The 69130-nt window shown below is 45.1% G+C and overlaps 15 protein-coding genes and 1 non-coding gene across 16 annotated transcripts; 9 read left to right on the forward strand and 7 right to left on the reverse strand.

Moving 5' to 3' along the window:
- Nucleotides 1-6619: 6619 nt before the first annotated feature.
- E1B28_012870 (uncharacterized protein) lies at nucleotides 6620-7015 on the forward strand (the record flags this gene model as incomplete). Its single annotated transcript, XM_043158027.1, has 2 exons — nucleotides 6620-6835; nucleotides 6896-7015. The coding sequence occupies 2 exons, from the start codon at nucleotides 6620-6622 to the stop codon at nucleotides 7013-7015; spliced, it is 336 nt and encodes a 111-aa protein (XP_043005397.1).
- Nucleotides 7016-13657: 6642 nt separating this feature from the next.
- On the forward strand, nucleotides 13658-13737 carry E1B28_012871. The gene has a single exon. It is a non-coding gene; the product is annotated as a tRNA-Ala (tRNA).
- An 816-nt stretch (nucleotides 13738-14553) lies between these two features.
- E1B28_012872 (uncharacterized protein) lies at nucleotides 14554-15389 on the reverse strand (the record flags this gene model as incomplete). Its single annotated transcript, XM_043158028.1, has 5 exons — nucleotides 14554-14629; nucleotides 14681-14850; nucleotides 14897-15088; nucleotides 15150-15317; nucleotides 15378-15389. 5 exons carry the CDS (start codon nucleotides 15387-15389, stop codon nucleotides 14554-14556), a joined length of 618 nt encoding a protein of 205 aa, XP_043005398.1.
- An 84-nt stretch (nucleotides 15390-15473) lies between these two features.
- Nucleotides 15474-16979, reverse strand: E1B28_012873 (uncharacterized protein; the record flags this gene model as incomplete). Its single annotated transcript, XM_043158029.1, has 7 exons — nucleotides 15474-15776; nucleotides 15825-15950; nucleotides 16003-16038; nucleotides 16098-16133; nucleotides 16207-16419; nucleotides 16472-16692; nucleotides 16739-16979. The coding sequence occupies 7 exons, from the start codon at nucleotides 16977-16979 to the stop codon at nucleotides 15474-15476; spliced, it is 1176 nt and encodes a 391-aa protein (XP_043005399.1).
- A 1116-nt stretch (nucleotides 16980-18095) lies between these two features.
- Nucleotides 18096-18650, forward strand: E1B28_012874 (uncharacterized protein; the record flags this gene model as incomplete). The annotated part of the gene is made up of 1 exon (XM_043158030.1): nucleotides 18096-18650. The coding sequence occupies one exon, from the start codon at nucleotides 18096-18098 to the stop codon at nucleotides 18648-18650; it is 555 nt and encodes a 184-aa protein (XP_043005400.1).
- Nucleotides 18651-19135: 485 nt separating this feature from the next.
- On the forward strand, nucleotides 19136-20930 carry E1B28_012875 (uncharacterized protein; the record flags this gene model as incomplete). The annotated part of the gene is made up of 2 exons (XM_043158031.1): nucleotides 19136-19168; nucleotides 19224-20930. 2 exons carry the CDS (start codon nucleotides 19136-19138, stop codon nucleotides 20928-20930), a joined length of 1740 nt encoding a protein of 579 aa, XP_043005401.1.
- Nucleotides 20931-25500: 4570 nt separating this feature from the next.
- On the forward strand, nucleotides 25501-26099 carry E1B28_012876 (uncharacterized protein; the record flags this gene model as incomplete). The annotated part of the gene is made up of 2 exons (XM_043158032.1): nucleotides 25501-25656; nucleotides 25719-26099. The coding sequence occupies 2 exons, from the start codon at nucleotides 25501-25503 to the stop codon at nucleotides 26097-26099; spliced, it is 537 nt and encodes a 178-aa protein (XP_043005402.1).
- A 5960-nt stretch (nucleotides 26100-32059) lies between these two features.
- E1B28_012877 (uncharacterized protein) lies at nucleotides 32060-32911 on the reverse strand (the record flags this gene model as incomplete). The annotated part of the gene is made up of 3 exons (XM_043158033.1): nucleotides 32060-32452; nucleotides 32507-32769; nucleotides 32827-32911. 3 exons carry the CDS (start codon nucleotides 32909-32911, stop codon nucleotides 32060-32062), a joined length of 741 nt encoding a protein of 246 aa, XP_043005403.1.
- A 368-nt stretch (nucleotides 32912-33279) lies between these two features.
- On the reverse strand, nucleotides 33280-33798 carry E1B28_012878 (uncharacterized protein; the record flags this gene model as incomplete). Its single annotated transcript, XM_043158034.1, has 1 exon — nucleotides 33280-33798. The coding sequence occupies one exon, from the start codon at nucleotides 33796-33798 to the stop codon at nucleotides 33280-33282; it is 519 nt and encodes a 172-aa protein (XP_043005404.1).
- A 477-nt stretch (nucleotides 33799-34275) lies between these two features.
- On the reverse strand, nucleotides 34276-35258 carry E1B28_012879 (uncharacterized protein; the record flags this gene model as incomplete). Its single annotated transcript, XM_043158035.1, has 2 exons — nucleotides 34276-34733; nucleotides 34784-35258. 2 exons carry the CDS (start codon nucleotides 35256-35258, stop codon nucleotides 34276-34278), a joined length of 933 nt encoding a protein of 310 aa, XP_043005405.1.
- A 702-nt stretch (nucleotides 35259-35960) lies between these two features.
- Nucleotides 35961-36400, forward strand: E1B28_012880 (uncharacterized protein; the record flags this gene model as incomplete). The annotated part of the gene is made up of 2 exons (XM_043158036.1): nucleotides 35961-36023; nucleotides 36092-36400. The coding sequence occupies 2 exons, from the start codon at nucleotides 35961-35963 to the stop codon at nucleotides 36398-36400; spliced, it is 372 nt and encodes a 123-aa protein (XP_043005406.1).
- A 6189-nt stretch (nucleotides 36401-42589) lies between these two features.
- Nucleotides 42590-43232, reverse strand: E1B28_012881 (uncharacterized protein; the record flags this gene model as incomplete). The annotated part of the gene is made up of 4 exons (XM_043158037.1): nucleotides 42590-42652; nucleotides 42726-42798; nucleotides 42854-43020; nucleotides 43089-43232. The coding sequence occupies 4 exons, from the start codon at nucleotides 43230-43232 to the stop codon at nucleotides 42590-42592; spliced, it is 447 nt and encodes a 148-aa protein (XP_043005407.1).
- A 4854-nt stretch (nucleotides 43233-48086) lies between these two features.
- On the forward strand, nucleotides 48087-48482 carry E1B28_012882 (uncharacterized protein; the record flags this gene model as incomplete). Its single annotated transcript, XM_043158038.1, has 1 exon — nucleotides 48087-48482. One exon carries the CDS (start codon nucleotides 48087-48089, stop codon nucleotides 48480-48482), a length of 396 nt encoding a protein of 131 aa, XP_043005408.1.
- A 7938-nt stretch (nucleotides 48483-56420) lies between these two features.
- Nucleotides 56421-57268, forward strand: E1B28_012883 (uncharacterized protein). Its single transcript, XM_043158039.1, has 5 exons — nucleotides 56421-56627; nucleotides 56694-56719; nucleotides 56788-56791; nucleotides 56898-56952; nucleotides 57031-57268. Exons 1-5 carry the CDS (start codon nucleotides 56537-56539, stop codon nucleotides 57074-57076), a joined length of 222 nt encoding a protein of 73 aa, XP_043005409.1. The 5' UTR covers nucleotides 56421-56536; the 3' UTR covers nucleotides 57077-57268.
- Nucleotides 57269-63605: 6337 nt separating this feature from the next.
- Nucleotides 63606-65781, forward strand: E1B28_012884 (uncharacterized protein). Its single transcript, XM_043158040.1, has 5 exons — nucleotides 63606-63947; nucleotides 64003-64269; nucleotides 64333-64782; nucleotides 64835-65308; nucleotides 65398-65781. Exons 1-3 carry the CDS (start codon nucleotides 63638-63640, stop codon nucleotides 64572-64574), a joined length of 819 nt encoding a protein of 272 aa, XP_043005410.1. The 5' UTR covers nucleotides 63606-63637; the 3' UTR covers nucleotides 64575-64782; nucleotides 64835-65308; nucleotides 65398-65781.
- On the reverse strand, nucleotides 65125-65713 carry E1B28_012885 (uncharacterized protein; the record flags this gene model as incomplete). Its single annotated transcript, XM_043158041.1, has 2 exons — nucleotides 65125-65461; nucleotides 65520-65713. 2 exons carry the CDS (start codon nucleotides 65711-65713, stop codon nucleotides 65125-65127), a joined length of 531 nt encoding a protein of 176 aa, XP_043005411.1.
- Nucleotides 65782-69130: the final 3349 nt, after the last annotated feature.

The raw sequence follows: 69130 nt of genomic DNA on the forward strand, positions 1-69130 counted from the left end.
CTTCGTAGCAGATGATTTCTCATTACTCTGGCTATGACTCTTCTCGAGTAACCTAGCAATGACTTCGTTTTGAGTATTCAACTGGCTAAGTTGTCACCAAATGTTGACATTGAGTTCCCTATCCTGCTGTTGTGCGTTAAGACCCTGGAACCATTCTTCGGTTCCTTGAGCGAGGACTTCTGGGTCGGGGAGAGCCGGTCCAGCGTGTTGGGAGACGTTGGGATTCATGTGGGTATCCTGATCTAAGGTGGCAGACATGTGCACAGCGATCAGGATGGGAGGTTTCCAAACTAAAAGTTGGTAAGAGTAGAAAAGGTCAGGTCGCCCCTGGGGTACTCTTGTCTATTGTCAGGAGTCGATCCTTGGGTGAGGCGATAATAACGCTTGGAACGCCCTACTAATGGGACTGGAAAACACACCTCAAGCACGAAGTGCGCAAACCAACCACACCAAAAGAGTGTTCTTAGAGTATGGGGTGGAGGTTGGTATTCTAAGGCTTTAGTTTGCACTAAGAGGCACTAAGAAAGAGAGAATATAGGGATATTTGGTTTTTAAGGTTCAATCAAGGTTCTATTCCTTCTTATCAAATGACAAGACAAAACACTAATTCAATATTTCAACAATAAGGATTCAACAAAGCTTTTCTATAGACTTCGCGAAGTTCAAGTTCAAGTTCAAGTTCAAGTTCAAGTTCAAATTTCCGATCAAGTCCCAATGCAATTCCAATTCAATATAAGTCCAAATTGACTTCAAAATCCAAGTTCAATTCCAATAACAATCCAATCAAATCCAAATTGCAATAGGTCCAAATCAATCCAAACAAAACACAGAACACCAAACTTCGACGAAGTGAGGGGCAAAGGTAAAATCCTTGAGCTAGCACTAGTAGGTGAACTGCGTCTCCGCTCGTAGGCTGCTGGGGGAAATTTCCTGCTACCCTTCCTCCTTATATACACTTTTCTAAATAAAAATAATAAAAGTCCGAGATATGTAGTAAACTTGAGAATAATAATAAAATCCCTTTCAGTCAAACAGAAACTCGCCTAATCGGGTATAATGCCAGAGATAGTGCCAGAAACCATGAATAAAATAATAAGCCAAGAGTCCCCTGTCTGTATCCATGTTACGCTGACAGAGCCTAGACTTCCCGAGGTCTCCGAGTTGCCCACATATCCTTGGAAACATATCTCCTATGTCACCATCGTCCTGATGTCCTCTAAATAAGGAAAAGAACCAGTCGCCGTCCATGACATATTTCCTGTGTTCCTGTCTCCAGTAACAACCATCATGTCAACCTCGCGAGGTCTAGATTTCCTTTATTTCGGAACTTTGTAATCCTTTCCTTTTCCTATGACTTCATGGGTATCGGATATTTCTATCCTAAGTCCGCATGTAGGTCCTTTGTCCGATATATCCCTCGTTATTTCCTTTAAGTCTGAGTTGTCCAACAATACTTCGTGAAGTCAAAGTAAAGTGTTCAATAAATTCCCTATGTTCGCCCCAAGCATTCCGCAAGTAAGACGAGGCCTTCTATTCAAAATACGAAGGTTTTTAAGAGGCTGCTTCTCGAAGTTTCTACTGTTTTTGAAACCTCGTGAAGTCTCTCATCTTTCCAATTCTGTACTTTTCATACTGCTAAAGTCTCACATAGAGGCTTGTGCTTTGACTAGTAGTTCGGGCTCACCCTAGTCCTACATTCCCTTAATTTATAACTCAAATGTTAATAAAATGATTAAAAATATGCATATTAAGGCTAAATCCGATTTTCAGCGTGATAGCGAGCTGACAATTGAAGGTGAAAAAGAATGACTCCTAGGTAGGATTGACCAGACAAGAGTGAAGTTCTACAGTACACTTGGAGTACTTATATACTACACTACTTAAGGGGTACATGGTTGAGGAGGTAGGGGCCTCTCTATCTATGATGGTCTGCGGTGATCGCGAGTTGGACAGAGTGGTTGACAGTAAGGAGTCAACAGAGGAGTGATTGTTGAGATAGAGACAATCAAACATAGGGGCAGAAGGGGTCATGACGATGTATGGAACATTAGAATGGAGTACTCAGAGTACAGCGAGTTTGCGACATTACCCCCCCCCCCTTAAGGGCCTTCGTCCTCAAAGGCTTCATGGTATCCCGTACACCCAAGGTTAGTGTTATTGTCGCCATGTTTGGTTTGGTTCAGCACAGTTTGTACCAGTTTGGGCTTTGATGGGTTGGCAGGAACCATTCAGGGACACGGTTCAGGCCAAAAACCTGACCCAAACCAGTTAAACTGCGGTTCCTGAGTAAAATTTCCTCAGACAAATATATTAAACTTTTTGCCGACTTTTTGTGAAATGATGGCAAATGGCACCACTTTGATGTGACAATGATGGTGCTCTGATGTGATATTTCTTGTGACTCATAGGTGCAAGTGACCCACTGGGTCGGGTGGTTCAAAAACAGGGTTTCTCGGGCCGAAGCTGTTCTATATTTGGTTTTTTCGGCAAACCATTTATGGAACTATTTCGGCAATTCGGTTAGCAGTTCGGTTACAAACTGGCGCTAGCCCGAACTCATGAGAACACTACCCAAGGTTGGCTTTTTCGAGTACCTTCAGTGTAATTCTCTCATGGTCGAAATGGTAGGATTGCATTATTCCGTCGTGGGGCACTCGGATTGGAACAATGGAACTTTTTGATCAATTTCTTGCATAATTTATAAAATAATCTAACTTATGCCCAGATATTTAAGGGTTTTCTCCCATGCCTAGGTCACACAAGGCCATCATTACAAGAGTAATATATGGTAAGCACAATGAGCTGGTTCAGCTCAGGTGAACATGAACAAACAGGGAAAATAATTAGTAAACTATCTCTTTGCCCAAAAAGGAGGCAAGTTTTCTGCAAATCATTTCCCATTTTGGGTGAGGCAAAATGCCGGATTTCACCTGACTTGACTGCCATACTGATTTTTCCCCACTAACATTTGCTGGGAGAAAATCAATCTGGCATTTGGCACAATTAAAATCCGGCATTTCGCTTTACCCAAAATGGAAAATGATTGAAAGAAAATTAGTTTTCTTTTTGGCCAGATAGATAGTTTCCTAATCAATTTCCTTGTCTGTTTGTCTGAAATCAATATTGAATAGGATAATATCAGGTACAATTTTGAATGGTTTGATTGGCTGGATATCAAATCAAATTTCACTCCAGTGTATCTACATCCTGATTTAGCTACCTTCAGTGGTCAATTATGCTCGAAATAATTTTTCGCTTTTCTGGTGTGGGAAATGAACTAGCTCGTTCCAGATGAACCATTGGTGAACCACCCGTAAGCGAGCCTCTCGTCATCAGGGCCCATTTAATGTATTTAATGGGTGATGTTAGGACCCCTGTTTATACCCTAAAATGCCTGAGTCCGGACCCCCCGACTTCTATCCGGATCCCAAAAAGGAAATTGCTATCCGGAAGCCACCTCAGGCATTGTCCAGGGCTTGTTTCTATCCAGACCATTGATTAGGCATCTATCTATAGAGTATATTTTCTATGTATGGTGTAAATAAGAGAGAAAAAAGTTCACCTTTAAGCTTTAAGCTCGTTCCTCTTCTGACTCATCTGATACAGTTGCTGCGGCGCGTCGTCGACCCTTTTTCGGTGACAACACGGTGTTGATGTCTTCCTTCCCATCGTGAAGCTTACAGAACGTCAACCAATCTTTCTCTGAGACCTTCAACCCCCCATGGTGGACCTGTGCAGGAGAATCAAGTATACAAAGGAAGAGTAAGGAAGGGAGGAGTGCAAACTTCTTCGCTCGGAGGCGAAGAAATTCAAGCGCATTGGGTATGTGTCGGAAAAGGCCTCGCGTGCCAATCCATTCGTCGTGAAAATTTTCTATCAGTTTGAAGATAAGATAACTACGAATGTCGGCCACTGGCACTGGTCTCCATAGGTCAACCGGCCTCACCGGCCATCTAGCTAGCCGTCTCAATTCTATCCGGACGGGCTCAGGCATAGGCCAGACCTCATGTTTTTATCTGGATGATTGGCTCAGGGATTGGCAAAAATTTGGCTTGATCTATCCGGATGGGGCTCAGGGATCCCAAAAATTTCCTCCATTCCTATCCGGATAGGGTTCAGGCATCTGGCCCTATTGCCAGGGGTCCTGTGACGTTAAACAAACACGATTCAAGGTACTTATCTCCTATTATATATTACTATATCGGGATAAAACGGGATCTTTTGATCGCCTGACCGATCACCCTGAAAGTGAAAACATTATATGTAGAGCCTGTCAATATTTCAATTTCGGTCAGAACGGTAATCTTGTCCTCTCAATACTTCATCCAAACCCTGCTATCTCGTACTCAAATGCCTAATCTTTTTTCAAATGCAATGTATACGACCTTCCAGAACGCTTCCTTCTCCAACGCTCAACGGGATATAGTAGTCAACAACAACCACCATACGTCACATAACCACTGCATCACGAATCATAACCACTATATCACCCATAACTATCATCACTATGGTGGTGAAACTAGCATGCGGGGTGGAGAGAATAAAGTAGGCGTTCAACGTTTATCTACCACCCGTGTCCAATATCATTTATGCTCAACAGTCCTCCTTCAGCGACTTGTATTGTCTAGATTATTCTCTGGAGTTCTCATGTTCCTTTTTGGGGTGTTCACGCTTCTCTGGCGATTCGTTAAAACCCTTCTTTGTGCATTCACAACCAACAAAAAGACCGGAAAAGAGTAACTGAGTGTGCCTGGACAGTTGAGGCTGGTATCCTTTATTTAAAAGTGAGTACCTGGGTATCTAGCCGCCAAAACTCAAATACTGACAAATGATACCTTTGCTATTCGAGTTATCCAGTTCATCCAAGTGTACAACCAATTCAGACGTCCAACCTACTACCTTTTCATTCCTGCCGCTTGAACCGCTTCTTTTATTTTCGATGTTTGCGGGATCTGTTTAAAGTTTATCTGGCTCAGCAATGTATTTCACATATGAGTATTCACTCCACTTACCTACCCAAATGCACCACGGAAATTTTGACACATAAATTATTAAAGGCTGCCTTGAGTTAACTCGTAAACAGACGATTATGCATATCGTTTTAATCACTGGTTCAGGGGCATTCTCTTCTGAACTCGATGTACTATTGACGTGTGCATGGAAAACAGACCTAGTTAATGTCGAACAGGGCTGCATCCTACCAAGAACTTCGAGTATCAACCGCTGCCGCATGTGTTCTAATCCTGGTTCCTGCATAACCCACCAAAAAAGTCGGTATATGGTGCATACGCTATCCCTACACCATCCGACCACAAAGTCCATTTTCGCATAGTCGTATGGACAAAAAAAAAAACACTACGCTCGGTCGCGATCATCATGTGGTCATCGGGCATGATACTGGATAATTCAATGGAGCAGGGGTGCGTGCGTGGCGATAACATAGCAGACGGAGGTTGAGCTTGCAGCAAAGGACGGATATACCTGAACAATGGGCGACAAGTCCGAGGTCTATACTGCAAGCTGCAGTGATTGTGGTCGTTAAACGTTTGAATGTTGAACTCCCGGCGTTTGTCCTCATCCAGCTTGTTTAAGGCTAAGTACTTCGTTGTCCGCCGAAAAAATCTTTAGAATAAGATGATTAGAAATCCTATGCATGATAGTTTGACCGACGCACCATCGATTGGCGACCCCTTCATCTCTCTCTCTCTCAACCTCTCATACAGATAACCACAAATCTTCTCTAGCACTGTGTTGTTGATCGTCAAATGCTATCGGAAGCGAATCACTGAAGGAAAACATCAAGAGAAGATTAAGATTTGTAGACAATTCAACGTACAGTGCTAGTGGCTGGTATCTCGAGGGATTTTGGTGTTGTGGGATCCGCGCTCAGAGAGGAACAAGAGCAAGGAGAAGTGGAAGGGACAGCAACGAAGGCAAGTTACAAAATGCAGTATAAGTATGTATGGGTAGCGTCCACGTGTGGTAACACCAAGGTAACACGCGGAACCAAACAGCCAGCGATTGATGTCGGCATTCTCAACTTGATGCCGATGGATGTTAATTGATAATCCCGCATTTAACCGGTTCAAAGCCTCCTTCATCAAATGTTTTATAGAAGTTCGGACTGGAAGCCATAAGGCTCTAAATGTAGCCCTTAGTTCCCTCGACATGACACCCACCCGCCCTACAGGCTACTTCGTATCTCCAAAATGTGGTGAATAGCGTCAAGGTCTATCGTTGGCAATATGCAGAATCACCGGCTGCACGCATTTGTTGGACTGTGCCTTTGTAACTCCAAGTACAACAGACACAAACTTCTCCTTCGATCGGGGCTGTTAGGCTACAAGTTACTGAGAAATAAAAAGTAAAGATAATGGAATTGACAATGCGGGCTTATTGACGTCAATACCACAGGTCACCTGTCAGATAGTAACATAATTTCTTAATCGGAATAGTGATTTGTTTCATTATGAGGTAACGATGGATAAAACTTAAAGAGAGAGACTCTTTTACCGGGGACACAGCCGCTTTGACTATAATGTATAACATTCGAACGGAATTTCTAGTCCTTTCAACGACTCGACCCAACGTTCAATTCTCAGTATCTCGTCCCATATAAATGCCTCATTTCTTCCCAAACGCGACAAACTCGACCTTTCATAACGCTTCCTTCTCAAATGCTCAACGAGATATAATCAATGACGTCACAAACCAACATACAAACCAGATCCATGACTACAATAACACATCGAATAACTATATCACAATCACTCATAACCATCATTACTGTGGTCATGGCGAGCAGGCTGGTGCCAGGCGAAGTGGAGATGATAAAGTACGTGAAATCGACCGCCAAGATTATGATATACTTATTTCTCTTTTCCACGCCTATCAGCGTCCTAGATCATTTTTGAGGCGATTGATTCAACGTGTCTTCGAGTACGCTCGATTAAGACGGGAGGGTCAAGGTGTGAAGGATATTGGCAGTCGAGTCGCCGGTGCTGGCAATGCTTGAACGTTAAAGCACAAGGTGAGTGCTTGAGCACCGGTATCTTCAATTAACGGAACCAATCATTCAATGCAGCCAAACGGTCCAAACCCACCCAACCTTTGGTCTTAGCCTAGATTGTACCCTTTCCATTTATTTCCATTCAACCGTGGTGACCACTTCGAAGTTTGCTTTTTTTTTGCATTTTTGAATCATCTTCCCGAGGGGTGACCGTCGTCTGTATTCGCGTAAAACAATATGTCGATTCAGATCAAATTGCTGACAACCAACCATATGGACACGGACCTTTCGGGGGACTGACCTCAATGGATTATATATATTGGGTTTAATTCGGATAGGGATGTGACCTGCGACCTCGATCCGAACTTTGAATTCGGATAGCACGCTTCACGCATTAGCGCCAGAATTTCAGGCACACTGGCGTGACCATCCGAATTGAACTGATACCCTCCGATTAACGACATCGACGTCTGTGATCACATTCCATCAACAACGGCGAAAGGATCTTAGCAGTGCGGCACTTACTGGTCAACGATGTCATTCGACGTGCATCTGTTACACGCCCAGCTGGCTCGGGAAGGTCCATCGTCGCTATCGTCACTCGGATTGGCTAAGGCGGTTGTGATTCTCGGTATAGCCCAAATCAGATAGTAACCTTGACTTCGACTGTCGTTTCATGCATTTTGTTTAAACGAGAGACGTCGCGACGTCTGTCTCAAAGTCAAAAATTGAGTTTGAGATCTCAAAATCTCAATCTCAATTCCAATATCTGAGTCCCAATGAATAGCCAAGGTGGGGGATGGCTCATAAAACAAGATTATTGCTATTCTCAAAATTTCAACAGATCTCAATATATTTAATGTCTCAATTGTTCAAATCTCAAAATTATTTTACAATCTCAAAAACTCAACTCAGGCTCAAATTTGAGATAAGGTTGAATTTATGGTTCTGAGAAGTATATGAGTTTAAATATCTAGAGAGAAGAGATGAGACAGGTATATCTATGTATGTATGTATGTACAGTATATAACTTATCAATCTGAAGCATTAGAATTGGTGTTATTTTCCTTAGGAAGGGACGAAGAGTAGTGTTAGCAATTGTGATTGCGTTACACGCGCGCGCACACTATATCACGGACTTAGGAATTTTTTTGACTTCCGAAAAATTCCTAAGTCCGTGATATAGCGTGCGCGCGCGTGTAACGCAATCACAATTGCTAACACTACTCTTCGTCCCTTCCTAAGGAAAATAACACCAATTCTAATGCTTCAGATTGATAAGTTATATACTGTACATACATACATACATAGATATACCTGTCTCATCTCTTCTCTCTAGATATTTAAACTCATATACTTCTCAGAACCATAAATTCAACCTTATCTCAAATTTGAGCCTGAGTTGAGTTTTTGAGATTGTAAAATAATTTTGAGATTTGAACAATTGAGACATTAAATATATTGAGATCTGTTGAAATTTTGAGAATAGCAATAATCTTGTTTTATGAGCCATCCCCCACCTTGGCTATTCATTGGGACTTAGATATTGGAGTTGAGATTGAGATTTTGAGATCTCAAACTCAATTTTTGACTTTGAGACAGACGTCGTGACGTCTCTCGTTTAAACAAAATGCATGTATTTACTGACTTCGATCGTGTCGTTTGCCTTCTGGCTCGTACAGCTACAAACAACGTAGTCACGGCGCTACAAACCATTCTTTCTTCCGAATCTATCTCCGGTTCCGGTTATTCAGCGACCCAGTGCCTGCAGTATCCTGTACCTTTCCTGTGCCTTTACCTACTTGTGTCTGCCATCTGGTTGATTCCCATTCATGTCGCCTTCCTTCTCCCTATACTGTCGTTCACCTTGTTCATACGTGAAGCCGCTATCTGATTTCAGCCTCCCGCTAGTAGTCGAACTTGTTACCGAAACCACAGTTCTTTTTGACTGGTTCTACTGATATTCAAATTCATTGCGAAATGTCGACCGGCCGTATGGCTCCCTATATCCGAATTGTGGCGCCTACTTCCAACAATGAACATCGAGATCAAAGATAATCACGCACTGGTGTGAAGACTATTGCTGAAATACTAGAAACTTTGACGTGAATAGCCTATAACCACATCGTTGGTTACGAAGTATCCGAGACTCAAGGAAAGGTAGCTACCTCGTGCGCTTTACCGGTACCGGTGACTACTGAATACATTTTCTTGGGACAGGTCATGTGTTGAACGAAACCCTGAATATAATATACTTCTCTGAATAGCTGTCTTCGGTGATTCTAGAGCTGATACTTGCCATCGACGCTGTCCCTGTAGTAGTCAAGAGACCTTCATCTTCCAACACGTCTCCCTCTATGCCCGCCTACGCATTCCTGGTATTTCGACTGGATCTAGGAGCTCACGGCGGCGTCCTCCTCGACCTCTCTCCAAGTAGCATCTCCGAAATTCCATTCATGAGTGGGGAGAGGCTGGCTAGGGTCGTATATGCACTAGTTTCTAAAGGACATGACTTCGGAAAAACGGTATTGAATGTTCTCTATTGTGAATTTGAATACTCAGCCTCTGGTTTAGTGCGACTCTTCCCACACTTACCTTGTGCCCTATTCAGCGCACACCTCCCTTGAGGGCAATCGTTGGGGGCCTTATTACCCTATTAAATATCCCACTCTCGGGGTCGCTGTCAAACTAGGTATTTAAGGACTCCCCCTTGGCATGGCTCCTTCACTTTCAACCATGCGTTTCACAGTTCAAGCTGCTTCAATCCTCTTTGTGGTGGCAGGAATTGCTACCGCTAACTCTCTCGCTGCACGTCAAGATGATGGTGGTCCGTATCCCATTCCCATTCCGCTTTTGTCGTGTTTTTTTGGTTAAGGAGACTAATTGTTAATTTTTTTTCTCTTCTCGTATGTCATGATCAGTCATTACATGTCTACCGACGGCCTTCGTCAGTAATCCCTTTCTTCATTTTCTTGCGGTTGAAACTCACGACTTTGTTGCTTTCGATTTCGATTTCCCCAGCTATGTGCGTCCGGCGTCCTCCCTAGTTTTCTATCCTCGATGGGCTGACTTCCTTTCTGTTGACCCTATTTTCCATAAATTCTCTTTTACTAGGCCCCACGAGTGATCTAATCTGTTGCAAAAGCAAAGCCTCGCCGACTGGGTATGAGTAAGTCGCCCGATACCCTCTCCACTCCGACGTGATTTTCAAGGACGAATGTTTTGTTTTTCTTCCTCCTTTCCCTAGATGCCTTGTCCCACCGACTACCGTTGGTCCCTGTTATAAGCCTTGCCCAATGTGCGTGAAGTGACAGGGGATTTCCGAGACGAGGGTGTTTAAAACGCCACACGTGGGTATGGGATTAAAGGATAAAGTGGAGATTAAAGTCGATAAAAAACCTGAAATGTGAATGTATTAGCAAAATTCATGGGAAGAAAAGGTGATTTCCAAACGCCTTCCCAGGTCGTCTCCAGTGGACCATTGTCATTTTTTGTACGGCTTCAAACCGGAATCGTTTCACGAGTCAACATTTTTACTACAAAGTGTTTTGAAGGTTGACGTTGAGCGGCCTTTCACTTCCCATTCTGTTGTGGCTCTTGTTCTGGAGAGGAACGGCGGCAGATATCATCAAGATATCATCATCGCCTGGTCTGTTGACTTTGATTGGTCCCCCACTACTTGAACTGGTTTTTATTCATCACCTCAGTCTATTTTGTCCACCAATTATAATACGTACTGTGTTCAGCTCTTCAAAGTAGAATGGCGCTGCAGGGTTCGAATTTGGTTTGAATTAAAAAAAGCAGCATCCTCAGAGTACCGTTGACCGAAAACTCTTGTGTTGATAGCGATCCATGCCTTCTGCACATGACCGCCGTCGCGTAAATCAAATTCAGATCACATTATCTGTTAACCAACTATGTAGGTGTCTTCTACGGATATTCAAATTCGTTCCGGAAAGCCGACCGGCCGTACGGCTCTTATATCCGAGTTCGTGGCGCGTGCTTTCAAAAGTGAAATTAAGATGAGAAAATAATCACGCACTATCACTGAAAGACTAGAAACCTTCACGTGAATAGAATACCCCATCGTTAATTACGGAGTATCCAAGGCTCAAGGAAAGGGACCTACCTCGTGAACTTTACCGGTACTGTACTGACCACTGAATACCTCATTTTCCTCGAACAGGTCATATGTCGAACAAGACCCTGAATGTAACATGCTTGTCTGGATAGCTGTCTTCGGTGACCCTAGAGCTGATACTTGCCACCGTCGACGCTGTCCCTGTAGTAGTCAAGAGACCTTCATCCTCCAATACGTCTCCCGATGCCTGCCTGCGCATTCCTAGTATTTCGACTAGATCTACGAGCTCACGGCGGGGTCCTTGACCTCCCTCCAAGTAGCACTTCCGAAATTCCATTCACGAGTGGGGGGAGGCTGGCTAGGGTCGTACACGCACTAGCTTCTAAATGACATGAATTCAGAAACTTGAAAACGGTACTCTATCGTGCCAAGCTTCAAATTTAAATACTTAGCCTCTATTTTAGTACGACTCTCTCCTCACTTACCTGGTACCCTATTCAGCGCACACTTCTCTTGTGGGCAATTGTTGGCAGTCGTGTTGTCCTATTAAATAACCCACTCCCGGGGTCGCTGTCGAACTAGGTATTTAAGGACCCCTCGTCAGGCCTGTGATACATTGTCCTCCTTCATCTTCAACCATGCGATTCACAGTCCAAGTTTTTTCAGTCCTCTTCGCAGTGGCAGGTATTGCTACTGCTAATTCTCTCGCTGCGCGTCAAGATGATGGTGGTCCGTATCCCATCCCCGTTCCACTTTTGTTGGTTATGGAGACTAACGGTTGTCTTTTTCTCTCCCCTGTGTCCTATGTCAGTCATTAAGTGTGGACCTCCGCCGACCTATGTCAGTAATTTCCTCTTTTCCTTGCAGTTGAAACTTACGATTGATCTTGTTACTTTCAATCTCCATAGATATGTACGTCCGGCGTGCCTCCAAAAGCTTGAGCTTCCTACCCTTCGTCTGCGATGATGACTGACAAGTGACCCCCCCTTCCATCAACCTTTTTCTATGAATTCTCTTTTACTAGGCCCTGCGAGTAATCAAAAGTGTTGCCAAACCAATGCCGGATATGAGTAAGTTGCGCCAGCTTACCTCGGGTGTAATTTCCGGATGGGTGGTTTAATATTTTCTTGTTTCTCCCTCCTAGATGTGTGGTCCAACCGTCCACGACCCCCTGTATCCCGCCACCTTGGGTGAAGTGATCGGGTCCATTTCGGGTACCGCCCATGACTTTCCAAGGACGAGGGTGCTTAAAAACACAGAAGGAGATGGTGTCAAAGAATAAAGTGGAGATATTGAAAGCGGAAATCTGAATGTATTAGCAGAATGCATCGTAAAGAAAGTGATCTACGAAAGCCTTCTAATGTCGCCACGGACGATTCAGGTGATTGCCCACAAATCAAGCAACGAAGATCGCGGCCTTTGGGCCGGCGGTCCATTGTAATTTGGAGTCGTGCCGTTTCAAACCGTCGTTTTATCGGTCAACATCTTGGCTCCAAAGCGGTTTAGAGGTTGAGCCGAGTTTTTATTTCGCTTTCTGGTGTAACCTCTGGTTCTTGATCTAGAAAGAAATGGTGGTGGGGTATCACGGTCTGGTCTGTTGGCTTTCGAACCGTTTAGCGTTTCATATGTTGAAGCCTATCGCACGTGGAAGTAGTTGTTGGTACCGCGCTACGAATGTGGTATCAATTGAGGAAGTCACTGACCACGCTACGTGGGGAGTTGTAATAAAACGCACAGATGCATGGTTCTTTCGGTGGTAACTGCAGAGCGAGACATTTCCTTGTAGGTTTTCGCCCAGTTTTGGTTTGTTGTGGGTCATGCACACGCATGTGATTACCCCGGTTTGACCTTTCTTCTTCCCCATCAACAAGGGCTACTGGACTCCGGATTTTTCCTATGTCTTCAACCCCCATGTATAGCCAGCCAGAATCCCTATCTATGAATATCGCGTTCACGTTGAAGCCAATCAAGTGGTCCACCACAAACCTTCTCCACAACATTATCCCATCCTTCCTGAATAGTGAATCTGTTCAAGCAATCGAAGAGATCAGCGTAAAAATGCTCTGAAAAGAACCAGTGATCAAAAAATTACGAGTAAGAAGAGAAAAAAGGACAGACCTGATTGACGAACGACGGGTGATCATAACCTCTTGTTTCAAGTTCAAACTGGATCATGAAGCGAGCAAAGAGGAAGAAAAAAGGATAATTGATGAACCATGCATAACCCTGCTAGTTCGGGTTAGAACTGCCCACGAACCCGCTTTGGCCACTTCAACTTCGCGATTTTACCCTGGCCGCCTTCTTAGTAGCGATCACGATGAAATGGTATAAGCGATTATGAACAGGATAAGAAGGACGTACAAGAACGGCATTATTGATGCCCATCGAGGTTCTGCGTCGCTGCGATCTAGTGATGTGCGGGATCGTTGCGTCGAGATGGCAAATAGAGCTAGTTGAACGTTGATGTTGTTGTCGAAGCTGGTTAAGTCACATGAAGAAACACAAAGGCGGTGGGATATTCTAGCTTGGTGAGGTGTATTATATTCTGATCGTTCTCAAAAAAGCACGGGTCCATGGCGTAGTTGGTTAACGCACAATCTGCCCATTTAGCAAATTGAGGTCTCCTGTTCGAACCAGGATGGATCCCATACATCGTTGAGTGACCATCTAATTCTTATAACTCTCCACACTTATCCATTGTATATATTCCAAGTCCTATTTTAGCTTTGCACCTAGAATTGATTAAATTATTTTCCCGTTATTCTTATTGAATCCACGGTAGCGTCCCGCAACGCCTGGAGGGTCAAATGTGTACTTGGCACGTACGCTTCTGATCTTTTTCTCTTAACATTTCGTCCGTATGCCGTGAATAGATACCAAATAGATATCCATGGGTCTGCTTGAACGATATAATTACACTAAGTAGTAGATTCAAATGAAAATACAGCAACGTCACGAGATGAGGAAAGCCACCTGATACATACTAGTGACAGTATGTAGAGGAACTGAACAGTACGTGATGCTCGGTTTCTTGACAGGGTCTTGACACCAGGAAAACCCCATATTGTGAATTCGTTCGAAGAGGGTATGATTAGTATTAATTAGTGTTAATTTTTGTTAATCGAATGAATTCGATCATTCGCTCGGTTAACGCGAATTAAACATCCCCTCGTAACGTTAATGGACGTTACTTCAAATTCGTCTGAATTTTTGCGAATCCGCCTGTTTTCTCATGTATTATCATAGGTTTGTTGGGCTGAATGCCTCTTAATTACGCATTTTTAAGTGAATTAAGTAAATGTGAAGGTATTTGAGCACATTCGTGCACATTCTAATGCATTATTATAGACTGATTGCTAATTAATCACACATTTTTCGTTGAATTCAGCCCAATTACCATGAATTTAACATATATTACTATGATATATACTATAAGCTACGAGAATTAGAGTATGTTGAAAAATCAGAAGTCAATCTCATCAATCATGCTTCTAGCCATGGTATTTACTAGCTCGCCTTGCTCTAAATCATCTGGTACCCTGAAGTATTGTTAATAGCATGATACGGAATCAGTAGAGAAGTCAACTCACATTACAAGCTCATACAACTTGTGCATGAGTTTATGGTAGTTGGCGGGATTTCGTTGTTGTGCAGCTGCCATCCATTCAATGTTACTTGCATATGTGCGGTTGAACATGTTCCCTTCGAATTTCAGGGGGGAATTTTCCCCTGATTTCCAGTCACGAAGAGCAGCCATAATCTACAGAACTTCAGTATCCATACTACAAACAGACATGAAGACTTACAGTAGTTGTCGCAAGTGCAATGAGCCCAGGAGGCAGCTCAAGCTCATCAGGCAGTTCTTCAATTGACGAAGCGAAGATTTGCTGATTTTGAGGTGTCGGAAACTTCTTGTTTGACATCAAACCTCGGATACATGAAATGAGCGGTTGGGCTGCATACGGCTTGCGAATGTCGGCTTTCCAGGTTACAGTTGTCTGAGGTATTTCGACTTATTAGTCCTTTTCGGTTTGGATTGACAACGGGAATTGAACTCACCGATAGATTGTCCCAGCTCCCGGGATATGCGAAGTTGTCGTCCTTCAACAGGGCTTGTACTCGGGCACTGCAAGTTCTCTTGTTTCCGGTGTTGAGTTCATAACCGTGAACAGAGCTGACAGCAACATCTTTTGTGTCGCCACATACATGAGAGCTTCGGGTGATTAGCTGTTATAAAGAATATATTCAGTTCCGGCAGGAGGAAGAACTTTGAACGATATTACTCACAACCTTCCCCATAGCGTCCGTGAACTCATGATCTGGTGATTTGATATGTTCCTTGATGGTTTTATATCCCTGCCGTGGATAGTCGCAATTGAGACCTCATGCCGATGCGAGCAGAGGTTTTCGAGTGTTTTGAGTGAGGTTGGCGGGATCGGGATAGGCGTTGATGTATACGAGTTCGATTGTGGCTATCTTGAGAGCGTGCTGGATGACGTGTTGGATTTCGTGTGGCTGGTCAGTTATTCGTATCACGCTTTTCCCTGTAGGATGATCCACGAGTGTTGCACATGATGGCCATTCCCGTTCAAGTGCGATGTCTGAGATGGGCTTCCGACTTGTCCCCTTCTCGCTGTTGTTCTTCAGTACTCGTGCTTGAGCTGAAGTACGTTGAATGACTGGGACCTAGAAAAATCTTCATTGTAGGTTGAGGTAGATGAGAGTATAACGTACCTCCTTCTTGAAATTCTCTTGACAAACTGACTTCTTTGGCTTTGAAATTCTTTGGTTGGCAGGCGCTTTTGACAGAGTCGATGGCAGGTCGACGTTGAGATCATCGTGGCTTCTGATTGTTCGGACCTGTAAACAGTAAATAGACCAATACATGCCCACAACTGGCCACGTTACTTACATTTCGTTGCTTGAGAGGTCGGTACGGCTGAGAACCCTGGAAAATGTGATGTTAACCAGTAGTCAATAGAAAGGAACCAAGGAACGCTGACACACCTGAGGGCTATCCTCCGTTCGTGTATTACGGAAAGCCTAAGTTCATATTAGCACTGATAACAGCTATGTCAAATGCACATGCCATGGCTTGATCTTCAGGATCTGACACCTCCTCACTGTGGCTCTGATCTCTGTTCTGCATATCGTAGTCATCGATGGCAGAGGCAGGTGGATTGATAAACCTTGCGTTGGAACTGGATTGGGCTGAGCTTGAGCGATGGTGAGTGCTGGTACGTGAACTTGTGGCCTCGACAACATCGTCGTCATCGTCAAAGAGAGCCACCGCTTCAAGCCTCTGCAGGCGCGTATGTATAATAGGTGCCTACAAAACAATTTATTTTAAAAACAGAGTTCTACATTGAGGAGAGACTTACCTCGGAAGCCAACAACGCATTTCTATCGACCGATGCGATAGTCGCAAGCCCGTCGTTGTCTGAGTCATGGCGCTCAGCTTCCATTTCTTCTTCAAGTTCTTCCTCGTTGTTGGCGCCCGCCAAATTGTTGCCCGAGTCGGATGAACTCCCACATCCGTCCTCTTCTTCAAAGCTGGAATCCTGACGTTGTACTCTCCTTGATGAGGAACGAGCTATAACAGCTACGATATATGAGTATTGCGGTAGGAAAAAAGAAGAAAAAAATACCAGTCGCCTGGGATGGCGGTGCATCTTGTTTCTTCTTCTTGATGACAGATGCCTCTGCCCATCCTGTTGAGCTTGAGCGACATATATGATGATAATAAGAGAAACTTACGTTCGCCACTTTCCTCTTCGCTGTTCGGCCACCTGATGCAGCAACTTGCCGTTGCAGGGCTAACTGCTCTTGTTCTTCGCGGGCGCGGTTTTTTTCCCTAGTTGCGGCAGCTTTTAATCTCCGTGATGACATCTTGCTATACTAGTAATTAAAGGAATGTGAGACGATAAAGATAATGAATGTGGAATATAAAGGAATGACAGGTGGCAATGAATGTGAGATGGTGGGTGAGGAAAAAAAATTATAAAGTAACACGTATTGTGTCACCATGCCATGGATTATCCCAATCGGGCAGCAGACATCCGTCGTCACCGTCGCTTGTCCTTCTACTTCTTCCCTCGACAACCAGCTCGAAGCTGTCACTCCTAAGTTCTGAAAGTTCGTGAGTGCACTTGATTTTATCTCTACACTGACCTTCCTGATCCTCTTTGATTCAATTTTTCTTTAGCCTTCTCAAACAATGACTTAGGTGATCTCAACTCGAGCCTCCACTATCAACGACACAAATAACTCTAGTGCTAGCGCCTCGCATGAGAGCTGTGAACAATATTTACAGCATTGGTATGGGAACAATTGCGTACGTTCTCTTTGTTGTTATTCTACCATGTTCACATATTACATACTGAACGAACTTTGTATTTAGAGTTGAACAACGGTGACATGGCCACAGCGCTGGCTGGTGTCTATGGAGAGGGCCGCCGCAGATGAGCAGTTTGGGAATAACAGCAGTTCCGAGATTTTTAGAGTGCGTGAACACATCTCTCCTCTGTTGCGCTCTACCTCATCCGAATCATCACTTTTGATATTATTTAGCCCGCCCGCCACGCCTTTGTTCTCAAACTTCTTCCAAGACTCGTCGACTCATCGTCGTAGGCCTCTAGGTTATACCCCCAGATCGCTCTCACTGCAAGGATAGGACACTTGTGCCGCTTCGTAAGGTACAGTTCGTTCTTGTTTTCTACTTTGCATAAGTTTGAATCTTTGTTTACTGGCAGCAACGCTCACGTCGGTTCTGAGTCTGGACTTCACAACGGGCTGTGGTACGCCTTAATCGTGTCACCTCAGGCTGTAGTATTGTTGTTATCGGGAATAGCCTATATCATAGATGCCTAGGTATAATATTCTACTGTATGGTGTACTTAGGGGGCGGTGTAACCGTGTAAGCCATGTAAGCCACATGTCGTCCACATGCACCTTCAGTCTTACACTCCACGCCCACCATCTCAGCAGTAGTAACTAGCCTCTCAAATGAACTTCCACTGTTCAGGATGCAACTCAAAAGCCTTCTCGTACCAGGGATACCAGACCCACCTACGTCTCAGTCAAAACCCTGAATGCCGGCGCCTCTATGATTACCTGCACTCATACGTTCCATCTGATTCAGACTCTTCGGATGCTGAAACAGATGAGGGAGACGAAGAAGATCCAGTACCGTTTGCAGGTGACTATTTCAGTCCGATGTACACGCCAGAGGATTTTGGACAGAGTTTGGATGAAGAGGGCAGAGATACTGAGAATATGACTCCCGAAGGGTCGGAGGGGGGAAAAGTAGACTCAGAGGTGGATACCAGTGATTCTGAAGGGGACTCTGACCTCGATGCGGCTGAGCAGGCAATCATTGAAAGCATTCCAGAAGTGTCTCGCTCTGCACCTACTTCGATGCCATATTATCCGGAATCTGACAATGAAGCCTTGGACACACCTGTACCCCTGACACGAAGACAAGCTATAGATGAAAGGCTACGGAAGGAGCTTTTTATTGAAAAATTCCCATCCATCCTTGCAGGGACACCTCTACATTGACATCACGATCATGGTGACTCTCATTATGGGGCAAGTGTTGCAGGCTCAACAGAGAGTCCCTATGCACCTTGTAGCTCAAAACTAGAATGGGAGTTTGTGAGGTGGGCAAAACTACGAGGACCAGGAGCAACTGCATTGACAGAGCTGCTGCAGATTGAAGGAGTAAGTTCACATCCAAGGCCATGTAGTCACACGTTTACTGACATGCTGGCAACTGTTTCACCATTGAACAGTTATGTGACCGTCTTGGATTTTCATTTTCGACCAGCAAGGAACTCAATAAACTCATTGATTCTCTCCCTGATCGTCCGCATTTTCATCGAGAAGAGGTTACTATTGCTGGGCAGTCATTTGATTTTTTTTACCGAGATATACGGGAGTGTATCAAGGCACTCTGGGGCAATCCTGAGTTCACTCCCTATCTTGTTTTTGCACCTGAACGTCATTACAAAGACGAGGAAAAGACAATTCGGCTGTACCATGATATGCATACAGGTAATTGGTGGTGGGAGATGCAGGTACGCCTATCAACTCTTCTAGGAGCTGCATCTCTATACTGATATAAATGACCAGGAAGTGTTTGAGAAGCATCACCCCAATGCTACCATCGTCCCGATTATCACCTCATCTGACAAGACCCAAGTCACACTTTTCCGTAACAAGACTGCTTACCCGGTATATATGACTATCGGAAATCTACCAAAGTTCATTCGACAGAAGCCAACCCGATATGCCCAGATTCTCATTGCCTATCTTCCAACCACCAAACTCACCCACATTAAAGTCAAGGCTAGTCGTCGCCGTGTTTTAGCAAACCTTTTTCACACATGCATGTCATTTGTGCTTGATCCACTTATCCCTGCAGGCGACAAAGGCATGAGGCTGGTTAGTGGTGATGGTGCTGTTCATCATGGATTTCCTCTTCATGCTATTTTTGTTGGAGATTATCCCGAACAACTTCTTGTTACTGGGCGAAAGAATGGTGAATGTCCTGTTGGAGACGTAAAAAGGGACGAGCTTGGAGATTTCAACATGCAATGCATTCCATGGGACATTGTACCCATACGTCATGCCTTAGCTTCCATCGATAAAGGTTATGACGCTTTCTACAAGGCATGTTCTTCAGTTGGTATCAAGCCAATTCAGAACATCTTTTGGCGCCATCACCCTTATACAAACATCCACATGTGTATCACCCCAGATGTCCTTCACCAACTATTCCAAGGTGTTATCAAGCATGTCTTTTCATGGTTGAAGCTGGTTTTTGGCCATGATGAGATAGATGCCCGTTGTCGTCGCTTTCCCCCCAATCACAAGATTCGACTTTTTCTTAATGGAATCACACACCTATCACGCATCACTGGAACAGAGTATGCTCAACTCTGTCAACTCATCCTTGGCATCATTATTGATATGCGACTTCCAAATGGGCTCTCTTCTGACCGTCTCATCCGTTCTGTACGTGCTATTCTCGATTTCCTATATCTTGCTCAGTATCCTGTCCATTCCGATAAAACCCTCGACAGTCTTGAGGATGCATTGTGCCGATTTCACAACAACAAGGATATTTTTATAGATCTCAACATTCGGGAGCACTTCAATATCCCCAAACTCCACTACTGCCAGCATTTCCGCATGTTTATTGAACATATTGGAACCACGGACAATTGTAGTACGGAATACACAGAACGTCTACATATCGATATGGCAAAGGATGCCTATGCAGCAACAAATCGCAAAGACGAATACCCTCAGATGACATTATGGCTTGAAAGAAAAGAGAAAGTTGTCCACCATGACCGATATATCCAGAGGAGGCTTACCAGCAAAAATATCCCCTCAACTTTCGAGCTAAACACCATGAGGCATCCTCCAGTACTTGTTCCACACCGTGAGCTTCTCATGTCCAAGCACCCTTCAGTCAACAGGGTTCTCTTCGGAACACTCATTGATGATTATGGTGCAAAGGACTTTGAATACTGTTTGGGAGAGTATATTGCAAAGGCACAGGCACCAGAACAAGTTTTTACTACAACAACCCTTCGAATAGCCACCCGGAGTGTGCTTACTTTTGTCCCTTTTCATGCAGTTGCAGTATATCATTGCATCAAATTCACTGAGCACGATCCTTATAGCATTACTAAAGGGCCTGAGTCCATAGTGGATGCTATTCAAGCAGAGCCAGGTCGGAAAGACAAGTATGGCCAACCAATACCTGGGCGATTCGACACAGCACTTATTAATGTTGATGGTGGGGTGACTAGTGGAGTAAAAGGTTAGTTATACTATCTTCTAAATCAGCTCCTTTCTGAGTTTAGTATAGGCTACCAAGTTGGTCAGATTCGATGTGTTTTTACACTCCCAAAGGCGGCACTCAATGAATGGTTTCCAAGTTCATTGGGTGTACAACCTTCAAAGTACCTGGCATATGTTGAGTGGTTCACACCATTCAAACAAGGACCTGAGCCAAACCATCTTATGTATAAGGTGTCTCATGCATTCCGTCCAGGTGAACATGCACGGCTGGCTAGTGTTGTTCCTGTGGAAACTATCTGCTGTAGTGTTCATCTCTATCCACGATTTGGATCACACGCACCATCAGAGTGGAAGTCAAGTAATGTACTGGAGCTCTGTCAAAATTTTTTTGTCAATGATTTCCTTGATCGTTCAACATATGCCACTGTATATTAGATCTAGGGTAAATAATCAATTATGAATACTTTTTTTTACCAATATAAAGAGCACAAAAAACTGCCTGAATTAATCAAAAGATTGAGAAATCAGTAAGAATTAGCCATAATTACTTTTCCACTGTTAGTTAATTTGGTCAAATTACATTAATTACACAAATTAGAGTGGTTAGCCGGATTAGCATTAATTATGGCGAATTCAGAATTCGGGTTTTTCCTGATGCACTTTTAGGCTTTCCTCCACAGTTCTGTAAAGTCCTGTAAAGGTGGAGGACTTTTACACTAAGTAGGCGTAGATAGCAATAAATTACCTTATCTGTGATCTCCGAAACCCCGCATCGGCTGACTGCGCTTTTCTCACCGACGGTTACCAGCACGCAACTGACGCACGACGAGGCATGCTCAACCTTTCGACCTCCCCGTCACTCCCATTGACCTGGACTTCTCCTCAAATTCAATGAAAGGCTGTAAGTGTACATCATTCACCTGTTGTCCCACACTCACCAACCTGCTCAATCCTTTGACTTAGTGGGACCTGACTGAAAACAAAAGAACCGCCACTCATCATCAAGTGAAATTTGAGCTCCATTCTTATGGCTGTGTACGTGGTATTCTCTTCGTCAATTCTATCCAGACTTCTGAAAAATTAACAATGGCGATTCAGAACTTCACCGGTCTGTTACTATCTCGTTCTCAAGTTCATGTGTAACAGGGAGGGGCATGGTAGTTTAGGACTCAACTGGTTAGTGTACCAATAATACCTACTCAACGATGTCAACCTGGTTACCCAACTCCTGCTTTGCTTTCCTTCCTCGAAGCGCAATCATCTCCTCGGCCATTGACACATGCCATCTGACCATAACTCTACTTGAAGCCGACAGCTTCATACTGAAAGATGGGAAGGACTCGAAAATGAAGGGAGCAATTGAGTGCCCAGGTATATAGGTACACTGAGTGGTGTAAAGATAGCCAATATATTAATATCATCTTCAATGTGGACCAGTCTCGATGCAAACAGATTCACTGGGTGCATCACTTTCGACCTTTATCGTCTCATTACAGTGCTCAGAAATAACATCCGTTCTGATGACATTTGAGCCTGTCTTAAGTGCCTTAAAGTGCATACTAGCCGCACATCTCGTTTCTGTTATTTAGTAACAATCACAATGTCGTTGGTCCTCATTTTCCAGAATTAGGCCCTCTGATATACTCAGAAGGGTTCTCTGATTTTTTGTGGTGAACCACGAACCCGTTATCTCTACACAAAAAGTGATGAAGTTGTGCGATCAGACCAAGGTGTACTTGCGCTTTATAGGTAACCATGGGTGTTTCCTATCATTTGGTGTGGTGACACCTGCACACCCAGCACCAAAGTCTCTTGAACACATTCTGTTGCATTGGAAAGGCTTTTATAGAAACATGGGAGTCAAGCGTGCGTTGGATGTCGTAGAAACAAGGTATGTATGATATTGCCGGTGACTGAGTTACCCAATTAACTGAACAACCCTCGGCTTGGTAAATAGCACGTTGTTTACCACATAAGTATCTTGACAGGACATAACTACAAGATGGCTGACATTACTTAAGTGTTCAGTTGGTGTCAAGACATGAGTCACTATATTTGAGTGGATGACAGTAAATCAGAATGGGACTGGGGGTGACCAGTGACCGGTGACCAGTTGTGTAGTTGGAGGTAAAATGTGTAGGAATGGGAGAAAGACAAGGGAAGCAAGGAGGGAACATCTGTGTCTAGAATCATGGTGAGATCGGTAACCTATTGTATCTCCAGTATTCTACACCAGTAATAGTAAACCTGCTTGAGCTGTACATGCACTGTTCCCGGGCCAGTGCATGTCAAAATGCTTCGTGTGTTCTGTGTTTGTCGTCAGAATCTTGGAGCAATCAATGAGGATAGTAGCATCGTGGGTAAGGCCCACCGCCGTCATTCCAGAGCGACTCATGTTGGTGAAGCTTCAATGAATTGAACACCTGCACACGAGTCATTGCTTGAATATTGGGAGACATATCTTGCACAGTTGAGCTGTGCCTTCACTGTGATTTTCTGATTTTATTGGTGAAAATCAGAGAGGGGTAGAGTTCAAACAAACTTGAACGTACCAATAGCCAGTTCCTATCCATACTGATTCCAACGCTTGATCAAACCACTTGCAATCGCGGACTGATTGAGTGCGAACATGGGCAATGTCGAGTTTACAGTCACTGGTAGAGTATTGTTGGGGTCAGTTGTTGGACAACAGGTGAACAAGGCACACTTACAGCCTTTCATTGAATTTGAGGAGAAGTCCAGGTCAATGGGAGTGACAGGGAGGACGAAAGGTTGAGCGTGCCTCGTCACACGTCAGTTGCGTGCTGGTAACTGTTGGTGAGAAAAGCGCAGTCAGCCAATGCAGGGTTTCGGAGATCACAGATAAGGTGATTTATTGCTATCTACGCCTACTTAGTGTAAAAGTCCTCCACCTTTACAGGACTTTACAGAACTGTGGAGGAAAGCCTAAAAGACCCTGTCGAGAAACCGAGCATCACGTACTGTTCGGTTCCTCTACATACTGTCACTAGTACATATCAGGTGAGGAAAGCAGTGGTCAACATTGATCACGATCGATAAGGAGTGGGGGTCAGCAACTGGATGGTAGGCGGAAACAAGCACCTGCCCTTTTGGGATGACAGCTTCTTGACAGCTTCTTGACAGCTGTGTTCCTGCCTATGCGTCTCTGATTACGCTGACTGCTGAGTGCGATGGCCAAAGCTCCTCAACGCCATGCCCTGTACTAGTATGCTCTAGACGTAATAGATTTTTTCTTTTCTGTCTTCTCCACCAGCCTCAACTCCATCACGTGAATACACGAAAAACATATGTCATCCACAAAGAAAGCTAAAAGCACACATAAATCTAACCTGCCGACCATCCGATTCGCTTATATTTCCACTACTGAAGCAGCTGAGGGTCGGAAAGTAGTCAAAGAGCGTAAAAACCCCTTATCACCCCAACAACGCATCTCCAATATCTATGTGGATAGACTGGCCTTGACACTGGAACAACACGCCGAGATTCAGAAAATTCACACGTCACCGAGTATGTTGGAGACGTATGAATTTGAAATAGCCGGCGACCCTGGGGAGGCTTCCCAGCGCGATGCTGCAGCTATGATGGGCGCTCACGGTCTGATGTTTGAGGACAAAAATGATTTGGACTGTAAATGGAGCATCAGGTGGTCAGCTTTATCTGGAAAAGGAGAGAACACGTTGATGAGAGCCTTATTTCAATGGTAATTTCAGTGATCTGGAAAGGCCAAATGGTTTTAACATTCCGTACAAAACAGTAAATGTGGCTATGATCATATCACGGCAGGATCAAAGAAACGACACAACCCTATGCCGTTTACGGCGTGCCTTGCTCACTTGGAGCTCACATACATACCGAAGACACATCAAATTGTTCGTATCCATGGGTTTCTCACTCATAACAAAGGGTGCAGGACTTCAAAACATACCCAGGCACCACAAGATCCTCTCCATCCAAGTGTCTACTCAGTTGCCCTTGAGCAGTTAAGCAAAGGTCTTCCATTTGCACAAATCTGGAAACATAACCAGGGGCTCGTGAAGTCTCATCAATACCCGGGAATGGATGGCCACCCACATACTTGGCGGTTTTGGTATCTTTTGCTCAAGGGGGACTCTTGGTCCTTATACCATCAATTTAGCCGTGTCCATTTTGGGATTGACGTCGAGAAGAAATTGCACCTGAACATTCACGGTTGGATGGATGAAGAATCAGGGGTGTATAACCAACAGTTTGCTGAGGCAGTGTTTCACTACTGTGTTTGTTTGGCTGTAAACGAGAGGGTAGAGGTGTGCATTGCCACAAGGGATATGCTGGAGTCGACATGGAAGTATGCACACTGGAGGTAAATCCTCATGGATGGCACATTTGGTGTCTGTAGCCGGACGCGCAGCCCTGATTTATGTGAATCAGCTGAGAGTCGAATGGAACATTCCCATCCCTCCTTTTCCCATACCCACAACAGAGAAAGAGGCCCATATTTTGCATACTCAAGTAACTGGCACTACATCTCGTGAACGTTCCCCACCCAAATCTGAGCCAACGCAGCCTCCCCCTACATCTCCCATGCCTGCGACCAATGCTCAGCGCTGCTGAACAGTTGAATGACTTGGTGAACGACTCTGTAGGCCTAATCGAGGAAGACTCAGACCTCTCAGATTCAGATGGAGATAATCTGACGAGTTTGGCTGAGAGAGGCTATTTAGATGAAGCTGTCAGTGAGGTGGCCCCTTCGGTGCGTTATAGATGTTCTAATTTGCAAAATTATATTCTAATTTTAAGTAATTTATACACTAGAGTCCTAGCGTTGATACGCCGACACTACCTATGTCCACCCAACGAAGCATAAAACAGCACACCTGCACCCGTCTACTGCATCATATCCAAGTTGCCCGGCCAAACATAACATCAATCCGGACATTTCTCACTGAGGTTGAATTTCAACCAGACGACATTTTGCTAGCTGGCACTTTTCATCACAAGCTTCAAGACCTGCTTGTGTTACTGGACAAAAAAATATGCTCACCTGGTGCAGGAGGAACAGACAACGACCCGTCTACTGGGCCACCGACGACTCCTACACGCTTGGGGGTGAGACAGAAGTCAGAACATTTAGATATCATGTCACCATCTCCCACAAAAGCTGCCAGACAACAGGACTCATATTCTATTCATTAGTAAAAGACATAGAACATATGTACTTTATATGATGTAGTAAATATGACTACCTTTTGGTCAATCTGTAGTATCGGGGACTTAGAAGAATTTCTGCTCTTGAATTCCGTGATGCAATTGAGGCACAGCTGTCAAGAGGATGTCGTCCCAAAAGGGCAGGTGCTTGTTTCTGCCTACCATCCTCGGCAACTACGCCAAAAAAATGTCTTGCTTAATAAGCAACCCACGACTCACAGCCACCAAAAACATGGCACCTAGAGTCGCGTTGCGTCTTTGTGGTATTTGGAGGACTTACAGCCTTTTAGCCATAAAACACGCCATGTATAATAAATCGTAGTATATACTATAAAGCTATATTGAATAAAAATACTGTTGAAATGTGTCAGATGTCCGCGTCTCGACGATCTATCTAGTCACAATGCGTTACTGTCATGTTGGCTGAGGACTTAGGGGTAAATCATTGGGATACACTTTCTGTTCTGCTTGTTCTTTTTTCCAGGTTTCTTTTGCTCCTACCAATCTCTAACATGAAAAATGATGTATTTGGCTGGGGGAAATTTTGTTTGACCAGCATTAAGGGTGACTTCAGGAGTGTAACTCTTGATATAGTTGGAATTTCAAAAATCCCCCTGGCCATTTTTTAGATAAAGCATTCTAAAGGTGATTTGTTCATCTAATTTGACGTGAAGCTGTCTGAAGCAAGTGGAAAATAGAGGGCCGCACTTCAGAGACAGATGTGATTAGTAATCGTGTTTTCCCACAACAAGCCAGAAGCGTGAATTGCCTACCCCCATAAGGAGAAGAAGACAAATTGTGAATAATGATTAAAGCTTCGGATTGATATTCCAATCTTGAATTCAAAGAGAACAAATACCATTCGTAAGCGTACAAGTAATGAGAAATCCCGATAACTCACCATTAACGGTGACTGGCAGTCTCAGCTCAAGTACCGCTCACGACCATTACTGCTTGCCTGCATCTCCTTCGTTGAGCAAGCCAGAAGAGACGTCGAAGAAATCGTTTCAGAGACAATCTAGGATGCTGATTGCAGTGGGGGAGCAAAAGACAGTTCAGCCACCCGCACGATTAACATGATCAACTGCGGATATGATTTCAACCTACTTGGATTTTGTTCCTGTGCCGTCGAGCAGACTCTGAGTCCACACCACCATAGTAATAATGATGATTGTGAACGGTCGCATAGTTGTTCATCGTGTAATAATGGTTATGGGTGGTAGACTGGTTCCCAATGTCATTGATTATGTCTCGACCATGTTGAATGTTGGAGAAGGAGGCGTTTTGAAGAGATGCATGTGTTGCGTTGGGGAAGAAACTGGGCATCTGTTCAAAGAGGTTTGCGAAGTAACGGAGATTGAATCGATGGGAAGAGGGAGAGTTCAAGTTTTTTGACTGTGGGAGTGGGCACTGGACATTTGAGGTAGCCTTGTGGGTTCAGTTTTAAGCCATTGCTGTTCCGTTTTTGGTCTGGATGACGAGTGTGAGTGTCTTGTAAGCGTCAAACGAGCAGCAGTTTTGAAGTTGGAAGACAAACGTCAAAATTAGTTTCCTGTATCACAAAAATGTCAAAGTCGGAGGGGAATTCCTTGATATGGCAAAACGTCAACATCAGGCTGGGGGTGGGCGCTTGGTGTTGTCAAATGTCAGACTGAAAGGTAAGTGTTTTGGCATGGCAAAACGTCAAGATTGGATACTCGCTTTTGATATTGTCAAACATTAGAGTCAGGTGGGGGGGGCACCTTTTTGATATGGCAGAAACGTCAAAAGGGGTGGAATATTTTGTTTTGCTCTGCCACGACGAAGATACTCGCACGTGGCACTTGGTAGCTTCAATTTTGGACGTGTTCGAACAGGTCTGCGACAGTGAGAAAAATGCTATTAGTTAAAGTTAATGTCACTTTGGGTTAATAGAAAGCAGTCAAAGAGCTGTACAAATGCGAAAAGATCCGAAACGGATTTAACAGGGGGCGACCCGAGCAGTGAGATTCCGAGAACAAAACGATAACAAAATGACAATGAACATGGTTGCCCAAAGCAGTCGAAAGTAAGAGTGGGGATTGAGAATGAGATAGGAATAGATTCAATTTGAATTTGCATGGGCTCCACTGGGTGATTTGGAATAGAGGTATACGTTCGTTAGGATAACCGTTTTGTCGATAAATAATCCGTAACTCACCATCAGCTATGGCAACCACCCTCAGTTCGTGTAGTACATGTCACAGACTTTCGCGTCTCCCAGATCTTCTTTTCCCAAAGATGCGTCAGATATATCGCCTCAAAATCAATCTTAGACCCTGAAAGACGAAAGGGAGCATAGTTCAGTGTCAATAAACCCAACCAGAGGTAAGAAATCTCTTACTTGCACCCCCATCTCTGTCTCGTCGACTGCCACTGGCAGGGGTAGCCTCTGCACCACCAAGATAATGATGATTATAGATGATATGATTCGTCGTATAATTGTTCGTTATCAGCAAAATTCCTGCCACGCTGCCACGCCATTATATACCTCAGGATCAGTTATCTGGACCACAATCCGAGGTACCGGGTGGCAGCTCGATTTAACAGAACTCCAGGGTTTGTAAGGGTCCTGCAACATTGTCACAACACTGTCAGGAGACTGTCGCCAATAGAACAATTCGTTGCCACACCGGAGGGGATTTTCAACGAGTTGCAGCCAGTTGAAGTGGGTTGTGAGGTGTATCGGGGCATTGGCAGCATTGCAGTGCATTCAGAGGGTTGCAACGGGTTCCAGGAGTTTGCAGCAAGTTGTGGGGTGTTGTAGCGGGTTATGAAGGTTGTGATGGTCACAACCCATAGAATTCAGTAGTTGTAGTTTAGACGAGTACCACCTGTTATAAGGAAGTTACAACTCGAATCACCACAACCTCAAAAAAAAGAAAAGAACTACATGATCAATTAATCAGAGTGCTTGGAAGGACAAAAAACATATCTATTCCCTCAATACATGGTATATACTGTACATCATGTCTAGGGTGGTAAATAGCCTCAAATTGCACAGTGTTGTGAAGATATTCGGGACTGCAATTGCCAGGCTGCGGAGTGGGTTGTCATCAGCGTCTGGTCAGTGTCAATCAAAGTATTACAAAACAACTCACAGTCCGAGATGGTAATAGATGACCAAGCAGCTGCAGCTTCACATACTATATCATCACAGTTGACATACCTGCTGGAGGGTCAATTTACAACATTGTGGATTATGGAAAAGAAAACATACCGGGACGCTGCAAAGTGTGGTTGGAGATAATATCTAAAGGTAGGCGAGAGGGTTTGAGTATCTGCAACATGATAGAGGACGGGTATCGCAAACCTACATAGCCAATGACTGCATATATGCGGTCGAGAACAGTGGTAGTCGACGTGGGCAGTGGGGGACATCTTGAGAATGTAAAAGCCTGTGAGAAATACAAGGTGTGATCAGGTTCATTTGAGGATTGAAAAGAACATATGATGCACCTGAAAACCGCCCATCAAAGAGCAACCGCCGATGACACCTGCAGCTGGAAAAGTGACAATGAACTGGATATGCTGAGGACTATCAAGTATGAGGAATGTAATAGTAACAGGATTGGTGTGGACAGAAAGGATGAGGGAGGGCAACGTTGTGAGAGGGAGATGGTGGTGGGAGGGAAGAAAGAAACGAGAGCAGTGGGAGCCAACTCATTCGCTTTATATATCTTTGGGGACGGTCCGTGCACTATGAAGTCAGAAATACGTCATTGAGATCGTCGCCGAGGGAGGAGGGGAAGAGAGGGACACGCAAAGACACACTGAGGTAGATGAGGCGACGAGGTAAAGGGAAAAGAAGCGTGGGAAAATTTAGTCTGGATGCAGGCGGTCCTTAGCAACTGGGAAATCACTGAAAACATCGCAAAGACCAGTTGCCCAGGTTGCCTGCCAACACTCAAAATGCGCTGCTATGGCCACAACTGCTCACAGCGGCTACACACTGCCACAGATGGTAAGAGTTATACATGGTAGTGTAGTTTTTAACCATCTCACATCGGATTTTGCAGGATACTGAGAGTCCCACCACAGCACTGTGACACTGTTGAAAACCTGTCCATTCCGTGGCAGACATTGGTGTGGGTCGTACTGGATTTTATACTGGTTGCAAGACTGTTGGAAGACGATCACAAGACTCTTATAATCTTCACTACATGTAGTGTAGTGTTAGGTTGGCCACTACCCATGGTACTAGCATTGCAGCGTGGCCAGATATTTGCTGATGGATCCGCTCAACCTCTAAACCGTTTTGGAACCAAAACATTGACTCATCAAATGACAGTTTTGAACTGGCATGACAGAGTACAGTAGACCGCCGGCGCAAAGGCCACAATCTTCGTTGTTTGCCTTGGGGGAAATCACCTGAATTGTCAGTGGTGAGATTAGAAGGCGTTCATGGATCACTTTTTTTATGATGCATTCTGCTAATAAGGCTACATTCAGATTTCCGCTTTTATCTCCACTAAGTTATGCTTTGATACCATCTCCTCGTGTGCTTTCAAACAGCCTTGTCCTGGAAATAGCAAAGGTATCGTTCATCAGCATTTGAGTTTTGGCAGCTAAAAAACCCAGTTATTCACCTGTAAACAAAGATTACCAGCCTCAACTGTCCAGGCGCACTCAGTCACTCTTTTGAGGTCTTTTTGTCAGTGGTGAATGCACAAAGAAGGGCCTTAACAAATTGCCAGAGAAACATGAACACCCCAAAGAGGAGCATGAGAGCTCCAGAGAATAATTTGGACATGGCAAGTTGCTGATGGAGGGAGAGGAGGGCCATTGAGCGTAAATGAATTGGGCAGACAGTAGATAAACAGTTAAACACCTACTTTATTGTCTCCATCTGACTCTTGCCTAGTACTAGTCTCCACACCGCTATAGTAATGATAGTTATGGGTGATGTAGTGGTTATGATTCGTGGTGTAGTGGCCATGTGTCGTACGTTGGTTTATGGGGTTGTTGACTACTATCTCGTTGAGCATTGGAGAAGGAAGTGCTTTGGAGGGTTGAGTACATTGCATTCGGAAGAAAATTGGATATTTGAGTATGAGATATCAGGGAATGGATGGTGGAGCTTTATATATCATCTATTGTAGAGATGCATGACTGGCTGAAACATAATAAGCTGAAGAGAGGCAAGTGCCTAAACAAGGACCTACTGTGGTACATAATTCTGGTCAAAACTTGAAAATTTTTGTTCATGATTTCCTGAATTTCCTTCTTTCAGTTTTATGTCACAGGACCCCGAAACCTCCAATTTTCCCACAGCTGAATTCAGATATTTTACAGCAGATTGCAGAACTTAGGGCATGCGTGTAATATTTTTTTTCCCTCAGGCATGAAAAATTTGCCCACTGGCAGAAGTCGCAAAATCGTAGCTCGCTCAATCTTCAGTCAATCCTAGATCTTTCTGTAGTTCTGGATAGTGGTAATCTGTAGTTAGGGAATGACAACGATTTTATGTACTGTCCAGCACTATGCCATTTCGGGCCAATGACTCATGTGCAGCCAAACGAGCTGTTGCCAGTACTGTTCCATCACCTACATCTCATGCTATGGCCAGAGCCAAGAAAACTGCATCAAAGAAAAGAGGAAAAAGCACAAAAAGCCGGTTCCACATCTGAATGACCCACAGCACTACTTGGACAGGTATATCGAGGTTGATTGCAATGTTTGTTGGCTTCAAACCAAGGGTATATTTCTGGTATCACTGTGCAGTCCGGATAGGATGAACTTCCGTCTATCGTAGGATGATATGATCTGCTTCGCCTACAATAGGATGATTTTGAAAGTACACTATTTTCCAGGTTATTTTTTATCCATAAATTTGTCCTATGGTAGGTAGAAAATTCTCCAAATACATAATGACAAGGAAATCAAACTTTTATCTAAATCGGTAGGACAAAATTTCACCTGTCCTCATCCTACCGTAAGTCATTTTCGAAATCATTGTCTCCCTCATACAACTCTCGTGCGAGCGAGCCGCTGCAGTCCATGACCACCCATCCATGACCCCCATCCTTTACCCGACCAACAAGACACTTGATGCTCTCAATTCCAATGACCTCATGCCTGCCAAGATTAGAATAATAGTGGAAGTGTAATCCAAGCGCCTCCAGAGGTTGATCCTTATCAAGCTTGCATCTTCTTATAGATGCAAGAATGATGTCCGAGCCCATTTGTATTTGAAATTCCTGACAGGCGTCATCGCTGAACCGGATAAGAATGATATGCTCCAACTGGCTATAGAAAGTTCGCATCTCGAACTTTGGCTTGAACTTCTTGAGCCGTGCGTAAACATCGACCAGAGCTAGATACTGAGGAACTTGTGAGTAATGAACTATGTTAGTAGTAGTGATAAAGGAACATACTCGTACATATGTGGCATCCCGAGAATCTTGAGGGACCATACCAACGCAAGACGCCCAGATTGTATCACCCTCTTCAGAATCCATCAACTTGACACGGCCCCACATCTCGATATGTGCATTTTTGATGTGCTTTCGAACAGTGCCTATCTTAATGTTCTTTGAGTTGAAACGAGTAACGAGCGCAGCACAGATGCTCGTCATCAGGCCGGAAGTGATACATTCCCATCCTGGTCCTTTGGGAGGCAGAAAGATGTGATTTGGATCTAAACGAAGCGTACATTAACGTCCACTCGAGCCTGGGATCGCGAAATGGAACTTACATAAAAGGGATTGAAAAGAACCATGGACCTTTGAGGAGGGTGGCAGACATAAAGATAGCTCATGAACAACATTGTAGACACACATTATCTGGGTTATTTGAGCCGACTCCAGTACAAAGTGGTCAATAGAGCAGTATGGCCATCGTCTACTCTGAATCGCTGGCTGTAGCGAACCGCAATATCGTTCCATCGGAAACGCCCAATAGCACCAAACCGGACCCATTTCCGCTATTCCATCTGCAATGTGAAGGAGGGCATGGACAGTGAGTGGGCATGTAGAAAGACGTTCTCTTGAATTTTGATAATAAAACCTGATTCAGAGCACTGTGTCAGAAATACAGGGAACTGAGTTGAGAATCGTAGGTTTTAAACTTACTTTTCGTATTCTAGAACCCACTCCGCAAATCCTTTCTGTAGAACTACAATCTCTGCCTCCGATATCTCAAATTGAAGTCAGATATTGAGGAGCTTCACCAAGGAAATGAAATGCCGGAAGTATCGAGGGGAAAGGTGGTTGTGTAAAAGAACCGGACCAAGATACAGGGTCCAAAATGAACGCATTTCAGCCAACATGTAGGATCTGTCCCTGGAAATATCGGGTATGCGAGCACTATAGGCAGAGGGTATTGTACTACCCGTTGCCACAGTTTCCTTTCCGATAGCTTTCCAAACTGCCAAGTCAATAGTGTAGCTTTCTGACCCTTCGTCCAGACCCTTGAACTCACCGGTCCAATGGAGAATCAGATTTGGGAGAAGGTTCTCCCAAATGAGGTGCATAAAGTCGTATGGGAATGAAGTTGGAAAAATAAGGGAATCGACAAAAGAGAGACCTGGAACTTGTTTGATCCCATATCGCTGGGAAAGTCGGTCAGCTTCTGCATCAGTTCGAGCACTCTGAACCTCAACTGCCTGCGCAAGAAGCCCTTGGTGAGTTCTGAGGGGGAGGTTTTGTGGATCATGATCATCATTCATCCAAGGGCGGGATAGTGGTACATAATGGGTTTTGCCATCAGGCCCGGTCACTCCATCAATAGAGCACATACGACAGGGAGACTTTCCATTGTGCCCCTTCATATGCATCAGCATTGATACTGCAGGTATATCACCAAAAACGATGATGAGGAAGGCTCGCAATGAGAACATAACATTGCCGAGAACATCATAAGCAGCAACCCCACTTGAGAGTTTCTCGAGCTCCCATATTAGAGGCCAGAGGAAGGAATCAATATCAGTTGGTTTTTTTGGGCCCGGTATGACACCAAGTGAAAGAATATGCTCGACATGAAAGCGGATGTCAGGGGGGAGGTTATAGTTGAATAGTATTAGCGGCCAGGCTGTAGCCTTGCAATGTTTATGGGGGGCAAAACCGTCAGTGGAAAGGCCCAGTGCAATATCTCTAGGATCTTCGAAGTACTTTGGAATTTGTTGCTCCCCACCAATGTGAATATGTCATTGAAGAAGACGGCGATAGGATTTGCCATCAAATATATCTGACGACATTCCAGGTACATGTTGGTGTTCGTGACCATGATAGCGCATCTTGGTGGCCATGGGTTCACTTCGAGCAAAGGCTTTGAGTCGGGGAATGAGGGGGATATATGTAAAATGTTTGCGAGCACACCTATCACTCCGGAAACAAGGCTCCTCACAGAACGGACATTTATCAAGTTTTTCATAAGCACCAGCATAGCAGCAGCATGATTGCGGACACATATCATACAATTGGGGGTAAATCCTGGCAAGCAGCTTTATTCGGCTGTTCAAACTATCCAGTTTGGGTAGCGGTGTCTGTTCTGGGCCACGAGGGAATGCAAACGGAACTTTTTCAAAAGCTTTATCAGTGATATGCTCTGTAACTTTGAATGCAAATGCACGACAGATAGCAACATCATATTCCCCAAGAGTAGCTAATATATGTACATGAGTAGATGCAACAAATGATAGAGGTAATACACACTGTTGGTAGCATTCCACTCATATTCAAGCCTCATGTTGTCTTCAAAAGTCAGGCCAGCATGCTGAACACAGTATTGCTGTTGAAATTGTTCCCAGGCAAACATATCTTCCTCATCTAGCCTCTCAGCATCTGCTGGATCTAACTCTCGCCAATCGTCACAATCCATCTCATCCCCATCATCTGAATCGGCATCCTCAACTCGAGCCCGAAGTACTGGATTCATCGGCTCTCCAGTGGACAGTTTGAAAGGTCTGGGCCCGGCAATCTCATTCAGAGGCTCGTCATCGTCAAGGAATGATTGTTCAGGTGGAGGTAAAATAGGTTCTGGAACAGAAGTGTGCGGTGGAAATTGTGTCGAAGGTATGACAGTGCTAGCAGTATGTGAATAAGGTGAATACATCAAGTTTCGATGTTCACGCGCACGCTTCCTAGTGACATATTCACTGCAATGTGTGCACCAGACATTGGATGGCATAACAAGAGGTGTAGGATGTTGTACAAGGAAGTTTGGGGACAAAAGGAACCTAACGTTATTTGATTGCAAATCAAAGAAAAACATACAGATATATGCGACGGCATAGCAGGTAACAACGTCATGACCGACACTAGGTTGCCACGTCTACCAGGACTCCCACCAGCTTCGTCTTCTGCCTTTAGCAGCCACAACCCCTTAAACTCCAATACTGTTGCGAAATTGTCTGACCACCAACACCAGACATGTCCAAAACCGCAGCTACCAGAAAAACTCCACACGGCTTGAAAACCAATATCCTGCCAAAAAGAAGGTTACAGATCAAAATAACACTCTAGTCAACAACAGCCAACAGGAAGGCTCTGCCCATGCCAATCGAAATCCACTCACCACTATAGCGAGTAATAATTAAACAGAACCGCATTATCAGTTGAGTTGGAACAGCAGCGAGCAGCAAATGCTGTCTTGGTTCAACAACTCAAACAAAACACTAGTGGTACTGCAGCTGGTTCCATCCCAAAACCACCAGTCAAAGGATCAACCAAGATCTGTGAACATCTGGAACTGGATAAGGACCATCAGAGCAAGGATATATACAACGCCATCCAGGTCAGTACTTACCACCCCTGTTTATCCTGCATCTATCTCAAGACTGCTGATTGGAATCGTTAGGTTGATTGTTGTAATATGTTCGTGCAATCTGGAATGGATCCCAAAACTCCATTTAGGGAGCAACCGATTGAAATGCAAAGCCAATTTCTAGCAGTTGTAAGTCTGAATGGATTACAGTATACAACAACTAAACATACATTGTCCATTAGATGCGTCAACGCTAGCCGCTCCTTGCCCGATGTGCTGGTGACTGGGCCACCATTGCCATCATCAACAGCTCCCTCAAGCACCTCCGACGCAAACTTTACAAGCAAAATGTGGTCCAACGGCCTGCAAAGTACAATTATCTTGTCCAGAATGCCGCAAAACGACGTGGAGCTGACAGGGAAGGTGCCACTGGTAGTAAACGTAAATGTGGGCAAACACCTGGAAGTAGGAAGAGGAGAAAGTCGGGGAGTGATTCGGAAGAGGAGTTGAGTGGCCGGGAGGACGAAATCGAGAAAGAGGGCGAGAACAATGATGAGGATGACTGATAAGCTGGCAAGGTGGTCATAGGAAAAGGACCCGCAATGATTGTGAGAGTCGAACAGTGCACGCTGCACCCTTAATCAGGTTGACAGACTCATGAATGGCATGTGTTATTGTATACTGATTTGAATATAATGTTTCCATTCTTTCTATGGCGCATATGATGGGTGCAAAAGTATCCAACACCTTAGGTTACAAAATACCCTATTGTTGGATAATAATCAATCTATCAAGCCCATCACGAAATAGGATGAATTTGCCCGATTTTTGGGCAAATTTCAGTAAGTAAATTAGTCAAAATTTCTACCTATTTTCATCCTGTCATAGGTGGAAATTCAGCCAACGATAGGAGGAATTCTTAGGAAGAATTTTGTCCTACCTGGACCCCACAGAGTATATGACCCATCTCTTGAGGTCTGCGGAGTCATGGCACTGAAGTCGTTGAATTGGAGGTTTTGAGGCATGATATAGTGTTGGTTATGAAAGAAAAGGCAGCATAAGGGTAAAATTTGACATTGAGGAGCACAACACCACAAGAGTCTTTTTGTCATAAGATATCAATGTCATTCTCTAGCTACTGAGTACAGCTATCCAGAACTACAAGAATAACTACAGTTTATCGGGAACTGAGTGAGCTGCAGCAGTTTTGACCGCTGGACAGTATTTCACAGCCTGAAAAAAAAAATTGCAGGCGTCCAAAGTTCTGCAATCTGCTGTAAAGACAAGAGGGCTGAAGGAGTAATTTGCGATTCATGTGCTACCACAGAAGCTGTGGTGCTTGAGTGGGGCATTGATATAATCCAGGGCATTTACCTACATTGGACCCAGCTACTGGCTCCTACTAATGGGCAGTGTATCAAACAATCTGATTGAATAGGCCTACCTCGCCCTTTGGTGAAATGGCAGGTGACCCAACTGCCATTGAAGTCCAAGGGCATCCCATTTCTCAGCTCAGAGTCAACGGCACCCGCGTAGTCCAAATTACCGTTGTGCTAATGGAAGGCGGGGATTCAAATTTGACCATGCAGCTGGCCTGAAATGCTGCCAGTGTGGCTTTCCTGCCATCCTTCCATTTGATAATTGGTAGCAAGAGAGTGGATATTTGAAGGACCGTGAAGAGTAGATTAAGGGTGCTGCAATGTTGGAATTGGTGGGTGGCTCTCGAGACATGTACAATTGAGCTTTTGTTGCTTTGTAAGTTTTGCATGGACCTGCCTTGATGCCAATTCGGAGTACATTGCCTCTCAGTGAATCTATATTCCATATTTCCCCTGATGACTGAGTACACCCTCATCCACAGTGCGATCACTTCAAAACCAGTGATGCTCAGCCGCTCATTCCAAGTTTCAACTGCTCTCACGAGGCCCAAGCCTGGCTTCCATGCCTCGATAGAACCACCCTGTTAATCCTGAACCTCAGTTCTAGTCAAGCACACAGGGAAGGATGTTGGAATACTTCGGATCTAAGGGGTATAAAAGGCGAGGTCACAATGCTTACCTTTCCCATCATCCACTGAGATTGTATTCAGATTTTTCAACCTGTCCATAATCTCCCAATAACAGCTTTCCTTCTCAAACTGGGTGAAGAGAGGGCATTGGGTGATCGGATGTGTATTGAAGCGAAGAGCCTGGGGCCTGCCAGACAGGCAATCAGGATCTCCAAGCCGAACCATCATCTGCATCTCCATCACTGGTGCCTGGTGTGAAGGGAGATAAGTTGGAAAATCAAGAAGCTTGATGCTTTCTACAAGCTGCCTGACTTTTTCAAATACCAAGTCACCACTGGGCATTGTGAACTGTAAGAAGGCTTGTCTGAACAATGAGAAGTCAAATCAGAAGAAGGAATGCAGTAGCCAACTAGTACTGTAGACAGATGAGCTCATTGGCGGGGACGGTAGCCTACGCATCACGATTCACAAGGGAACTGTCTAACTTAAGAGAATTCCATCACAAAATCTGAGTCTGACTGTTTCTGTCAGGCCTGCCAAGCAATTTTGAATGAAATAAATGTGTCTGAATGTATATTTTGAGGGGTGCGATTTAGATCATCGTTGATATTAGATAAATCAAATGAACAATACCTGCGGAGATTTTGCATACAAATTGTCATTGGACAATGCACTAGTTGAATTATGTATCCGGGTTTTGAAACTCTATTGGGCCTGAGCTCAGTGATCAACGCATCATAATGTTCGCTCGAGAACGATACCAATAGCCAAACTGCTGATGTTCCGAGACTCGCAGCCTATCCTGCAGCCTTCCAGAATCCTCTGACAGCTCTACTATTGGCCCTTCTCCAACAGATGCAGTTTGTGCATTTCACCATTCATCCATAATATCCACATGACTCTGTCCTTCCTGAAACATTGCTCCTCCCATCTTCTTTCCACCCTCAACCTCTGATTCTGAAATAGATCATACCAACAACAATATGGTAGCCTTCCAACTCCTATGCATCTCAACTGTTTACCTAAGAATATCCATGTCACTCCCAAGGAAAGGACCGAATGTAAGGTAGCTCTGCTGTGCAGATTTCGAAGATGAATATAACAGCAACAGCCAAATCCTGCATAGTTCAAGTAAATGAAAGTATATACTAGATTGAATAGTTTATTATTCAGAGTACATGTTTAGGCTGCTAGTGTTGCTTGTATTTAACCTAGACTGAGATACAGGGTAGTGTTAACTGTTTTGATTGTGTTACACCCACATGCATGCCATATCAGGTACTTAGAAAAAATTCTCCCACAAAGTGCTAAGCAATTTTTTCTAAGTACATGATATGGCATGTGTGTGGGTGTAACACAATCAAAACAGTTAACACTACCCTGTATCTCAGTCTAGGTTAAATACAAGCAACACTAGCAGCCTAAACATGCACTCTGAATAATAAACTATTCAATCTAGTATGTACTTTCATTTACTTGAACTATGAACAACTCACTGGTTCTCAACTTGATTTTTGAGACATTGAGATTAAATTGAACTTTTGAGATTCAGTTGAATTAAATTCTGGAAGCACGATTGAGATTACTATATTCTACAGGGCTCAGAGCTACTAATAATATTGTTCACAAGTGGGCATTTAAGGGGTCGCTCAAAATAAATTTAAACTTTTGATTTGAGTTTGAGTTGAGAGAGACGTCGCGACGTCTCTGGTTTAAACAAAATGCATGAATTTACTGGAATCTGACGGGTTCTGTTTAATAAAGAAGTAGACATCCTTCCAACGTCTGCAAAAATCAGTTGATATCTACGATGAATCAATAAGATTTTAGGTAGAAGGTAAGAGACGCACCTCCAAGATATGTAATCTCCTACCAGTGCCATTCCAAATTTCGCAACTTTCCTCGCCATAAGGCTTTGATTTCGTACCGGATCTCCGTGTTCAGACGAAGTTTGCGTTTGGGCCGTTGATGGAGAAAAAAGCTGCGGGTTATCCACAAGGTTTCAGTGATTTTATCTGAAATTTTTGAGGTGTCATGGCCTTTTGACGCTGAGAGGTCTTCACCAGCATATGGATGTGTAGTGGGTCTAATCGTCGCCAATTGCGTCTCTGGACGTTATGCTTTTGGTATTCTTCACCATCCTTGATGAAACGGTCATTGAGAGAATGGAACAAGAGTGACTAGGAGTGCGTCCATTGAGCGTGAATAGTGATGGTTGTTACTAACGAAGCTCCGTGAACTCCGGGCGGACCGCCAGCGTGACAGGTCCAGGAACATCGCGATCACCTGCTTGGTGACCTAAAACACAGTGGCCGCTGGCGCGTCTGTTGAAACTTTCTATTGCCACCATCTGCTCGTATTCGACAGTTCCGTCGCGCAGTTCCTGTACATAGAGCTCAATTATAATTGAGACTCCATGATATCCAATTATGGACTCCCTCTTGGAGGCAGTGGACACTGGATAATTTTCCCAGGGTGCGGGCAGGGTTAATCCGGGAGCTTCGGACGGAAATATAAGGACAGGCGCTCTCCCAAAATTTTAAACTCGGAAAGGCCACGAGGCGACAGAGAAGAAACTATAAACTGGAACTTCCGAATCTCAACTTGGGTCCGGGTTTTGCGTTCCTCAAGTTCCGCTGTAATCAGTGTGAGGGGTTGTATTGTAAGTCAACAGCGAACCACGCGGGGTTATAAGCCACAAATATCAGCGGGAGTGTAAGCCAACGGAATGGAGATTTTAAGCCATATGCATGAACAGCCCGTTTACTACTTAGGGGAAGGTTTAAACATTTACCGGTCAACGGTACAGGATTAAAGACCATAAACAGACCTTTTTTATTTTGGGCAACTCGTATGGGTACGTGTTCCCCTTCATTACAGGGTTATAAGCCGGTACTATTACCTGAGGATGAGTGGCTGAAAGCTTCTGGCGCTGGCATTGACGATGAGTGCTAGTAGTCCCTCCTCCTAGCAGACGGCGGGTGTTTGCATATACAGCTCCACTTAACAGGCAATCTAAACTTGGCGTGCCGCTTCACGGTAAGATCGGAAGTTGAGTATGTAGAGTGAGTGTATCTCCCGTGTTACCCAGTTATAGATGTTCAAAACAGCGGAATATGGAGGCTAGTCTCTTTCCGGCATCCCTCCTCTCGTGGGGTATATAAACGCTACCCGCAGAGACTCTTTTTCCTTGTCAGTCCTCCCTTCTGAGCCTTCCAATATGCGATCCTTCGTTCAATTAACTTCTACTCTTCTCGTGGTGGCGAGTATTGTCTCTGCTAATCCCCTTGTGGAGCGTCAAGATATTTGTTAGTGACTTCTTTGCCGTTTTTGATCGTCGACATGAGTGCTTACCGTCAATTTCCTTAAACTTACAGCTGTCGGTCCAATTGTCGAGTGCAATTTGTCTGCTTATCCGCCCCTTGTCAGTCCATTTTTGTTCTTTTAATACGATATTTAGTCCTAGCTAACTTACCGTCGACCGATGTCGCAGAACTGTACGCCCGATATTTCGAAAGACCGCTCGAGGTCTCCGATGATTGACTGACTTGTATTCGTAGGCCCCTTCACGGACCAGAATTGTTGCAAGAGCGATAGGTCACCGACTGGATATGAGTAAGTGTTAACGCTTCCTTGCATTCTGGACGAATGTGCAAACTTTATTTTGTAGATGCAAGAATCCTGGGTTGCTCTGTTTGGTCGATTGAAAGCGATGGTAGTGGTACACCGTTCTTACGCTCCAATTTTGGCAACATAAGCACGTCGGATCCTTAGGATGAAGTAGAAGAGAGGGTCTGTAATGATAATGTAGGGCGGTTATATCTCTGAATATAACCCTGTTCGAATGGCGTCTTCAGTGATTGACGAACTTGACGGGAATCGAACCTTGTGCATCTCGGTAAGAGGTGTAAGAACGCATATCAAGAAAAATAATAATATGCACTCCTCAAGAACAAGTAAACAAGTAAACAAGTAGACCTCAAGATGCTAGGCATACTAAGTAATTGTGGGGATTGACGAACTAACGAGTATACGTACTAGTGAGTTTCTAGTGAGTTTATAGCTTGTATACGGATGATATTGACACCGGCATCTTCGATCTCGATCAAGGAACCGCGGCAAAGCAAATACTCGTCGGATATTTCCGAAATGCCGAGCTCCGAAACTTTAAAGCTTCAACTCAAGTCCCAACGTGCGTTGACCTTCAGCCCGGGCATTTTAGTGGGTCTCGTCCAGTATGTACCAAATCCAGAGTCCATGAAGGTCAGGCAGTACGAGTTGAAGTAAGATTAACTCGCTGACTCGCTCAGCCAGCGGCCCGGAAGCGTGCTTGACAGTTTCAGTATTCGTTGTGGCTGTAAAGCCGTTCCGTGCTGCTTGGTTATGCGAGGAATCGATACTATCACGAGAGTGAAGATCACTACTTTGCCACGGGGCAGGGAAAATCCGAACATTCGACCGTTATCTGTTATTATTTGCTCGGATTACCTAGCGGGCCTTCCAATTCAAAATGCATCGGTCATTCCTGGCGGCACGTTACAAGGTTTACCGTTTGAGGGTTTGATTCAAGAAATCAGAGAGAGAAAAAAAACTCTCTCTACTCGACGCCACAGTGTGCATTCAACAGCAAATCAAACATCAATTTCTCCAGACCAATAGTCACACTCGTACTACACACTAACAACACAAACATCCACTACATTTATTCATTCAATAATCTCGAAGCTGATGAGTAATATCCCATGTTTCAGTCCAAAATGTGAACAAACTGGAACTCGGATGGTCGAACACTCGGAGAAAAGAATTTAATCTGTTGGGTGAGTTAGAAACATCGGACGCGGATGAACGAGGAGGTCTGAGGGAACAGACACAAACTTGCTCACCTGAGCTTGTTCATCCCCCTCGGGAACGACCCATGATCCTCCTGGGCGCTCGGAGTCATCCTCTCGGGTGATACTGGGTGAAACAGGTTAATCACTCCGAAGATCCGGAAAAAAAAGTAGATATGTACTAGTATCTGTTATGTTTGCCAGGGAGAGGAAAAATAATCCATGAAGGTGGAGGGAGTATACTATCGCCATTGGCCCACACCAAGCCATTGCTTTCGTCGGTGGCAGCGTCCCGATTGGACAAAACGTATGTGTTGGGTTTGCCTCCTATCAGTGGTTCAACTGTCCACTGTGTATACGAGAGAAAGCCGTTGAGTAAGATCCATGGTCCATCAAAGAGTTTAGTCAATAACTGACCGTGGCAGGGTCAGGCGGAATAGGCCTGACATGCTTGACAATGGGCACTTTGGGACCAGCAAATGATTTGTCTTCATAGAGGAGACGGGAAATGAGGTTGCCGCGTTCGTCGAAGATCAAGTATTTTCCACGTTTAAGAGACATTTGAGAGTGAGTGATGAGATAGAGAGGAGGATGTAGGGAGCTTTTATAGTCGATATCGAGGCTTACAAATATCTTCTATTTATGAGTCTTGCCAATAGTGTCAGGAATCAAATAATAATAACGGTTAACTATGAAAATAATAATCCGCGCAGGATGCGAGTAATTTCAATAATATCTTAAGCGCCACAAGTTCTAGTATGTTCTTGGTCCCGAAGATGACCGGAAGTATGATTGCACCGGTCATCGAATTGAACAATAGGTATATACGTCTTAAGGACTCCTCCTCAGTTGAGTCCAACGTTCGGGATAGAACCCTCTGTTCGGATTACCCCAGCTTTGCCGTCTTTGCGAGCCCTTGAAAAAATGACACAGAGAATGTTCCTACGTCCGCTTTCGGAAGTTACCTCTCTCCTTTGTTACGGTATCAAACCAGACTTAGCAATACAAAGTACTGCCAGATATTGTTGAAAGTGTGCTACAAACAGTCGAATGAGATAGGCCCTTCAGTGTATCTGGGCTTCAAAATTCTAGGATACGCTAAGTCCCCTTCGATAGTCATGCGTGTAGCCTTGGCATCACTGGATACCCATGTTCGGCATCCGAGAGATAGCTTCGACTGTACACAGGGCTGCCAGAGGGTGGCGCAACTTTGCTATGTACAGGCAGCCAGTACTGAATTGGTTTATTTCTCTTTTACAATGATAATACAAGAATACATCCGGATGCATTGACTCCGCACCGGCTTTGTGCACCAGACAGAATAGAACTTCCCATTTCGACCGTCGGCGTGAGTAACTCCATGAGTACTCGCTTCAAATGACATTTGAATTTGCTGTAGATTCCTTTGAGTCCTTTCCCATGAAGACTCCGCTTCGTCTGTCAGATGGTCAAGCTCAAAGAACTTCACAAATTGGGTTGTGGGGATGTGGCTCATGCTAGTAGCTGAAAGTTGTCGTAATAAATGATTCAACCTCCGGGCCAACTCCGCAAACAACTGAACGCAGCGTACTCTCTCTGGTATGGTGCGGACTGTGGCGTAAACGGTAAGCGGAAGATATTGGTCCTAGTTCCCAATACAGAATATTGTTCGAGCCGGGTAGTAACTTCTGAAAGTGGACGCAGGAACATTGTCAATGTCATGGCGAAAGCTGAATAATACGAACAGAAAGCTCATTCTCCGCCTCTTTGCTGTTTACTTGACGAAATCATCGGATTTGTCTGGATAACCGTCCCCATACCGTGTTTGCAACGTGTATATAGCAATAGTTCAAGCCCAAGTTAGATGTCCGGTGCAATCACCATTCCGGTCATCTTCGGAACCAAGAAGTTCCTAAAGATATTGAGAAGTTAAATTCTGACCGCAACGAACATAGCCTGCGGAGATTTCGTAAAAGTCGTCATCAAAAAAAAGCACTGGTTGGATCATGTATTCGGTGTGGGCCTTGAGCTTGATTGATAGTCAGCGCATTATGAACCGTACCAATACGACTCCATTCAGTAACCAAACCCCTGATGTTCCGAGATGACCTGTCGTGCGGTAGTCCTCTTCTTCCTTCCAAACACTGCTCCGACAGCTCTACTTCATCTCTTGAGAATGTCACACCCATCTGCTCCGAGTCTACCATTGGTCCTTCTCCGGCAGATGTTGGTTGGTGTGTTTCGTCTATCATCCGTAACATCCACGCGACTCCGATGTTGTTCCTTCCATAGCGTCTCGGCTATTTGCCCCAGAATAACCTCCCGTTGACCGAATCCAAAGAACGACCCTGCGGGGATTTCGGAGATGGATGTAACAGCCCAGCCCAGAGTTCCAACCCAAGACTGTTGACCGCTTTGGGCTACGGATTGGGCGGATCGTTATACATGGGGTGTGTAGCGCACCGGGATTGGAGTAAGGGAATAAGTAAGCCCTGGTCGTAATGAATGAGGTGGAACAGTCTTTTCAAGTCCTGAGTTCCGCAGGATACACTACCGTTCATCGTGAAATCTGACGGGTGCAGAAATCAGTTGATATCTACGATGGATCAATGGGAAGGTTTCAGGTAGAAGGTAAGAGTCGCACCTCCAAGATATGTAAACTCTACCAGAATGAGATATGTGGTGCCATTCGCAACTTCCTCACCAACCTCCTCATAAGTCTTTGACTCGGGTTACCCACAAGTGTTCAGTGTTTCCATCTGAAAAATTTGATGGCTTCCGGCGATTTGTGGCCCTTTGACGCTGAGAGGTCTCGGAGTATATGGATGGGTAGTGGGTCTAATCTTTGGTATTCTTCACCATCCTCGATGAAACCGTCGTTGAGAGAATGGACCGAGTTGGCAGTAACAACAAGCTCGAATCATGATGGTTGTTACAGAGAAGGAAGCCCCGTGAACTCCTGGCGGACCGCCAGCGTGACAGGTCTGTGAGAACATCGCGATCGCCTGCTCAGTGACTGTGGCGTGCCCGAGATGGCCGATACACGCAAGCTGTGACCAGCTGCGCCGCCTAAGATCTCCGGAAATTTAATTTCTATGGAACTCTCGGGGCTGGCGGCATTTTCGGAAGTGGACACCTCGGTAAGGTCGTAAGATCGGAGGTAAGCATACATGCAGACTCCAGAGAGTAACTTCTCTGTTATCCATGGCCAGTTATACATGTTCAAATGACGAGGCTAGTTCACCGCCTCTACATTTCTCTCGTGGGGTATATAAGCACTACCAACAGAGACCTTGGTTTCTTGTCAGTACTCCCTTTTCTGAGCTTTCCTATTCGATATGCGATCCTTCGTTCAACTTACTTCTGTCCTTCTCGTGGTGGCGAGCACTGTCTCTGCTAACCCCCTTGCAAAGCGTCAAGATATTTGTTAGTATCATCTTTCGTCGTTTTTAATCATCCACCTGAACGTGAATGCTCATCGTTGAATTTCTTAAACTTACAGCTCGGTTTACCGATCCAATTATCGAGTGCAAACCATCCGCCGAACCGCCCTTTGTCAGTCCACTTTGCTCTTTTTAATATGATATTCAGTCATAACTAACTTAACGATTTCACAGCAATGTACGCCCATTGTTTCGAAAAGACCACTATTGGTCTCCGATGATTGACTGACTTGTGATTGTAGGCCTCTTCGCAGAGCAGAAATGTTGCAAGAGCCATAGGTCGCCGACTGGTTATGAGTAAGTGTAGTGTCAACGCTTCCTTGCAAATTGAAATCTGGAGGAATGTAACGATGTTCAAACTTTATTTTGTAGATGCAAGAATCCTGGGTTGTTTTGTGAGGTTTGAAAGCGATGGTGGTGGTATACTGCTCGTAGAGTCGAATGTTGATAACAGCAAGAAGAGGTAATCTAGAATGCTGATGTACGGTGGCCATACCTCTGAATATGACGGCGTTTTCATCGATTAACACTGCGGCGAAGGCAACGCAAAAACCGGCATTCGGAGTTCGGTACAGTTCCGCGTCAATTTGGTCAAAAGACAGCAGTTGCAGTAAAAGGAAGCTCCGTGAACTCCGGGTGACAAGGAACATCGCGATCACCAGCTGGTTGGTGGACATAAAACTTCGCGATGGATATAAATGCTCATCAGGCCCAGGGGCAGTTCCCGTTCTGTTACAGCGCTTTCCATATTCATGCGGAAAAACACAATTTTGAAAATTTATGTGGTTCTATTTGTCCGCGGCCGGCAGTAGCTTCGGCGAAAGCGCGGCAATACATACAACAACGCACAGTGAGGACGCTGCTACTAGTACTCCTCTCAGCTCTGTATACCCCATTGTTATTTATTCTCCCTTTCCCTTAATGTACAAAATTCTCATTACCTCATTTGAATGTGAATAAATTGCATTTCCCACCACATTTCCGAGCTTGTTGTCAACGAACATGGCAAAAAACATCAAACAGGGCCTCGCACTGAGAAGAGGCTTCCTTTACTACACACTTTGCAATGGTGCTGACTCTGTTGAATTGATTCAACTTGTACGACGCGAGGCACAATAATCTAATGAAGAAATAGTGTTCGAGGCCCAATCGAGGCCACTACAGCTGAAGATGCTAACTATCAGACTCGTGGGAATATGGGTCCTGTGGCCGTAAGTTCGCCGAAGCTACTGCCGGCCGCGGACAAATAGAACCACATAAATTTTCAAAATTGTGTTTTTCCGCATGAATATGGAAAGCGCTGTAACTTCGGACAGGTCCGTGCTAAATATCAAACACGTGGTAGGACCGGCGTTCACCGGCTTCCTCTCAGAGTCCATTCACCTCAGGCAGGAGTTTGACAGCTAACGTAATGGCCTGATAGGCCCCCAAAAAAGCCGTGAGAAACTGGGCCTGGAAGGCCTTCTACGCCGTCGCACGTTTCCTCAGGAACGCTTCTACCTCTCCTACCGCGACCATCTATTCCTCCCCGCTACCCTCATTTTCTTCCTCCCTTCCGTTCCTCCTGTCCGACATCAGTTTTATAAGCAAAAAAAAGGCCAATTCCAGTCTCCCGCGGCATCCAGTTACACTGCGAAAGCATTTGAGATAGTATCACTTGGCGGGTACGTCCTCCTACCTCCTCATATTTCTTTTGTTATTTAACCATTCCCGATTCCATCTCTCCATTGTCCATTGTCTGCGTTCTCTTTCGACTCAACTTATGCGCAGTGAATATACGAAATGTGGAACTCCCTAACGGCTGCACAACAGCACCTTTAGGCAGTAGGACTCGATTGTTTTTCTCGCCCTACGTCTTCTACGATCGCCCGTCCGCTACAATCACATTTCATTGGAGGCCCAATGAGAACATCTACTAAAAGGCTCGCATCACACACCGACAAGAAGCGTTCTGCACAGTAATATTGGTTCTCTATGTTCTACAATTATTCTCATGCCTCTTAGCGGTTCTTGCATTACCTCTGTTGTCCCCTTCATCCTCTCAAATTCTTCCTCAATCGAACCTGGATTTTCTGAATTTCCGAAATGTGCTTCCTGGGTCGAGACACTGACCAACAATCTCAACGAAAAGGCGGCCGCTGTTCATCAACAGCATGTGATGTTTGAGCTCTCCGGTTATGGGGTGTACTGCTTATCTATTCCTTTTGACCCTCTACTAACTCCAGTTGCTTCGGGACAATACTCATCGACATTGTTGTTTGTTCTTGAGAGAGACAAATTAACCTGGTTATTTGGGTGTGTACACCTTCCATCCCCCCTCCAATCCTCACGAACCATCTCATCCATCCCTTCCTGGATGGTTAACCAGTACACAGCACCCCTCGATTGAATGCCTGACCTACACAACAGTCATCCATAGCAGATTGGGCTGCAAGGCTGGTGCATTGACAGGGAAGGCGTAACGGGACTAAGATTTGTAGGCTGTCACCTTTTACTGGTACTCGGTGGCAGCAGCGAAGTTTTGGGCGGGGTGGTTTGTTAAGCTGCGGGCAAGTATGCTAATAGCTGTTCGGCGACGAGCGATGGTCGGTATAAGCCCACGCGTGCAGTAACATGTATACTACGGAATAGGTACAATCTGTTCCCTGTTAATCATATTACTCTACCCTTTCCCTAATGTTGTCTGTATTGTCTGTATCTATTGAACAAGTTGGATCAAAGAAAGGATGTACACAACACCGAATTCGTTGGCACCGGCGTACCGGTTATTCAATAACCGGCATTTTCAGGAGACCACCAAAACATAAATTTATTCCTGTGAGTGTACTACTCATTCACTCGCTTATTCCTGTGATAGAATTCATCGAGATTATGGTAAGGTTATTCTACCAAATTTTGAGAATAAACAGATACTCGCAATATGGTGAACGAAAAAGTCAGAAAACTGGGTTCACTGTTTGAACTATATTTGCCATTAAGTATAGTAGTATATCATGGATAGGTTTTGTTACACTCATTTTTCTTCCAAAAACTGATTATATATCATAAGATATTCGTTGAGGTCTTGAACTTCACCACGAAGCAAAATACTTTCGTGGTGAACCTTGATATGATTTAGCCGCTATGCTTAACACGAGAATCTGAGTCGAACGGTACGACCGTTTTCTGACTTTTTCATTTGGTATATTCTGAGTGTCCGTTGGTTCTTAAATCTTGGTAGACTAATTATACTGTAAAAACAATGAATTCTATCACAGGAAGAAGTGATTGAGTGAGTATTAAACATGCAGGAGAACATTTTAAACATTTCGCAATTCTCCGAAACGCCCGGTTACCAAATAGCCGGTATGCCGGTGCCAGGTTTTGCATGCCCAAATTCGGTTCTTTCAATATTTGATACGGATTACTGGCCTTGAACTGATTTGATTCATGCCAGAAAGGGAGTTGAATGTATTCTGAACCACATGTGATGCACAAATCTCGTAGTACAACCAACCCTATGTTGTCATTACATTCAAGGCACCCTCACGCTCGTTTGGCAGAGCGTCCTTCAATGATACCCGAATATCCGAGTTTAATTTGGGACTGTCCTGTCATCTGTTGTGTAGTATCTCAAATAGTGAAGCAGTGAGCATCAAAAAATAAGATAAATACCTGTATACCAGCACAGTGTGTCGCCTCAGGACGGTACTGATGGCCCGTATCAATACTGTCCAAAGTGTTTGGCAGCTCAGAGTTCCGCTAGCATGTAGTCATTCAAGATGGTCATGATCTGGGGTGCAAGGGTGAGAAAAAAATAAGGGATTCGGAAATTGCACGCACCGTGCACACAACTGTAAGATGCTCCGAGCTCACATGCAGGGCCGGGACTGTAATTCCGGGTTGTCTAGGGTGTAAAGGTGATCTTGCTAGAAATACGAGGGAAAGCGGAAAGTGGAAATTGAGGTAGCGGTGGTGAGGTACACCAGCGGTCGCCGTCAGTTCGGCTAGTGTAGCGCCATGTCGTAATGGACTAAATACTGTGGCTTCGAGATCGAGGGAAGTGTTTGAACACCACGGAGCAGAAGATCAAATAACGATAGGATGAAGAGGTGCGAGCACGTACCGTATAACTGCGCTGCCTCGAATCTAGCTATGGATATGGGGGGGTTTTACGTTATTCGCTCTCGACGCCGTTGTGCGACTAACGATGGTACCATGCTTATTCCTATGGATGAATGAAGCCAAACAAAAAGAAAATCAAACAAAAATGGGTAAGGTAGAGATGAAATAAGCATACACTGACAGCCCTATCCGTGCTTCAATACCAACCCAAAACAACGAGCACGAACGCATCTACATTAATCTTCAAGATAGCGAGAAATTTCTCATTGCTACGAAGGAATGGTTGAATAATAAATGGAATGTGGGGAGCACCGGCAACGTACCTGCCAGGTAGTACACCCAAACGTGGGGATCCGGTGGCCACAGTATTCGGATGCCTGGGGAGACCGGAATTGAGCTTTTTTCTGCTCATAACATTGCTGATGGACAGGAGGAACGGAAGGGAGGAAGAAAATGAGGGTAGCGGGGAGGAATCGATGGTCGCGGTAGGAGAGGTAGAAGTGTTCCTGAGGAAACGTGCGACGGCGTAGAAGGCCTTCCAGGCCCGGTTTCTCACGGCTTTTTGGGGGGCCTGACAGGCCTTTACGTGGCTGTCAAACTCCTGCCTGAGGTGAGTCCATTTGTTGCCTCAGGAACTGGAAACCCGGACTGGTGAGAGGCACTCTAAGCAGCGAACCACACCGGAGTATAAGCGCTACGCCACAACTATCAGCCAACTGTATGGGGATTTTAAGCCATGTATAAATAGCCCATTTGCTACTTGGGGGGTTTTCAACGTTTACGGGCCATCCCATAATTAGCCTATTTTTCTATTTTTGGGTTTCTTATAACACGTGGCCCCCCACCTCACCAGCATAGCACGAGCTTGAGTATTTGAGTCCCTCCTCCTAACAGACGGAGTGAAGTTTGTGAGATATAGCATTATTGACACCGTACACAGCGAGCTCGACTGCAGGCGAACCTCAGTGTGCCGCGTCACGGTAAAATCGGAAATAAGTAAGTACTTGAGGATGTATATCCCGTGTTACCCAATTATACATGTTCAAATGACGCTAGTCTCTTTCTGGGCGCGTCTAAATCCTCCTTCTCGTGGGGTATATAAGTACGACCCGCAGAACCTCTTATTTCTTATCAGTACTCCCTTCTCTGAACCTTCCTGGTCCGAGATATGCGATCCTTCGTTCAACTAACTTCTGTCCTTCTCGTGGTGGCGAGCGTTGTCTCTGCTAATCCCTTTGCGAAGCGTCAAGGTATTTGTTAGTATCTTCTTTTCGTCGTTCAATATTGTCGGCCTGAACGTGAACGCTCACCGTCGAATTTTTCTTAAACTTACAGCTGGCGATCCAATTATCGAGTGCAATTTATCCGCCGATCCGCCCCTTGTCAGTCCACTTTCGTTCTTTTTTAAATGTGGTGTTCAGTCATAGCTAACGAACCGATCTCACAGAAATGTATGTCCGGAGTTTTGAAAGATTGCTTTTGGTCTCCGACGATTGACCGCCTTTCATTTTCTTGTGTAGGCCCCTTCGCAGACCAGAATTGTTGCCTAAGTGATACGTCTCCGACTGGCTATGAGTAAGTGTCAAAGCCGACGTCGCTTTTTTGCACTCTGAAGGATTTGTTTTTTTTTTTGTAGATGCAAGAACCCTGGGTTCTTCTGTACTATGAACAAGTAAAAGCGGTGGTGGTATACCGGCATGTCGGATCCTTAGGATGAATCAGAGAGGAAAATATTTAGAATGATGATGTACCGGGTTGTCATACATCTATTGACTCTGATGGAAGATTCGGTGGCTCCGGTCATACAGTTGATTAGTACCACGGTGGCAAATTTGAACTTCGCGGGGATTCGAACCCTTCATCAGAAAAACCTTCGGTGCTGGTCAGCGCTGGTCAGCGCTTGGTCAGTGTTTCCCTCGAATCGATAATTGTATGACCACCCATGGCCCATCTGACAACAGCTGACGACCACCTGACGGTCCGCTGGCCAACCACTGGTTGCAGTGGCGCCCAGGGAACTTTCATAGGCAAATATGTCAGGATGATACAATACCGGTGAATATAACCACTACTGCCCAACCTTAAACGGGTGTATTCCGGTAGTGAAGTACTTACCTCCATCCGAGAGCTTCTTTTTGTCCCACCCCGAGAACTCTACCTACTGATCCTCAGTCAGCCGTCCCGTTCCCGTTTCTCATTACGGATTCGGAGTGAAACGGAGAAACGTGGTTTGAATCACTATTGCTTTGTGCTTGCCGTATAGTCAGTGACCGGCGGATGAAAAAGTTGAGATTTATACGGTGCAGGATGAGGACAAGTGAAAACGTGGAGCTGTTGATGTTTGTGTTTTTGGATTCCTTGAGAGATCGTGGATGATCTGTAAATCTTTGATGATCTGAGAAGCTTAAGGTACTCCGGTGACTCGTATATAGCCCTTTGATGTTGATGGCCCCCGGGACGGTAATTTAAGATCTTCAATGAGTCGTCGTTGCCACTAGTGAGAGCAAAATATCGTGACCGTTGATCGTGGTTACCGGCTGTTACCGATGAGAAGGAAGAGAACTTAAGGAGACTCCGTGAAATCCGGGCAGTCCCACGTTTCCCATTCCGAATGGATAGCACGGCGTTCACCGGCTTCCTCACTAATACTAATACTAAGTATAAAGCTTCTCCTTCCGCAACCCACCCAATCCACCCATCGGGGATCCTCACATAAAGGTGCCACCACGCGATCGTGAGCAAACTAAAGTGGACATTGGCGAACTGGCGAGCAGGTTTGCATTCGATTATACAACCAGTTGCGGTTCCAACGCGATAATTCCAGCCCAAAATTAGTGGAACAGCTCTGCACTTACAGAGCCAAAATAATCCACGAAGACTACGATCGATGTCCCTTATCATCGATATGTTGAGGATTAACGGCACCTGGCTTGCCGCGCCACGATAAGATCGGAGGTAAGAAAGTACTTACACATCTCCCGTGTTCCCCAGTCGTTGCATGTTCATACGAACGGAATCTAGCAACTGTATCTCCCGTGTTCCCCAGTTTTTATGTTCAAGTGAACGGAATCTGGACACTAGTCTCTTTCTGGTACGCAACGGTGAGTCCTGGGGTATATAAGTCGTTGCCCAAAAGAACCCAAAGTCTCTTCAAGTTGTCTCTTGACATTCCTCCCAGTCGATATGCGTTCCTTCATCCAAGTAGCTTCGATTCTTCTCGTTGTAGCAGGTATTGTCTCTGCTAATCCCCTCGTGGAGCGCCAGAATGGTCAGTGTTAGTATCCTCCTTGGACGTGGTTTATTTTCGATCTGAACGCTCACCGTTGAATTTAAGCTGCTGATGCAATCATCGAGTGCAGTTTCTCCACTGATCCGCCCATCGTAAGACCACTTTACTTTTGTTTTTTTCTATATATGATTCAGTCATAGCTAACGTACCGATTGACAGATCTGTACGCCGCCGTTTTGTCTTGGTCTTTGATAGTTTTGTTCAACGTTATGTACTAGGTCCCGACCCGAGAACTCAGAGTTGCTGCCCAAGCACTCAGTCATCGACTGGTTTTGAGTGAGTAAACGAAAAGTTTTACTGGGTTTAACGCTTAACTCTCTCCGCTCCCTGTAGGTGCAAGCTCACACCCATCTGTACGAACAATTGAAGGTGACGGGATAGTGGTTGTCAACTGGAACTAGAGTGTCAGCAGTATGTACAAGTCGGAGAGAGGATAAAGTCGAGTAGAAGAGAGAGTTATCAGTAATGATAATCTGAGAGATTTCGGAAAGTAACTTGTCCGGCCTCCGAATGGCGCCTCGACTCCTTTGGTGATTCGATCTTCCTGTCTTCTTTGGCTTCTGGTTCAGTTCCGAGTGTAGGGTCAGCCTTATGCGCAGTACATTCTTCATAACCTTGCCTTGCCGGGATCCACTTGCGCGGTCCTCGGCGTTCCATTCTCGAATCCTCAGTCTGTCTGTGACGTTGGATTGCTACTACCGCAGTCTTGAGGTGGAAGTTGCACTGAGGGTAAGAAGTAGGTGTATAAGAAGATCATACCTTCAATGTTACCTGCTACACATTCAATGAATGGTCTTTCGAAGCTACTCTCTTTCTAATGCGGCCGTCACTTCTCTTAAGCTATATATACCCCCGGTGATAGTTTCCCAGTGCGTACCCTCTCTTGTCTTCCATCCTTCGGAGTCGATATGCGATCTTTCGTCCGAGTCACTTCGTTTCTCTTCATGGCGGCGTGTGTTGCGTTTGCAATCCCTAGTCCTGTGGTTGAGGTTCAAACCGATGGTTAGTATTTAGTATTTCACCTTTCACTGCGACGTGCTTGATCATCCCCTTTTTTCAGCTTCAGGTCCCATCTTTTTCTCGTGCGATGTGTTCAAAGATCCGCCCACTGTAAGTCCCACTTTCAGAACCAAGATATGTTCGGTAATAAGTAGCTGACATGCCGATTTCACAGGTCTGTACGTGGCTCGAGAAACTGCCCTTGGTCTCCGAATGGTTGTTTTACTGACTTGAGGTTTGTGGTCGAATCTCTGTCTAATAGGTCCCTTCCCGGTACAAACTTGTTGCCAAAGCGCTAGGTCGCCGACGGGTTATGAGTAAGTGGTACCCAAGGCCTGCCCGTTTGATTTATGCATCCTGAAAGAAAAGTTCAACCCCTTTGTCTTTTTGTAGATGCATATTCTTACCTTCCGGAACGATTTGCTTGACGGATGGTGTTGGCGAAGACGCAGACTCCCTGCAACGTCATTTCAGAAGCAGGATGGAAGCTTGAAGTGAGATAAGTAGAAGAGAAATTCTGTCAATGCAGTTGTATCAAGGAGAGTCGATGAATACGATTTGTAGATTAATGGTATTATGACCAATGATAGCCTTGCCTCGAGAGATGAGAGCAAGATGAGAAGAGACGGTAAATGGAGGTGACCAAATGAACCCCAACAAGTTCGGGCGCTTGAATTCATATCCTCGTCCTTTCAAGCCCATCAGAGCCCTCCCACGAATTCAACTCTCCCCCAGCGCGCTCCTTGCCTTGTTCAAAAGCCAGTCACGCAATGGATTAGGGAAATATCTATGTGGCTCGTGGGAGAAGACGGAGTCTCAACGTCAACGGTCGTTGGACGCCGTCGTCCTGCTGAATTTCACAAAAGGTTGTTGTTGGAAGGAGAAGGATGACTTGATGAAGAAGTCCATGAAGTGCATGTTAAGGGAATATTTAGTAAGACGAATGTGGATAGGTATAATCCTATAAGGAAGAAGAGGAATCCAACCTCCGTTCGGATGGTGTGTCGCTTTTTTTTTTTGCTCGTATTGAGTTAATAGAAAAGTCCTGCAGAGACCTCGTATAAGCATCTCGTTGTATCATGCAAATCCATTAGCCTTAATCAACGCATCATAAACCTTCGTTCGAGAACGATGCCAAAAATTCTCGATATCGCATCCATAATCCGACTCCGTTCAGTACGAACCTATCGTACAGTGGTTCTTATCTCCGGACGATAATTTAAGTTCCTTTTCCAAGAAGCATCCACAAGCTCAACCCTAGGCTTCGACGGATGGCGGCATGTCTGTTTCACCTATCATTCGTAACAGCTGACCTCAAATAGAGCCCATCCGTGTATGAAATAAAAACTTTCTGACATCTTGGTTTTCTCATATTCAAACTTCCAACTCTGATTCTGAATAAACTTAACAAATGCAGACGATCCGGTAGCCATCCTGTCGCACCGGTTGTGGATTGTTGAAGGCTCCAGGAACCCTCGTGCGTGTTTATTAACGAGGCTTGGCTAGTGCTGACGACTGAATGTACTTTTTTTTTTCAATGGCTTAGAATGGTCACAAGAACGAGAACCCTGGATAATGACTGCCTTCAGTGACCCTAGTTGTGGTGACTTCCCAATGTTCCCATTTATTCAGTTTCGACTTGCCACCATCGACAGTGTCAAAAGACGATGTTCCTGCTTCCAACTTACATGTTCGCTTGCGGAGGTGGATTACTTCTGCCTGCGCATTATTTACCCGACTGGATTTGGAAGCTCGCGATAGTCATCCGTCGTCCGAGCTCAGCCCTCCTCCCCGTACTTAGCACTTTCCCAAATTCCGTTTCACGAGTTGGCAGGATCGGGTAGAGTTATGAACCTATACTGTAAAAGGTAATGAACATTCAATGTTCCTTACTTACCTGGTGCCCCATTCAACGCACGTCTCTCGTAGGCAGTCGTGTTCAGTCCCTAACCCTCCCACTCCCAGGGCTGCCGTCGAAAGAGGTATTTAGGGAAGTCCAGAACCATCAGGGTCTCTGTACTTGCGTTAACTTCCTGCTTGAAGCTTTTGATATGCGATTCTCCGAATTCCAAATTACTTCAATCCTCTTCGCGGTGGTTGGAGTTGTTGTTGCTAATCCTCTTGTGGGTCGTCAAGATGGTGGTCTGTATCCTACTTTTGTCTCGGTGATTATAAAGACTGACGATCCTCTCCCCCCTACGAATCTAGTCATTGTATGTGTACCTCCGGACTATGTCAGTTCCAAGTCCCCTTCCTTTTCGTTTTCTTTGCAATACTAACACGTCACTTCCATCTTTCACAGAAATGTATGTCGGACATTACCCTTTGAGCTTCCATGATATCTAGTTCCCGATGGATGTCGATGAGGGACGGCTCACTTCCATTAACCCTGGTTTTCTCCACTCCTACCAGGTCCCGCTACTACTCAACGTTGTTGTGCAAGGGACAACTCGTCGACTGTGTTCGAGTGAGTCGTCGATACCGCAATTCAAATGTGATTTTGCGTTGAATGTTTATATTTTGCTTCCTTCTCCTTTTCTTCTAGATGCATTGACCAACCATCTACGACCACGTGTATCCCGCCGCCTTGATGAGGTGATGCAGTGCTCATGAACGCGCGTGAATTTCCGAGCTGGCAATGCGTGAACGTAGTGTAGGGGGAAGTTGGGGGAGAAGGCTAAAGGCATGAACTGGAAATGAGATAGCAATAAATATATCCATGGAGAGTTGACGAATTTGACTGTATTGAATCAAAGCCAAGCGTATCAGTTTGAACAAGGCCCACCAAGAACGGAACAAGTAGCGGGGTGAACAAATCGCCGTCTGCTAACCATTGGACTACAGGGATTTGATTAATTCCGTGAACATACGGACTCTGGTGCGCCGGTCGGCTAAGCAAGCGCCCTCGGGTAATGGGCGGTTGTACATGGCATATCGGCGGATGATTGAGATTGAAACTCCGACTCTGTTCGGAAGTAAATCCGCCGTTATTGATAGGACGTGTGAAATCCATCTTTCCCTCGTCACATAGGAGTCTCGAGCCTTGTCCAGCCTCCAGAGCCTGTTTCCGAGGAGTTGATGGAGTGGTACACAATTTATATAGTATTCGAGTTGGTAGGAGACTAAGTACAGTGTATTTGAGGATGCAAGATACTTGAACTTAAGTTTATTCGCCTGTATAGCGACTATCAGCGGAGTTTTAATATCGCTGAACATTCCGACTCTGCCGAGCGTGAAACGCCTGAGAGTTCGCGTGTTCACGGAATTAATTAAATCCCTGTAAGTATCAATTCTGCTGACAACTGAACAAACTCTGGACTGCAATGTATGGTTCAGGGGTTGTCATGTAATCCGTCTTCAGGAACTTTGCTTGCCGGTCGGCGGTTGCGTTCCAAGACTCCTTGGCGTTCAAAGAAACACCGCTTTCGTCCGCGTGGTAGACCAAAAGCTTCTCGCACCGGAGTTGAGTCCATCCTAGGACTCTAGTAGGCGGAGGGGTTTGCGACATACAGCACCACTGACATGGCGACCTCAACAGGAAATCTAGCCTTGGTGTGCTACCGCAGAGTCACGATAATACCGGAGGTAACTATTTAAGTATCGCACTAACTTAAAAGTAATTGTAGTAGCATCTCATGTTACCCAGTGTTCAATTACATGTTGAAATGAACGGAATCTGGACGCTAGTATTTTTCTGGCTGGGCCAAGCCCTCTCTAGTACCTCACGCTTCTCGTAGTGTATATAAGCTTACCCCGAGAGACTCTTGTTTCTTTTCATTCCTCCCTTCCTGAGCCTTCCGTGTCGATATGCGATCCTTCGTTCAATTAGCTCCTATCCTTCTCGTGGTGTCGGGAATTGCCTCTGCTAATCCCCTTGTGGAGCGTCAGGATGATCGTTAGTATTCTCCTTCATCGTGTTGATCGTCTACATGAATGCTCACCATCGTTTTTTTGTATGAAGCTGAGGGAGCCGCTTACTATACCCCGTGCAATGTTTTCATAATCCCGCCCATCGTAAGCCGCCTTTTGTTTCAGTCACGTTGAATAACCTAACGATTTCATAGTATTGTACGCTGTCATTTCGAAAGATCGTGGTCTCCAATGGTTGACTGACTTTATGTAGGTCCCCTCGCAGAACAAACTTGTTGCCGAAGTAATAGGTCGCCGACTGGCTTTGAGTGAGTGTCAACTCCAACTCGTGTCCTTGCATTCTGGAGGAACATCTGAAACTTAAACTTTTTGTCTCTGTAGATGCACAATCTTACCGCCTGGGGTCATCTGTTTGACGGATTGAAAGCGGTGTTAGTGGTATACCGCTCGTATGGTCAAATTTCAACAATGCCTCAGGTCGGATCTGAGGATGAAGTAAAAAAGTGGAATAAAAGGGAGGGTTTCTGTAATGATAATTTAGGGTAACCATACCTCTGAATATAACCTATTCGAAAGGCATCACCTTCTACGACTTCTGCCATTTCGGTGCAGAGCGCGGTACATTCTTCGTGGCCTTCCTGCCGCTGTAAAAATCACTTACTGGGTGAGGAATAGCGTAACGCAGTTGTTTACGTCGAGATTTACGCTAACATTTTGACAAATGTTAGTGTAAGTAAGTTCAATGCAATCCTGATGGCATAATCTCCCAAATTTTGCATAACGTTCGCATGAATTTAACATAACTCACCGCGTAATTTTACGCTATTTCGCACCCTGGTGTGTAAAACGTCCTTTCCAAGTCAGGATTTTGTTCCAAACTGTTCAGAAGTTTAGCGGCATTTAGTTCTCGTATACATTCAGGGTGCCTGATGTGACCTGTGCGATGATGACCAAATAAACCCCAACTTCGGGCACTTGAGCCTTTTTCGTACCCTCATCTGCTCAGTTCATCAGAATGCCTGGACCAGGACCTTCGCAACTCCCCGCATCGCGCTCATGGCCGTGGTTGAGGCGAGGTACACGCACGTGATTGGTACCTACGTGTCGATGCTGTCTGATCTCGTCCTGCTCAACACAAATGATTGTTGTCGGAAGGAGGTGAAGATTCAAGAAGTGGATGAAGAAAAAGAAAGCCGGGATATTTCGGGACAGCAAATTCGGATCCGTATAACGAGTTGGGTTCGAATGGTGCGTTGGCAACCTTTTAATTGTGTTGCTTCATTGTCTTCTTTTTTTTTGTTTTGCTGGTAGGGAATTGAAATATTGATGGACCAGACCTGCGTATGAACATGGTCCAGCTTCGGCTAAATTGTGTTTTTACAACTCCATTGGCTCAAAAATTATTTTTTTTCATCATAACATTCGTCCCAGAACGACGCCAAAAACAGTAGTCAAACCACGATATGCGATAGCCTGTCGTGCAGAAGGTTCCTTCTCCCGGCGATACTTCAACTTCCCTTCCAGCTACTCAAATCTCACAGTCACTGGCTCCTTATCATTGGCCCTTCTTAGACCGAGGGCAGCTGTTTCGTGACTTCGTCTAAAATGACCATCCGTAGACGGTAGCCTGTAGGAGCTGACCTCGAATGGAGCACATGACCATTCCGACCATCTGCGAGAGTCTCGTTTGCGTACGAATACCAAACCAGTTTCTCCCCTCTATGAACACCGGCAAACTTCCATAAGATATGCGAACTCTGCCAGGTATGCAACCTCCGCCGCCTGCAATTTGCAACTTTCCTCGCTAACTTTTCGCAAATCTTCCCATTTACCCTCAGATTCTGTTTGCTTGAACAAAAGATGAGATGAGAACATGGTATGTAACAACTTGAAATCGGGGCATGTCCCGAAAGTTTGACGATATCTGAGGAACTTGAGGCTTATCAGGGATTCACACGGGCTTGTGGATGATTTCTGATGGTTAGCTCTTCGCCTACTGATACGGGACTTCATTTTAGCGTCTTCGATGTAAGCTGTCGTTGCAAGATTTGAGAGAACCCGGCGCTCGCAGGGAGCCACATGGATCATTGGATTGGCAGCAACAGGTGTTGATTGTTATGATCACCGGCAAACCCCGTAAACTCCGAGCAGACGGTACAGTACAATTCCTTCTCCTGCAGCCCGTTCTACGCTCTCAGGAACATTAGTGGAGGTCTGTTGCTGAAGCGCTGACGACTGAATGCATGTCTGTCTTACCGGAACGTCATAACACCGAATACTCTCGTGCATGATGCATGATGACTGCCATTCTAATTCGGTTTCGGACTTGCCACCATCGACGCTGTCAAGAGTCCCAGCATGTTCACTTCCCAGAAGATCTCCACAGTCAACGTCGTCTGATATCTCAGTAATTTACATGCTTGTAGACTAACTAAGGTATCAACCATGCAAACGGTGAGAGCGAAATTGAGATTAAGACCTGCCATTGAGGCTCGTCGAACTTCCGAGCTGGCGATGCGTAGAGAGCTAAAGGAATAGATTGGGATAGTAAGAGAGCGATCCATATTCAGGAGGGTCGACGAATTTGACTCTATTGAATCGCGGCCAAGTGAGGTATCAGTTAACGGGCCCCACTAATAAGAATGGAATAAGCATCGGGGTAAACACCTCTCCGTGTGCGAGCGCTCCACAACTATGGACTGGGTATCAAATTCTACAGACAGCTAGAATGTAATATGGCATGTCAGCGAGTCATCGGCCTTTCAGAGCTGGGCAACCTGTCCAATAACTTGAAATATATACTTTTATCCTCAGTGAATATACATATCGGCGAGATGACATGATTTATGGTGGGCCCCACATCATGATGTAAAGCAGCAGATGTGTACGAGATGGGCCTATGTAAAGTAAATGGCTCTCATTTACCCACTGCTTTTACACGTTTCATGTTCAAATCAATCAGGACGCAAGCCTACTTCTCGTGGGGTATATAAGCTCCCCTAAGACCCCAGATTCCGTACCTCCTGCTCATTCCTCCATTTTATAAGCCTTGTCGATATGCGATCCTTCGTTCAAGTAGCTTCGGTTCTCCTCGTGATGGCTGGCATTGTTTCTGCGGCTGATCCAAAGCAAGATTCTCAAGATCGTTAGTATTCTCCTCCTTGGCCGTGTTGATCGTCGACGTAAATGCTCAACACCATTTTTTGGTAGAAATTGCTGAGAATCCGGCCAAGGTTCGCCCGTGCCAGATGTTTCTATATCCTACCATCGTGAGCTCCCGAGCGTGTTTGAGTTATGTTCATCATGTATAACCCATTGATTTTTGCAGCCTTGTACGCCGTCATTTTGAAAGATCACTCGTGGTCTCCGATTATCGACTGACACGAGATTTCGTTGAATCTTACGCAGGTCCACACCTCAATCAGACGTGTTGCGTAAGCACAAGGTCACCGACTAATTTTGAGTGAGTATCGACGCCGACTCGCGCCCTCGCATTCTGGAGAAACATTTAAAACTTTTCGTTTCTGTAGATGCACGGTCATACCCCCTGGGGGGCCCTACTGTTTGACGGATGGAGGGGTTGAAGATGTTGCTGCTAAAGGTTCGTTTCGTTGCTCTAACCATGTATTGTTGCCCCCTTGTCCGACTCTGACGTTGAGAAACCCTTTAACCTAGATATGAAATGCACTTTGGGCGATGTAAGTTGATCTCCTCATTGCATAGACTCATTATCCCGCGGTTTGCTGACATCGATTTCTGTTTTTATAGGGAGAATGTAAAGTGTCCCTCTGAGTGAATTAGGAACGTCCTCGCTGATTGGACTCTTTTCAGGCCCACCTGGATACACTTGCTGCAGAAACGGCGATGGTTACCAGTAAGCATCAGTATTTCTCATGGGTCGAGGACTCTAATGCCTAACGCCCGTCGTTTAGATGCCGAATCCTCCGCCGCGACGAAATCTGCTTGACGGATGGAACGTAAAAGCGATGCAGTGGTATACCGATCGTTCAGTCGAATATCAACAATATATGCATGTCGAATCCTAGGATGAAGTTAAAGTGGAATAAGAATAAAAGAGAGAGAGTATCTGTCATGATGATATAGGTTTGTCATACCTCTGAATGTAACTTGTTCGAATGACGTCTTCCACGACTTCTGGTTCGATTCTGAGGCAGTACATTCTGTGACCTTCTTGTAGATGTAGAAACCACTTCTGATCCACCTACACAGTCTTCAGGCTCCTGCCTTCCATCTTCTAACATGTCACTCTTCCGATTCTAGCCGAGGATTGGTTCGTGGCGGGTAGATTACGATTGAAACTGCGGGGAGCTTACATGTAAGTAAGCATGTGTGTAAGACGTACCTGGAATGCTATCTGTTTCGAAGCTAGTCTCTTCCCAGATCGCCGCACCTCTCTTTTTCGGCTCCCCCGCTATGGTATATAACCCACAGAGGCCTTTCCTCGTTTTCCCCGCGTGTCTTCTTTCTCTTCGATCTTGTCATTCCTCCCTCTCCTAAACCTTCTGAGTCGAAATGCGACCTTTCGTCCGAGCTTCGGTTCTACTCATGGTGACGGGTATTGCGTTTGCGATCCCGAGACCTGTTGTTGAGGTTCAAGTTGATTGTTGGTATCCCATCCCCCACCTTGTCGTGTTTGAACGTCAACCTGAATGCTCACCATCGACTTGTTTGGAAAGCTTCGGGGCCAATCTTCTTCTCGTGCAATGTGTTCAAATATCCGCCCACTGTAAGTTCACTTTCGTTTTATTTTGTTTCTGAACCGAGATATGTTCGGTAATAGGTGACTTACCGATTTCACAGGTCTGTACGTGCCTCGAAAAAATCGCCCATGATCTCCGATGATGAACTGATTTGGGGTTTTTTCGTTGAATCGTTACGTAGGTCTCCTTCCGGCACAGACTTGTTGCCAAAGCGCTAGGTCGCCGACTGGTTATGAGTAAGTAGTGCGAAGGCCGGCACGTTTAATTTTTGAATTCTGGAGGAACGTTCAACTCCTTTTTGTTACCTGTAGATGCATGATCTTACCTTCTGGAACTATCTGCTTGACGGATGGTGTAGGGGAAGTCGAGCTTCAACATCGTATTAGCGCGAAATAAAGTTCGAAACTGAGATAGAGGAGGTATCTGGTCAGTCAATGTACCGAAAGTTGAGGGAGTATTGATTTGTAAATTACGTGTGAAAAAATTGTGACGACCAAACAAACCCTAACCTATCGATGTAATTAATTCCCTTCTTCACACCCTCATCTCAGTTCTTCGAAAATGCCCGAGGCAAGCCCTTCAACCCCATCGGCACCCTCTCACGAATCCAGCTCTCCCAATCGCGGTCGTGGCCGTGGTAGGGGCAAATCACGTGGTGGATTGGGAAAATACCTACGTGCTCGTGGTAGGGGACGCGGCCTTGGTCGTCCTGCTGAGTTTCAAAAACGATTGTTATTGGAAGGGGAAGGAATAGCTGATGAAGAAGACGATGAAGGGGAGAAAGCAGAGAGGTTAAGGAAATTTTCGAGACGGCAACTTGGGACGAATGTGGATAGGTATAAGGAGGAGGCGCCCGAGTTGGGTTCGGATGGTGCGTTGCTTGTATGTGTCGTTTTGCTCGTAAGATATCAATATGAGTATTCAAGGCGAGCTCGTCGTCGAACCTGAAGTGGATCTGTCGACTTTTTTGGCTAAACAAAAGATCAGCGATGTGCCGGGCCCTTCTACGCGTGCATACGAGGAAGATGATGACGATGACGACGTTGATCATAGTCTGGATCATATCACATCTGGATATAGGTCCAATAAATTTGAGGTCTTTGATTCACGGAAAGGAAAGCTGCAAGAGGTCAGTTGGGATAACGAGTTGGATGAGCTCATGCGAGAAAAAGAGTCTGCTGATGCTGCAAGAGGTATGTCGTTACTACTTTATGGACTTCGTGCTGGACTTCGACAAATTCTTCTCCCTCTTACAGATCTCAAGTCGCGGTTTCGTGCTAAATCAGACAAATTGATGGCGAAACCTCTAATATCGTCAACTCGAGACCGGAAACAAGGTGCATTCGATCGCTTTCGCCACTTCTGTCCAGGCGAACGCAAGCTGAACTGTCTTCTAGGGACAGTCGTTGATGCCCCACCTTTACCGCTCCCAGAGAATACCAAACCTAAAAGCCACGAGGAGGAAATGGAAGATTTTCTTGATGAGCTATTAGGCTGATGGATGCCTGGATGTGTAAAGGGCATATTCAACCGTGCCCTTCGTTTGAAGACATGGGGTTTTCCTCAGCAGATGCGGAGCTAACATAGTTCTTATCTTAGGCGTCGATAGATCTTGTGCCAGGTGCAGCGATGGAAGGTTTTATGATCGATTATCTGCATGCGTCAATCGTACATATCCTGTGGCAGGTTTTTTCCTCTATTCTTTCGTACGTATCGTTTTACTGGCGGGTATATATGTACACTTACGAACGTCACGAGAGCAAGCAGATCCATCAATCTCATTATTGTACACTTCGTACATTTTATTGGAGCAACACGAAAACGCTTGGATCCATACCCACCGATGACTATCAACGGCGTCCTGGGTGGTTGCACTCAGGCGTTCCTTGCTCAAGAAAATCTCATACAGCCAATAATTGTGCCATCATGAGAAACGATTACCTTCGCAAAGACCATCCAGTCCCCAATGGTCCCGCACTTTCTTACTCGAAGATGGGCTTCGATGTCGTGAATGCCCGATGCACGGATAGACACAATCTTCACATGTTTTAGAATTCTTGTCGGAGTTTTGTGTTAACACTTTGGGGGGAGTACATATGGGCAGATACGGTGGAAAACGACGAAACCAGCAGGGACTGCGAAAACGACAGCTCAAGGAAAGCGATTAAAGTGTTGGAGAGGAACTGTAAAACATGTGAAAGAGGAGACAGGAAATGTTTTATGATGTTAAGCGTGAGTCTACCAGCCGACTCGATTGTGATCACCGTTAACGCTAATAAATCTTCCATTCCCATCGCCGCCCTGTTTTTGGCTCTCTTCAGTAAACCATTCCTGAAGATGCGTCGAACAAATCGCCTCAAAATCGATCTAGGAGCCTGGAGGAGGCTGTCATCGGGTAAAGTATCAGTTCCATGGAACGGTTGGTGGAATCGAATCCGCATACTTTTGCAACTTGATTTTCCTCTCGTCGAGCCTCCACACCGCGATAGTAGTAATGGTCGTCACATAGTGGTTCGTCGTGTAGTGATTGTGAGTGGTAGATGGGTTCGCGTTGTCGATGACGATATCTCGTTGAGCGTTTGAGAAGGAAGCACTCTGAAAAGTAAAGTTTCTCGCATTTGGGAAGAAACTAGGCATTCTAGGAGTACGAGGTATCGGGAAGGCCAGAGAAAGGCGTCTATATATCAGGATTTTCCTAATTAGGCCCTGTTCAGTAAAAAAAAGCTGCAGCTTTTTCACAGCTTTTTGATAGCGTTTGGCGGTAGCTTTTCGGTAGCTTTTCGACAGCTTTTTGATAGCTTTTTGATAGCTTTTTGATGTAGTCACGGCGTGATATGCGGCGACCTCGGGGTGACAGTAGTAGTACAAACATGAATAAATATCAATTGCCTTTTTTGTACATGAATCATCGGACAGCTGTCATTGATCGATCAATGCCTCTTCAACGTTCCCCAGTGCAGTACCATCAGTCCCTGCTTGTCCTTCTTGCTGGACATCTATTCCAACTAGCTGGCTATGCAGCTGCTCTCTATCATATTGCTTTCACTACTGTCATTCAGCCATATCACACCTCTGCACTTAGTGGACAAGCCTGGATTGAGGAACTTCGGGAGGGGCATGAGGATAGAATAGCTCATGAGCTTGGGGTTCGGAAGCATATTTTCAATATACTCCTCTCAGAGTTACGCTGGCTAGGAATTGATGACTCCCAACATGTCAGTCTAGAGGAGAAACTTGGCATTTTTCTCTATACATGTACAACTGGGCTATCTGTTCGCCGTGTTGGTGAACGATTTCAGCGGGCAAATGGAACCATATCACGGTTAAGTGGTACATATTGATACATTATAGTGGCACTAATATGAAAACTAGATACTTCAATGAAGTGCTTGATGCATTTACAGAGCCAGATTTCTATAACCGATATGTCTGCTTGCCAGATGCCAATGCACCAACCCCTTCATATATTCAGAACAACCCCAAGCTATTTCCATTCTTCAAGGATGCTATTGGTGCAATGGACGGGACACATATCTGTTGTTGGCCTTCAAAAGAAGAGCGGGATCTGGCACGAGATCGAAAGGGGCAATTATCACAAAACTCCTTGATCTGTTGTTCATTTGATATGCGATTTCAGTATGGAGTTACTGGCTATGACGGGGCTTCAGCAGATGCTACAATGTATGCTCAGTCCCGACTAACTGATCTCTACATTCCAGACAGCAAGTACTACTTAGCAGATGCAGGATTTGGAATATGTGATTATCTTATGGTGCCTTACTGTGGTGTACGGTATCATCTGAATGAGTGGCAGAGGGGTAGTCTGCGGTATGTTTCTGTTTTACATGTGGCTATATTTCTAAGAGGCTTTCAGACCCATGAATCGGGAAGAACTTTTTAATCTTCGACATGCACAGGCCCGTAATGTTATAGAACGAATTTTCGGAGTCCTAAAGGCGAAATGGGGAGTTCTGCTTCATCCCGTTTGATATTCAATGGGGGTCCAAGTTCGGATTCCACTAGCGTTAATGGCGATTCACAATCTTACAATGGAATATGATCCGGTCGAGTCACTTTCAGCCATTCAAGATCCAATCGAGGAGTTCTATGACCCTACTGCTGAAATGGAGACTAGTGACTTGACAACCTCTATGGTTGTATCAGATGAGGAGTTTGAAAGATCACTTCAACGACGGGATGCTATTGCACAGAACATGTGGGATAGCTATTTAATAGAACTGGCAGAACGCGGTGAATAGTAACTATGGATATGATGGAAGGTAGAGATCGAATGGAGGAATGGTTAACATAGTATCTGAAAGCAAATCATAGTACGGTGGGATGGTAATGTTAAGTTTACGGAGAATCCAGGTTCGTCGGAGCAGTTTATCCTTGGGATCCATGCTCCGATAAGAAACAACTGCAGCTTTGTCCTTCTCAAACAAGTCCTGTAACTGGAGACGGAGATCCAAGGGAAGCCAAACCTTTTCACTGTCCAAAGCTTTGATAGCTCCTGCAAGGCGACTTGGGGTATCATTTGCATTGTTCCCCTGCGGCGAGTTGAAGAATGCGAGAGCATGCTGATTGAATTCAGTAACGCCACTACCAATCTGTGCGAGAGCAGTAGCTGCTTTGGCACGGTGATCAGATGAGGCTGGAACACGCTGGTGATGGGGACCTGGGGTGACAGGTGTTTGTGGTTTGACACGCTTGTCCACTGACTTCTCCTTCGGAAGTGGCATTTCGGAAGCACCGCGTTTTCGGCCAGTAGATGCCGACTCGGACACAACTGTAGCAACAGTGGTGGTTGACGATTTCCTGGACAACTGAGAACAAGTTACAATATTCAATACAACCTGTCATATGAATAGAAGACTCACAGTGGATGTCGCCTCTTTATCTGCATGAAACTGCTTATCCATCAATTCATTGTCCCAGTCTGGACTCTCCAACCTTGGCAATACAGTTGGTTGAGAGTATTCCTGCTCTCCAGCCTCCTGAGAATTCGCATTGCTGGCCACCGGATCAGCTCCTCCAATCCCAACCTCATCCCCATCCTCACTCTCATCCAACTCATCCTTGTTCTGGGCTCGAGTCTTCCAGCGGCCAATACGACATATATTCATCTGTTTGGGAAGAGTAGTATTCAGCGGCATGAGAATATCGAAGTGGTGCTGGTATTCATAGCCCTTGTTCCGGAAACGCGCCGCCCTCAGATTGACCTTCACGTACTCAAGCCAGTTTTGCTCACGTTCGGGTGTGATGTTGGCCCCCTTTTTTCGGTCCCAGGGTGGCCAGCCAGACTTATGATTGATTTTAATGACTTCTCCCCAGTCACGTTTGATCTAGAACGTAAAGAGAAAAGTCTCGAATGAATAGAAATGTCAAAATTGAATGAACTGTCACGTACTGTCCCATACTTGTCCTTACAGCCTTTCCCCATTTTATTTGCTCCGATTTCAGGTGGATTCAGCTCCTCGGCAACCTCATTGAATACTGCGACCTTGAAATTCCCGCCTTCTCCAATTCTGTCAACCCGTTTGACGAGTCCTGCCAGCAATGTATCCACATCACTGTCAGTCCATATGGCGCGTAGCTTCTTCTCTTGGTCCACGGGTACAGTCTCGAGATGACTGTTGTTGTCGATGGTGCCTTTCTTTTTCTTAGCCATAGCGATAGGCGGGCAGTACGAGGATGCAGAGGATCTGCGAGGACGCAGCGCAGACGCGCGGATGTAAAGAACGTATTAGGTAACGTATGTTACATGGTCAGTCACTACATAGTCACTCGTTGTCACAAAAAGCCGCGAGTAAAAAGCTATCAAAAAGCTGCGAAAAAGCTGCAGCTTTTTTTTACTGAACAGGGCCTTAATATATGCAGAGTATCTAAAAAAACCTAGTATATTCTCTTTGAAACTGATGTATATAAAGCCAAAATATTTGCAGCTATAATGGGTCCATGGCGTAGTTGGTTATCGCGCAACCGCTTTTAGCTACTACAGCACAAAAGCAATTTGAGGTCTCCTGTTCGAACCAGGATGGATCCCCTGCAAGG

This window comes from Marasmius oreades, chromosome 8 (assembly GCF_018924745.1).
Source record: "Marasmius oreades isolate 03SP1 chromosome 8, whole genome shotgun sequence".
Taxonomy (NCBI): Eukaryota; Fungi; Basidiomycota; class Agaricomycetes; order Agaricales; family Marasmiaceae; genus Marasmius; species Marasmius oreades.

Excerpts from the sequence above, each read along its gene's own strand:
- E1B28_012883 (XM_043158039.1), top strand. The coding sequence starts at position 56,537 with ATGCGATTCTCCGAATTCCAAATTACTTCAATCCTCTTCGCGGTGGTT. Across the intron at positions 56,628-56,693 it reads TGTGGGTCGTCAAGATGGTG|TCATTGTATGTGTACCTCCG; the intron begins GTCTGTATCCTA and ends CTACGAATCTAG. Across the intron at positions 56,953-57,030 it reads AACTCGTCGACTGTGTTCGA|ATGCATTGACCAACCATCTA; the intron begins GTGAGTCGTCGA and ends CTTTTCTTCTAG.
- E1B28_012884 (XM_043158040.1), top strand. The coding sequence starts at position 63,638 with ATGCCCGAGGCAAGCCCTTCAACCCCATCGGCACCCTCTCACGAATCC. Across the intron at positions 63,948-64,002 it reads GCCCGAGTTGGGTTCGGATG|GCGAGCTCGTCGTCGAACCT; the intron begins GTGCGTTGCTTG and ends TGAGTATTCAAG. Across the intron at positions 64,270-64,332 it reads GTCTGCTGATGCTGCAAGAG|ATCTCAAGTCGCGGTTTCGT; the intron begins GTATGTCGTTAC and ends TCCCTCTTACAG.